Source organism: Malania oleifera, chromosome 8, assembly GCF_029873635.1.
Source record: "Malania oleifera isolate guangnan ecotype guangnan chromosome 8, ASM2987363v1, whole genome shotgun sequence".
Taxonomy (NCBI): domain Eukaryota; kingdom Viridiplantae; phylum Streptophyta; class Magnoliopsida; order Santalales; family Ximeniaceae; genus Malania; species Malania oleifera.
This window is the reverse complement of record NC_080424.1, coordinates 70563992-70636080: the sequence shown is the minus strand read 5'-3', so window position 1 is coordinate 70636080 and position 72089 is coordinate 70563992. Positions and strand designations below refer to the sequence as shown.

The 72089-nt window shown below is 36.0% G+C and overlaps 1 long non-coding RNA gene across 1 annotated transcript; it reads left to right on the top strand.

Annotated features, from left to right (window-relative positions):
- The first annotated feature begins 15974 nt into the window (after positions 1-15974).
- Positions 15975-65190, top strand: LOC131161704 (uncharacterized). The gene is made up of 4 exons (XR_009138599.1): positions 15975-16064; positions 16148-16329; positions 62748-64403; positions 64511-65190. It is a non-coding gene; the product is annotated as an uncharacterized LOC131161704 (long non-coding RNA).
- Positions 65191-72089: the final 6899 nt, after the last annotated feature.

The window sequence follows — 72089 nt, the reverse complement described above, 5'->3', positions numbered from 1 at the left end:
AAGCTTCTTGATGCTTCGTACATAAATATATATATATAAATATTTATTTCAATAAATTTTTTGTTAATATTATAATACTATTCATTTTATTTGTTTATTTAATTAATTAATTTAATATATATATTATTATTCATTTATTATTATTATTATTATTATTTCTTTTACACTTCCATGCATATAATTTTCCGGGGAGTTACATTCTCCCTTCCTTATAAAAATTTCGTCCTTGAAATTTGCTTACTTATATCGATCGTATCACTAACTCACGACCCATCTCTATCGAAGAGTCGGTAGCCACCCACATAGCGGCCCTAACCCAAATTTATTAACTACCCTCACTTATGGTGGAGGAATACCGTGGTTACACACAATGTCTTGGGAGATTACAACACTATACAAACTCTCCCAAAGGCCATCCATATACAAAATCGTAAATAATTGATAAACTAAACAACCTACCTTACCTAACATGCAAACAATATCAACATTTACCTATCTACCGCTGAACCTCTTTGACAAAGTTGTGGATACTTCTGACGTATTTCTGTCTCTAACTCCGAATAAGCCTCCTCAACTACATGATTCTGCCACAGCAACTTTACTAACGGTATGTCCTTGGTACGCAGTTCCTGTATTTTTGTAAAGACCCAAAAAATTAAAATGATTAAAATAATTAGAAAAATATAATAAATAAAATCATAAATAAATTAATTAATTAATTAAAATTATTAATCAATTAATTAGTTAAACATTATTAAATTGATGTATTAAATAAATAAATAAAGAGAAATAGTATGAAGGAAAAAAAACTAATTGAAATAAGATATATATGTATATATACATGTAAGTTATTTTATAATATATATATATATATATGTTTATAAAAAAAAGATATAATATTATAATGTTATAATATATTATATTATAGTATATTATATCTTGTATATCAATCTAGATGCTTATCATCGAGATTGAATTAGAATTTGCAGAACAAATAGAGTTTCACGCCAGAGAGTTCTTCCTACTCCTATCGTGCTCGCTTCGTCTCCCTCTCTTTCTCTCTCAATTTCTCGACGGATTTGCAGCGGATCGGAAAACAGAAGGTGTCGTTGGATTCCTAGTTCAGCCATCGACATTTCTACTGGAACAGATTTGTCGTGGGAGTGGCGTAAACACCATTTCTGGGGTAAGACTATTTTTTCCTAATTTCTCAATTTCGCTTTAAATCTGCCATTAAATTGACGATCGGGCACCACTACGTGGTCCTAGTCGTGATTGTTGTCATTTTGACGTGGGTAATTTTCAATTGGGGTTTTCTAGGCCCACTCTAAAGCGAGAGTAGGATTTGAAAATTTTGGTAAATTGGTTATATTTACGAGTATAACTATTTATTTAAAAATTATGGCCCTAGGAAATATTTAAATAATATTTTATTTAGGAATAATTTAATAGAACTAGGGTTTTTGAATCAGGGTCCGGGTGAGTGTCGCGGGCATCTGTGTAAAATTCCTATCGATGTAGTTCGAGAATTCAGGTAAGGGGAAATTACATATTATATCATAATTTATGAAATTAAAGCTAATAATTTACGTTATATTATATGTATGTTTTGGGTTGAATTATTAAAATGTTAACGATGTCAAAGTATGATTTTTGAGCTTAGGACCACTTATTTAGCTATGTATATGTGGAAATGAAGTGATGAAAGTGAAAAGTAATTTCTGAGGAATTATGTAATGAAATATATTTTCTGCATATAAATGTTAAATGTGGGTTGACTTATTTTACGAGAAATATATATGAATTTTACTGTTAAATTATGTGGCAAGAGATTTTGTACAAATATATGTTAAATGTATGAGATGCGGGTTAAGTAAGTAAAGTATTGAGAATAAAATATGAAATGGACTATGTTGCTTGTGTATGTTAAATGCAACCATGTAAACGTAAGACAGCTAAAAGACAGTCATGTTAGCAGATATAGCACACTTTTGTGTAAACTAATTGATGACAACTAAAATGAGCTATAGACTAACTGATGATGGCTAAAGACCAGTTGTAGTACGAAGGAAATGAAATGAAAATGTTATGCAATGACAATGAAATGACATGGTATGAAATGACAATGTGAATGATGTAATGTTGAAGAATTATGTAAAGTGAAATGCAATGCAATGCTTAAGCTATGAACATGAACATATGTGTGTGGTTGAATAATGTTAGAAAGGAATAATGTATTATGATATTAGAAGTATCTATGTATGTAGAACATGTTATGGTTGAGCGAGGCAAACTCTTCGCCTGAGGGCTTGCTGAGAAAGGCGAGTGTACTAGTAGCTTCGGATGTGGCAGTAACTGCATAACGCACTAGGGCAGAGGGAACCTACTTGTATGGGCGGGTAGATTTCTCTATCCTTAGGGCCTTTGCCGGTAAGCTATTGTTGAACGGTGTGAGTACAAGATCAATCTAACACTTGAGGGCTTGCTGAGTAAGGTGAGTGCTCTGGTATGCTTCAGTAGTGACCTTCGAGTTACCTAAGTATCATAGTAGAGGGGTGCTACTTGTATGGGGTGCTACTTGTATGGGCGGGTAATCACCCCTATCCTTAGGTAATCTCTTGTGTTAAATCTCTGCATGTGATTGATTACGTTCAGAAAATGATTTCAGTGTTATGTTAATGATTTGCAAATGTTTTTAAAATAATATTTATTTACCTCATGTTAGCCACAAGCTATTTTAGTATATTATTTCTTTCCTTACTGAGATGTTGTTGACCCTATGGGTCATACCCTATTTTGATTATGACAAATACTCTAGTATTTAATGGTTTGATAAGTTTGTGTGCAGGACAGATCGAACGTCTCCTATGGTGCACGCACACGACACATGAAGTGAAGACCCGAAGACCCTATTTATGTTGTATTGTAATTTAATTATTTATTTGGGTCTATAATAGTAATTAGGAGAACATGGTCTGTAATAATTAATGCCTTACCTGCATAGTAGGATTGATAAGCTCAAGACCATAGATAGACCTTAGGGTTCGGTCGACCGACACTGAATTTTTTCGGTGTCTTGAAAAAGGCATAGAAATGACCCTAGGACACTCACTCATGCATATATTTGAATGGTCATTTAAATAGGTTGTTTGCATGATTAAAAGGGACCAAAATGTTCTAAATAGGTACTTTTGGTCAACCGTACTTCACAGTACAAATACTCCCGATCGACCGAACTCGGACCTGGTCAACCGTTTGACCACAGTACGGTCGACTGAACTGTTATAGTTCAAAATCTCTAGTCGACCGAAACCTCCTTGGGTCAAAAGTTTGACCACTTGATCGACCGAACTAGGTAGTTCAAAATACCCTGGTCGACCGAATCCTCCTAACGTAAAAAATTTGACCACCTGGTCCACCGAACCAAGTAGTTCAAAAGGTCCTGGTCGACCAAAACCCCCTGAGGTCAAAAGTTTGACCATTTGGTCGACCGACCTTTTTTGTACTTCAACTGCCTGGTTCACCGGAGGGTTCTTGGAAGAATTCCCAATGGTCTGGTCGATCGAACCAAGTAGTTCAAAATGGCCTGGTCGACCGAACCTCGAAAAATTGAGAAATCGCCCACTTCCGATCGACCGAGCCCTCAATTCAAAAACTTGCTGGTCGACTGAACCATTTGAGTCCTAGTCGACCGAAACATTTCTGGTCGATTGGACCTCTCGGGTTGCCCCTTAATTTTTACTGTGGTTAATATTTTTAAACGGGGTTAACTTGGTTAAAATATAATAAAACTTTCATAATAATCCCATATGTGTCATTAACGGTTATATTTTAAGGGTAGTCTATATATACCCCCTCATTTGGAATAATTAGAAAGAGATTAGCAAATATAATTAGCCAAAATCCTCTCAATCTCAAAAAGCCCATAATTCATATTCAAGCTTTAAACTCCTACTCTTACTCATTTATATTGCAAATACCTCCTTGTAAGAGTATTCTTGTGCTTATCTCACCTAGCTTAAACTCTCTTTTGGTTGTTTTATTTGTGATCTATATTTCATAGAGAGTAAGCTACAAGTTCTCCTAGGGGGCTTCATAAATAAGCCTTTCATAGGAAAACTCCCTTGGGCTTTTGAGTTTTACATTTTCATTGCGATACTCAAGAATTCATATTGAGTTTCGGTTGCGAAAAATATTTGACAAATCATTTTTCAAATATCTCTTGTGATTTATCTTAAGAAAAATATTTTGAGATATTTGCTTGCGTGCTGAAGATTTTGTTACTATACTTTTTGATTGAGAATATCTTTTTAATACAAAGATCAAATAAATATTTTTGCAAACCATCTTTGAATATTTCTTATGGTTTATATTGAGAAATATTATTTGTTGAGATATTTGAAGTGTGCTTGTGATCTTTGTTTGTGCATTGTGACTGAAATATTATTTTCACACAAAGATCATACCATTTACACTCTCACGCACTGATTGTTATATTTGCATATATTTGAGAGTAAACACTTAGACTACATCGAGCTTATCAAATCCTATCTTTTGGTAGTGTATTGATTATACTGTGTGTAACTGGGTACATATCTGCTTTACACGAAAGCACAATCACTGTACCATTTGATTGTATTTCAAATCTATTGTATTTTCAGGCACGGGCCTGAAGAGGGAGACTAGCCTTGGAATAGTCTCGGATTGGCTTAGACCCGGTTAGGAAAGCTAGGTGCGTCGTCCTGTTAAGGCATGTAGGTTGAGGTCAGCCCCGCTAATTGACCTGGTTAAGGTTGAGGTCAGCCCTATGCTAATTGACCTGGTTGTTTAGGTGTCCTCCACCCGTTAAGTGAGCCTATAGTGGTAATCCTTGTGCTTGTTGGCCAAGGCGGGGACGTAGGCAATTTGTCCGAACCTCGATAACATTTCTGGGTGTCGTCTCTTTTATTGCTTTATTGTGCATGCCTGGTTAAACGTTTATTGCAGTTTAAATTCCATTGTATATTTACATTGATTTATTTTACATGCACTAGATTGACCTTAAGCTTGTGTAATATTGTTGTTAGTGGTTTGACTTAAGGCAATAAATTTTAAAATACTAATTCACCCCCTCTCTTGGGATTGCACCAAAGCTAACAGATGTGTCTCACCTAAATATGATTATTTCTTTTTCAGGACATCCTCGAGGTTGGGTTTAGAGAGCTCGAGGGTTTTTAGCTTTTTTGAGGAACATAAAGAGAAAGGGTATATGTTTGTTAACACTTGGGGATGTATATATTTTATGTTTTACGTCGTTATGTTTTAAGTCAGTTATGAAAGGAATGATTGTGAAAATAATGGAATGTTTGGAGAGGTATGTATTTATGGCAATGCAGGTATTTGGATGGATAGTATGGATGTTATATAGGGGTAGTAAACTCTGGTATTATTGATTATGGTTTTTATATTATATGGAGATTATGTTTATGTTTTCCGCTACGTATATCATGGATTATGGATTATCAAGGATTTTATCAGGTATAACGCGCCGGACCCGGGTTTAAGGATTCGGGGAGTTACAATTTTTCTATCCAAAATATGAACTAGTATCTCCTTGTAAGCCAAAGTATCCCCGATCTCCAAAGATTCATAACTTATCACATGCGAAGGATCTAGCACGTACTTCCTTAGCACTGATACGTGAAAAACATCATGAACTCGAGACAATGCTGGGGGTAACGCCACTCGATAGACAACTAGAACAATCTTTTCTAGGATATCAAATGACCCAATGTACCAAGGGCTCAACTTAATTTTCTTACCAAACCTCATCACCTTTTCATTGAAGTAATCCTTAGAAATATCATATCACTAATCCCAAACTTGAACTCTCGTCGGTGAGTATCCACATAACTTTTCTACCAATTCTGGGCTATAACGACCTAAAAATTCATACCATTTTTTTTTTCATAAAATATACTACAAAATAAAATACTCTAATACCCCTATATTATCTGCTATAACACCTTAGGTTCCAAGAAGGCATTGAGGGAAATCCAATTCACAAAATAACATACCTATGTAGTAGAAAACATAAAATTATCCATCAATGTTTACAATACCAGAATCCAATATTTTCCCAAAACATACATACATAATTACACATCATCCCATGATCTTCTACCCAAAAACTCTTGAATTCTACTAAAAATACAACCCCTTAATAACACTTACCCTACAGATAGGGTAGTGTAGACGACCTCTCAACCTGCGAGCCCGATCTGCTCGTCTAACTAGATCACTTGCAAAATGTTAAGTCACTGGGATGAAACAACGCTGAGTAAGAAGAAATATGCTATTACTAGTGTGTGACAACTGACTTTATATAAATAATTTATTGATAAATAACTAAACTAAGATATCATGTAAAATATAATACTGTGTAGCCCACACCTATGTGGCTTAAAATACAACTGTTTTATCTTAACTTTCTATTTATTCATACTGCTAATATTATAATATATCTACTAATATTCTGTAAATCAGTATATATATATACATATATATATATATATATATATATATATAACTGTGAAAACTACCTTAGAAAACTATATGTCATGATTTAACCCTTCAAGACGGGGTTGCGTGGCCCGTAGGTGGGAGTTAACTATGGTTGGCCCACGAGGATAAGTCAACTGATACTCTACCAATCCTTAGACCAGCCTTACTACAATCCCTCCAAAGGCTTGGTACTGGCCTGTCCCTCGTCAAACTGCCAACCTCTACCCAGAATACTGGGGAGCCTGCAATCCCTCCAAGACACAGTTAACTGAAATCCACACACTATCTGAGATATGTGGTTGCACTCTGATCTGAAATAGTTATGGTACCGTACTCTACTGACTGAATCTGACTGAAATAATTCATCAGGGTCTGATACTATATAATACTAATATATATAATTATCTTACTGTTTCATCATGATTCCAAAATAACCATAACACTGTAAATCTAATATGAAAATACTATAATATCTGACTGAAATAACTGTAATATATGATCTGTATTATCTGACTAAATAAACTGTAATATCTGAGTGTTATGGATTTGAAATTCTGGAAATCATGATATTCTATAAATACTGTAAAATATCTGTCTGTAAAATATAAAATATATGTCTGTAAAATATCTTTTTGTATGTTATCTATGAAATATTTGTCTGAATATAATATATGTCGGTATATACACTGTAATTTATAATTTTGTAAAATCTGGTAGAACACATTTCTGTGTAAAAATACTGTAAATCATGGTTTTCTGAAAAACTGTATAAACTCTGTAATGAACAAATACCTACTAATGCCACACAATTAATAAAACTCATGTTCTGAAATCTATAAAACTGTATAATTTATACCATGTATCTTAATAAACAAATACTATAACTTACTGATAAAATTTCTAAAATTCCTAGCATAGCATATTTCCCTTACCTGACTACTAACCTCCTCTGCTAATTTTTATCTCACGCCCACGACATCCATAATACCAAAATCCTGAAATTACACACATACGTATTTCCCTGTTAATCAACTAAATTTTCAGAATAATTTCCATACTCACCTTTCCTGAATTTATAAACTATTTATCATTGACCTGGATTCCTGAGAACACCCACTAGGTTCTCTAACCTGCTTGTAGTATAAGCCCCCAAACCTTGACTTCACAACAGCCACATAAATCATCCCAAACACCAGTATAACAACATCTACTACTAAATCTAAGTTCAAAAAAACCTACAAACCAAATAACCCTTAAATAATCTACTTGCCCTGATTTTGGGATGGTTCCCAAACTTCTCAAATCAAAACTCTAATCCAGCTAAGTTGTAGAGAATCTCCCCATGATCATTGTGGTAGCTTCTGATCATCAAACCAGGGAGAAACGGAGCCGGAATCTTAGAAAGAAGTGAGAGAAACCAAATTCTAGAGAGAGAGAGAGAGAGAGAGAGAGAGAGAGAAGCAGCTGAATTTTACGTCAAAAATCTGATTTTTGCGCTTATATAGATAGCTGGCCACGCAGCTTCGTAGACGAGACACGTGGACTCGTCGACGAATCAAAAAAGGAAGTTCGTCAATGAGGATAATGAGTTTGTCAAAGAACCAAAGGGTCTGCATGTCCCCCTTGATATCTTTTTGTCAACGAGGTACTGAACTTCATCCACGCACCGTATAAGAGAGTTCGTCGACAAAGTCAGGGTGTTCGTCGATGAACCCTGCTTTACCTCCTTAAATTTTCCTTTTTTATCTTTATTATTTATTATTATTATTTTCCAAGTCTTTACATGGGCTACTTTAATCCTCTCCTTGCTCGACCTTTGCGGAGGTATACTGAACAAGTTTTGGCCCCAAAATCTTCCACTCACCTACCTCATCCCAGTACAACAGATATCGACACTGGTGACCATACAAAGTCTCATATGGTGTCATCTCGAAATTGGCCTGATAACTGTTATTGTACGTAAACTCCACCAGCGGTACATACCGAATCCAACCGTCCCCAAAATCCAGCACACACGCCCACAGCATATCTTTTAGAATCTAAATGGTCCTCTCAGATTGCCCATCCATTTGCAGGTGAAACACAGTACTAAAGGTGAGTTAAGATCCCAAGGCGTTCTACAAACTCTTCCAAAATCGAGAGGTGAACCGTGGATCTCGATTTGAAACAATGGAAATCAGGACGCCATGAAGTCGTACAATCTCCTACACATAAATCTCTGCTGGTCTATTCATAGAATAACTGACTCTGATCGGAATAAAGTGCGCAGTCTTCGTCAGCCGATCCATTATTACCTAGATGACATTTTGTCCATGCACCGCTGAAGGCAACCCTGATATGAAATCCATCGAGATATGCTCCCACTTCCATTTAGGGATATCAAGGGGTTGAAGTGGTCCTGCTGACCTCTGGTGCTCCGCTTTAACCTGCTGATATGACATGCACTGTTCAACGAATCTGGCAATCTCCCTCTTTATATTACTCCACTAGAACGATTCTCGTAGATCTCTATGCATCTTCTTGCTTCTTAGATAAATAGTGTAGAGAGAGCGATGAGCTTCCTCTAGAATCGTTCTTCTAATCTCTACGTCATCAGATACACACAGCCTGATGTGAAATCTGAGAAGCCCATCCTCAGAAACATTGAAGTCAGTCTGCGGTTGACTCCATACCTTCTCCACAATTTTCATCAACTCTACGTCTTTCATATGAGAGGCTTTAATCTTTTCCTACAAGGTTGGCTGAACAATCAAATTGGAAATGAACGCATGTGGATCCCCATCCACCAACTCTATACCCAACCTCTCCAGGTCCATCCAGATCTGATGTTGTACAATAATCGATGAAACTGACACACCCACTGATTTCCAACTCAACGCATCAACTACCACATTAGATTTCCCGACGTGGTAACTAATGGGACAGTCGTAGTCCTTTATCAACTCAAGCCATTTGCGTGGCCTCATATTCAACTCCTTCTGGGTGAATAAGTATTTAAGACTCTTATGGTTAGTAAAGATCTCGCACCTTTCACCATATAGGTAGTGCCGTTAGATCTTTAGTGCAAAAACCGCTGCTGTCAGCTCCAAGTTGTGCGTAGGGTAGTTCTTCTCATACTCCTTGAGTTGGAGAGAAGCGTGCCCAATAAATTTCCCTTATTGCATCAAGACACACTCGAATCCTTTCTGAGATGCGTCACTGTAGATCACATAACCATCATCCCCTAATGGAATGGTCAACATTGAGGTCATGACTAATCGTTGCTTCAATTCCTGAAAACTATGCTCGTATTCCCTAGTCCACTCAAACCTGCGGTTCTTCCTCGTAAGCTGCGTCAGATGACTCGACGGCCTAAAAAAACCCTCAATGAACTGACGATAGTACCCTGTCAGACCTAAGAAACTTTTAACCTCATGCACGTTCTTCGGTCTCGCCCAATCAACTACCGCCTCTACTTTTCCCGGGTCCACTGAAATTCCTTCCCTGGACACTACATGTCCCAAAAACGCAACTTGTTCCAACCAAAACTCATATTTCTTGAATTTAGTGAATAACTTCTTCTTTTTGAGCACCTGAAGCACCAGTCTTAAAAGAGCTTCGTGCTCTACAAGACTTCTCGAATAAATCAGGATGTCATCGATGAACACCAACACGAACCGATCAAAGTACTTGTGGAATATCCTGTTCATCAGATCTATGAACGCTGCCGGAGCATTTGTCAAACTGAACGACATAATCAAGAATTCGTAATGGCCATATCTGGTATGGAAAGTTGTTTTTGGCACATCCTCTAATTTCACCTTCAACTGATGATACCCAGATCGCAAATCGATCTTAGAGAAAACCTGTGTGCCCTTTAGTTGGCAAACAGATCGTCTATACGGGGTAACGGGTACTTGTTGTTCACTATCACCTTGTTAATTTCTCGGTAGTCGATGCACATCCTCATTGACCAATCATTCTTCTTTACAAAAAATACTGATGCTCCTCAGGGTGATACGCTCAGCCTGATAAAAACCTTATCCAGAAGTTCCTATAGCTGCTCCTTTAACTCCTTTAGTTCAGCCGAAGCCATTTTATATGGAGCCTTAGAAATCGGTGCTATCCCTATATTTAACTCAATGGCAAACTCCACCTCGCGATCAGGAGGCAATCCCGGTAAGTCCTCTGGAAAGACGTATGAGAACTTCCTTATCACTGGGATATGCTCTAACTTAAGTTCCTCCTTTGGTGCTTCTTTCACAAATACAAGATACCCCTGGCAGCCATCTTGAAGCAACCTCTTTGCCTGAATCACTGAAAGGATCTGTGGTGCAGAGCGCACATATGACCTAACGAATTTGAACTCTTGCTCCCTTGAAGGTCTAAACACTACATCCTTCCCGTGGTAGTTAATGCTCGCATAACTAGATGTTAGCCAATCCATTCCAAAAATGATATCCAACCCATGCATGTTAAAAACAATCAAGTTAGCAAGCAGTATCCTCCTTTGAATCTCCATTGGGTAGCCTCCGATCACTTTACTACATATAGAAACTAACCTCGTTGGTGTGACTACCCCTAACTCGGCATCTAACAACTGAGTCTTTGCCCCACACAATTTAACCAATCCCCACGACACAAAGGAGTGTGTTGCACCTGAATCAAATAATACAATAGCACTATTCGACAAAAAGGAAATAGTACTTGTCACCACGTCACCGGCGTTCTCTGCATCTCTCGGCGTAAGCGAGTACACCCGTGCCTGGTCGGTGCCCCTTCGGCGACCACCTTGGGGTGCCTGTTTACCTCCCTGATACTGAGGCTATGGAGGTGCGTAGTTCAATGTCGTACTGCAGTCGCGCGCTAGATGTCTTGCCCCACCGCACCGGTAGCAAACAGCTGGTCCTCCCCTGCACTTATTCCAATGCCTTTGATGGCATTTGGAACAGATAGGATGCTGCGAACCCCCCTGATGGCCTCGGTACCCCATCTCCTATTGCTAGCCTAAGAAATTACCAGGCCGCTTCCATGAGCCCTAGCTAGTGCTAGTCTTCTCTTTTGGTTTGCTGCTCTCTCCCCCTTCCGAATACTAGCCTCAACTGCCATGGCCCTGTCCACTAGTTCAAAGAAACTCTAAGTCAACAATGCCACCAGATATGCAGAAAAGATTTAGGCTGGACTAAGCCTGCGTGATCAACCTAAAATGAAGTCAAAATATCCCTTTGCAAGTTTGTCTGTTGGCATCCACAGCCAAGCTGTAGGCCCGATGCCCTTACTTCATCCTCACGCAGGCTATTGGTTGAGACCACTCTACACTTCTATCCATAACAGTGTGGGCGCACATGGTCTAATAATCAATCATTAGCAACGGTACCGTGCTCACAAAACAACTAGTCTCCAGGGTTCCTAAAGCATATCATGCAATTTAAGTAATTAAAAACTATAGTTTCAATCATTTTGTTTCAAACTACTATTAAATAAAAACTCAGCCCTCGACCGTCAAATAAACCCGGCTCACAGCCGTCAAATAAAATCGGGCCCCCGACCATCATATAAAACCAGGCTCACAACCGTCAAATGAAACCTGGCCCCCGACAATCATATAAAATTTGGCTCAAAGCCGTCATATCAAATCCCTGTATTATTCATAAGCAATTCCAATATGTTTCACTAATAGTTCCACTATATTTCACAATCATTACCAAATTCAGTTACACGATAAATCATGTAAATTTATTCACCTGCCGCACAATTTCAATATTCAAACACAATCTAGGAGACAACCAAGAAAACACTGTATTTTTAGTTCGTAAGATAAATCAGATTTTCCACCATTCATATTATTCAAAATACCGTACCATATATCCTAGGTTTGTAAAATCCCTATTGAAAGGTTGGTTTTCAAAATAATCTTTGAACTCATAAATAAATAAATATATAACAGTTTAATAAGTTCATATTTAATTAAAATCGCGACTTAACTTAATCCCCTTACTTGTTTACTGAGATATTTCTTGTGAAGACCCTAAATCAAACCCACGGTGCCACGGAGCTAGAAAACCATGAAACCACATTTTCCCAGTTCCATTAATTCAACCTCAAAATTATAATTTCCTTAATATTCCTAAGCTCACAAAATTCCCAATAACTATTTTAACATTTCCTGAGCCTATAAACTCAAAATAAATAATTAAATTCTCAAAAACAGTAAACTTACTTAATTCACTAAACCTTACCCTAACTTTGGAGTGGTACCTAGGAAACCCAAATTGAAAATTCACTCCGATAAAAATGACGATGATCATCTAGAACCTCGTGGTGGTGTCCGATCGTCGATTTGGTTAAAGATCTAAGGAAAAATTGAGGAAATGAAAAGAGTTTACCTTACCCCAGGAGTGGTGCTTACGTTGCTCCTATGACAAATCAACTTTGGTAGGAATGTCGGTGGCGAAGAATGGAACCTAGTGGTATCTTTCGTTTTTCGATCGACGCCCGTTTGGCCGACGAAATCGTTGAGAGAGAGTAGGAGAGCATGAGGAGAGAGAAGGACGGAGAGAGAGAGGTTGAAAATTGCAATTCGCAGGGGCATTCTCAATTTGAAATCAGGAAGAAGCTTCCTCATGCTTCATGCATTTATATGTATATATATATATATATATATATATCTTTATTCTACTAAATTTTTTATTTATAGTATAATACTATTCATTTTATTTGTTTATTTAATTAATTAATTTAATATATTATTATTATTATTCATTTATTATATATATTTTTTATTTTACACTTCCATGCATATAATTTTATGGGGTATTACACAATCCTTCTTTATATGCCCTTCTTTCCCACAATAAAAACAACCACTCATCCAATTCGCACTTTTACCCCTGGACTTGGATCGAGATTTCCCTCGATTCCAATTACCCTTACTAGAACTCCACTGATCATCAGACATAGTCTCTGACTTCTTGTCTTTCCCATATAGTGCCTTAATCAGTCCATGTTGGACCAATACATCCTTTACAATGCTCTATCACAGACTGAAATTATTTTTCCCATTAAAAGCTCTACCTCGAACTTGGCCGTCGAAGTACTCACCATTAATTTTTTTTTCTTCTCTGACGTCAGCAGTGATGTTAGCACTTGTTAGGATGACGTCAGCAATAGTGCTTGCGTCAGCGCTCCACGGGGAGGATCCGCACCTCGACCGATGCTCCAACCCGATTCTGAATCCGGGTCTGTCACCCAATTCTGGCACTGTTCATCATGTTCTTCATTCGCGAATTTTTTTTTCTTTCACACCTTCAATTCAAAAATGATCCTCCTTCAATTGAAAAATTGCGAAATAATTTTCAGGCACCTGATCTGAGTCTTAGCATATCTCAATCTGATCTGAACGAACCGCTTTGATCTTGAGCACTTCCACGGAAAGACTTCAAATCCAAAAAAGTTTCTTTTGATTTGATCTGATTTATCAGATCTACACCCAATCGAAACCGTGCTCTGATACCACTTGTTGACGTGCAGCGATTTTAATATTCCGATCAATAAAATAAATCACACAAAGAACATTCACAAATAAATGGAGACGAGAGATTTTACGTGGTTTGACAAGGTTGCCTACGTCCATGGAGCGTGCACTTAGAGAAAAATCCACTATGAAACGATGACAGTACAAGATCTGATTAGTCTCTCCCCGATCCCAGATTACCTATACACCCCTTCACCACTTAACCTGTTGAATGAAAGTTCTTCCTAGAGAGAACCCTTCTCTAGCTCTCCTTGCACAAAATGACAAGTAATCCCTATATTTTCCCATGACTTACAAATATATATATGACACCACACAACCGTTGGATTTAGAGATGATCTAACGGCTATGACAAAAATCACAATAAATAAATAAAAGATAAACATATATTTTTAATAATATTAATTAATAATAATAATAATAATAATTAATTATTATTATTATTATTTTATACTTCCATGCATATTATTTTTGGGATCATTATAATAAATTTCCGGTTTTGGTTTCGATTTTCAAAGTATAACCGAATCGAAAAACTAATTTTAATTAAAATTATATATAAAAATTAATATGATTACTTAATTATGATTGATCCATATAATAAGTTAATCTAGATTACACAATTGTGGTTAATTGGTATGTAATTTCCATTATGATGGTTTGTAGGAGCTACTAAACTACTAAGCTAGTATGAATTAGGAACAAAAGGAAAATGTCCAATAAGAGCAATATGTTCTCAATTGTCTAAACTATTTAACAAGTTTTTTGTTAAAATTATAAAACATTATAAAAAATTAAAATGCCCAATAGATTCTCAACAACCCTTGTGGAAAATAATTTTTGATTATTTAAAAAATCAGTTAAAAATTGAAAAAATCGTAATCGAATTACCGAAAGTTAAGTTCTCCATAGGATAATAAATTCGGTTTGATTTTAGTTTTGGTTCAAGCATTCAAAAAATGACAAGGTTCAGTTTGGTTTTCGGTTTGGCCCATAATCGAACCGAACCAATTATACCCCTAGTTTTTACTAATTGCAAAGACATGCTATGTGCCTATTTTGTGACTTTTGAATTATAATTATTTACTACATATAAATATAATGTAATACAATAAATTAATTAATAAATAATTATTCTAAACTCATATATTTATTTATCAATAATAAAATTTTAAAATATCACATTAAAACAAATTATTTGAGTAATTATGGGTAGTTAGGGACTTAGGGGGTATTTTTGATACATACATACATATATATATATATATATATATATGTAGGTTGTTATAGAGGTATTTATTAAAAAAATATTTATGGGCAATTATAAGAATATTTTTAGTTAACTATAAAAGTATTTTAGGATCTTAATAAGCAGGCCAAGAAAGGGGGAATCTCATCTCTATTAGGAAAGATATTTTTAATTTATACAATTTAAAAATTATACTTATCTTACTAAATTTTTTATGTAAATTAATTTGATGATTATGAATTGGAGGAAAGAAATGAAGGGAAAATCTCTCCATCTTGGATTACTTAGAATATTATTGGTTACAGAAAAAAAAAAAACTATTTTGAATTATTTTATGTTAATTATACACATGAAAAAAATTAAATTTCTTAATTTTTTTAATGCTAAGCTTATAATAAATAACAAATAATAATAATAATATAACATGTAATGTAAAAATTTAGTCAAGATGAAAAAAATAACTACTTAAAATTAGTAAACATAATTATTCCAATTAAAAATACAAAGATTAAAATAAAATTTATTGAATATTGCTAATTTATAATTTCATTATAATATGAAAATCATGGAAAAAAATACTGAAAGGCACACGTGGCACGAGTGCCCGTGACCATCACGTGCACGTGTCCTTTCGCATTGCTCATAAATATTTTTCGACTTCGGACCCGTCGCCGTCATTCTGCTGTGTGCGCGCGCGCGCGCGGAGGGAACGAAGCCAGTACTCTGTACATGACTGAAGCTGAAAATCCCAGTGGCATGGTAATTGATCAATCTGTCTTGTTGGTGTTTTATTTTCGTTCTTCTTTGATTTCTATTTTCAAAAGGTTGTTTCTTTCTTTTAGTCAGCAGACGACACAATGTATGAGAATGAGATTACAGGAAAAAGAAATTGGAGATCCAATCCTCTTCGTTTACAGTTCGCTGCCACTTGAATGTGATCCTACGCGTAGTTCTGACCATCTACCTGGTTCTTCTTAGTTAAGTGGGCCAAAATGTGAAAATAATTTTGTCATCCTATTCAACAGTAAGTATCAATTTCTCCAATTCTTGTGTGTTTCTCTTCAGAATTTTTCGCATGAATGAAACATTTGGGGAAACTGAACATGATTTGGGCCAAAGGCCCGTGGAAGTTAAGCATAATTTTGGGGTTTGAATTGGCCTTGGACCCCGGTTGGAGCGTTCTGTGTTGCAAACTTGCAATTTGGCTGAATTTTATATTTTTTGAATTTTATATATGCTTTTCTTGCGCAGAATTATTGTATTTAGTGCCCTTGGCATAATTTTGTTGTGTTATGATGATAATTAAGTTTGAGTGGCAATTCAGAATTCAATTTTGTTGAGTTTAATTAAAATTGATCCCAAATTTATTTTTTTGGTTATGCTAATTTTTAGTATAAATATAAACATGGTTTGAGTTAGAGTTGGGTATGCTTCAATGATGAATATTTGAGGATTCAAGCATGCCTTTATTTCTAAAATTCGTAAACACCAGTAGTTGGTTAAAGTTTTGGTTGGAGTTTGATTCTTTGAATTTTGTTGGGCTAGGGGAAGATGTCAGGGGCATTTTGACACTTCATTTGTGGCACTTAGACACCATTGGAAGACTTAAGAGTGCTAAGTCAACTTTAACCTTGTCCAACTTAGCATGTAACAAGAGAACTAAAGAGAGGGATGGGAGTAAGGACACTCTTGCTGCTCACTTATATGATTGCAAATGAGTTTCACACACCTACTTTTTTTTAACTCCAACTTCCCAACTAAATTAATTTGATTCTATGGTTCACAATGAACACCTAGAATGCTAGTGTTTTATCCTTCATAAGCATACATAATAAATACAATTTAAGAAGACCCTAAAGAAAATCCACATAGGCATCCACCTGATGCGTAGATATGCATTCACATGGCACCATGTAACCGATGAGTTGGCTGATTTTAACATTCTCCCTCACCTATTTTTTGACGTTGTTGCTGTAGCTTCTTGGAACTTGGCTGTCTCGTTCTTGAATTGCCACAAGTCTTCATGTTACGAACTTGCTTCATTACTGGGTTGTCCCTTCAACTTTGCTGAATACTCCATGTAGCATCAGCATGGCACAGTCCCCCTTTTAAGAATGAATTAACGAGTAAGGATGCAGTCCTTCTTCTTGTTGTAAGAAGTGGTTATGGATGTGCGAGCCCTCTTTGATTACCTTCTGTTTTGGTCTTTGATCTTCCGGTTGGCATGATGTAGTTCCACTAGGTTCACATGGAAAATCGGATGGATCCTTAGCTTTGGAGGTAGCTTCACTTGATATATCACCTTGCCAATCCATTGAATGATTGGACGACGTCCTTCATACCTCCTTAACAATCCCTTGTGCGACTTCTTGGATGCTTTAGCTCGGTGTGAAGGAGTTTCACCAAGACAAATTATCCTTCTTGATATTGTATTTGTCCTACTATTTATCTGCCTACTTCTTCATCTTCTTAGCTGCTTTGGTCCAAAATGATTTTTCTATATCAATTTACTTTTGCCACCCTTTGCAAATTTGTAAGTTGTCGGACTCTTGCTTGAATTCCCTATAACAATAGTGTTGGGCAATGGCATCAATGGTTGCACATGCTTCTTTATGTGTTGTCAAAAAATTGAACTGTGTCAAGTAAGTTTGCCCAATTCTTTTGGTTAGCAACACATAGTGCTTCGAGTATAGTTTCAATAGTGTTAACCTTTTCGGATTGGTCATTGGTTTGTGGATAAAAGCTTGTGGAGAAGTTAAAGTTTCGATCCCATGAATTAGAAGATTCCATCCCAAATGGTCCCCATCAATTTTCCATCCTAGCCACTTATTGTGGTGATAAGAACTCCCAAATACTTGGCCACTTGCTTGAAGAATGGGTAAATTGCTTCTTCCGCCAAACAATCCTTAAGGATGGGTATGAACACCCTATACTTGGAAAATCTACCTCCATCATAACGGCAGCATACCTTTGAAATCATATAAGCAAGTGATGAAGTCCATAGAAATGCTTCCCCTTGGCCATTTGGGTATGGGCAAAGGCTCTAACATCCCACTCGTTGGTTTTGATCCACCTTGTCTTGTTGGCGCAAAAGACAAGTTCGTCAAATAAAGTTTCACTCGTTTTGCGTCCTTTTGGCCAATAGTAAAAATCATTAAATAAGTTTGAGTGTACAAAGAAGCACATTTGGAGTTGTGGCACTCCTTAAGGATTTCCTTCCTTAAGTTGCCCCACCTAGGCTCATGGATACAACTTCCGTTATTGAAGAATAGACCATCCTTCAGCCAAAACCATTTCGTCTTCCCATCTTTGTTGTAGTTCATGATGGTTTTGGCTAGAGGATCTTGTTCTAATCCTCTACTTGTTTAATCCATCTAAATGCCTTTGGGGCCTATTAATAGCTGCAATCTTAGCTTTCCCTAGCTTGTACAACTGCACCTCCTCAAATTTCATCAAGTAGTCTTGCAAGCTCACTTGTTTTGGGAGAGCTTCTTTTGAGTAAGGAAGTCGTTAGTAAACACGTTGGTCTTCATCACAAATCTCATCCCTGATAGTGCCTTCTTGTATGAAGGCTAAAATTTTGTTTTCAATGGAAATTTTGAGGGTCTCAGTTTATGGAAATTTCAACAAAAAATTTGTTTTTGATGGAAGTTGGTTTGATTTAAAGAGACATCGGAAGCTTATAATAAATTATAGAAATTACGAATGAAAGTTTATGATATATTGAAATAGATGACCTGAATAATCTAGAAACAAGCTTTTGTTCATATTTATTTATAATTTTGTAAAATTTTGGTCAGTGAAAATTTGGCCAAATTTTCTAAAACTTGAGAAATTTGAGCAGAAAATTTGCAAAATAGAAATTGGACCCTAATTTCTATTCCAACCCTCAAATTTCACCCAAATTTTGATTGAAATTGCTGAAACCTAAGACCATGAATGTACCGCAGTGGTCATCTCTTTCTCTTTGATGGTATAACACCTCTCAATACATTGGGTTTGTTGCTCTTGTGGGTAATAGGTTGTCTTTCCTACATAAGAACCCGTTCGATAGAAAAGTTCAATGCGTCAATATGGACCTTGTTAGGTTTATGCAGTCAAGGTTGTTCATGATAGCTTTCTTGAGCATTTCAAAATCCATGCCCCATCTACCATCCCACTCCGATGTTCGGTTTTGGTTGAGTAGGCTTGGAAAGGGTGCCATGAAGGTTAAATGTCCCTTGATAAATTGTTGGTAGCAATTCATTGAGCCAAGGCTCAACTTGGTCACCTTCCCTAGTGGATAGAACATTTTTGGAGAAAAATTATTTCTTCAAAATATGGTCTTGACCACAATGGTCAGCCCCTAAAGAAGTTAGAGGTTCCAATGAAGTTGGAGTTTGGAGATACATTAGGTGAGGCTAGGAATGCTTTTTATGTTTTTTGTTTTTGGTGACAATTTCTAAACTCAAGCATTTTTAAGGCATGGTACATTTGTGAGTTAGACACTCAGTTTTACTATTTCATCAATGTAGGAGGTACGAGTACAATTGCTTTTTGTGTTTCATTTTTCCATTTTTTCATTATTAACAATTATTTCCTCTAGGCATGGAAGATTTCTATGTTGTGGTTTCCCCCACCCAATATTATTTGCAGTTGTGAAGAGACTTTATTGGCTAGGGTCTCCATTAGAAGAATTCCCTTTTCAAAGACACTATTCCTCATAATAAAGGCAAGATGTATTCTATTTTGTTGATTCATGGCCATTATGACGTGTGACATTGTCCCTATCATATTGTAACTGATAGTTGTGCCGAGGAATGAGATTTGGACACCATGCATCCTTATCACTTGAGAAATTGAACCCTCATACTCATTGTGTCATCTCTTATAGGGTAAAGCTCAACTAGCACATGCATGCAAGGCATCCACAATGCTAATAGTCAGTTGTTATAGGGAAAAATGTGATTTAGTGGTTCCTCGCACTATAAAGCGTTGTATTTTCCAATGTTACTTATGTTACTGCTGTGACTTCATTCCGTGGATGGATATTGGTCCTACGTAGAGGGTGTAAGAAATTAAGATGTAAGAAAAATAATAACTAAATTAAATTAGTGAGACAATTACAAAAAGAGAGGCTAAGGCGTGGTAGGGCCACTGTCCTTAAAATACTTAAAATCGATTTTGCCCCTACGGAGAAAATCTCTTAGTGCAAATAGTCATAGCGTGCACAGTCTCCAGGATTACTCAGCTAGGCTCAGGTTTGTGTTCACTCACAAACTCCAGAGCTTTAAGAGCTGTAGTATACAATTACCCAATGTAGAGGAAGGAAAAGAAACAAGAATAAGATGATAGAAAAAGAAAATAATAAAAAGATATCTACTAGAAACTACTACTAGATGATGGAGAGAAAAAAATATGTAAGAAAGAGAAGAAATATGTTTCTTTGGTTGATTTTTTGAAAGGGCTGGAGGTAGCCTGTTTATAGGCTGCATAGAGGAGTAATTTCCACCCGGTTATTGCAGCAGATTAATCGTATTTGACCATTCAAATACCACCATTAATATCTAGCTGTTGGAAGAAATTAAATAGAAAAAATAGCTGAAAATTAATACCAATAAAAAACTGCTAGAATTTGAAACATCTGCAACAATCCCCCACATGTTTCAAATTATGAAACCACAAAAGAAAAAAAAAAAAAAAAAAAAGGTAAAACAAAGCTTGGGTAACCATGAAAAGTCATGCAAAGGGTGACAATACCTTTCAGTTTGAATTGCACTAAGAGAAGGTGTGCTATGAGTTACAAGAACTTGATGAATTTTATAATCTTGAACCAACCTCTTTTAGTGTAACTCTATAAACACACAACTCACATGGCATTTCTAAATACAAGGCTCTTGCGAGTTGGTACAAATAGGCCATGCACCATACCTAGATTTTCATGAATGCTCTAGAAAGTTTTAGACCTTTAAACTTTCATAGAAAGCGGCCCCACTTCCACACTCATATAGGTGAATCCATCAAATGTGTAACTACAACTAAACACACCACCTAATAAAGGCTATGGATTCATTAAGAGATAAACTCATCCTCATTATCGTTGTAGTTGCACTTTTCCAACACCATAGAGATGAGCAAAACAAAAAAATAGTGCTCAGCAAACTACTTAATGACTTGTCATTACCCATTGAACCTAATTCATGGGATCTCCAATCACATAGGTTAGGTTGTCATTAGTAGTTTATGTTAAGGGTTTAAGACCCATCCTCGTCGATGTTTCTTCCACTAGCTTTCTAGCTAGTTCCTTTGTTAGAGGATCTGTTAAATTTCTCGCTAATCTCACATAACTCAAAGTGATCACTCCAAGTGAGATTAATTCTCTTCCTATCTTATGTCTTAGATGTATATGCCTACTCTTGCCATTATAGGTCTTATTATTTGCTCGAGCTATTGCTGCTAGGCCATCACAGCATATGGACAGAGCTGGTACTGGTTTAACCCATAAAGGAATATGTGCCAGCATATTCCTTAACCAATCAGCCTCATTAGCTGTTTTCTCCAGAGCTACAAACTCTGCCTCCATAGTGGACTTTGCTATGCATGTCTGTTTATGGGATTTCCAAGAAACAGCAGCACCGGCTAAAGTAAAAACATAGCTACTCGTAGACTTGATATCATTTGTGTGTAATATCCAATTAGCATAAGAAAATGCTTCTACAACTGCAGGGAATCCACAATAAAATAGTCCATAATTTTACCTTAAGATATTTCACCACCCTTTTTAGTGCTATCTAGTGGTCATGCCCAGGATTATGATTGTACTTACTAAGTCTACATTCTGCAAACACAATATCTGGGTGTGTATAATTCATTAAATGCATTAAAATACCCCCTATTTGAGCATACTCTTTTTTTTTTGGCATAATGTGGCTAGTATAAACAAATACCATTGTGCTCACGTATAAACTCTTATGCCTAGAATTACGTCTGCTTGTCCCAAGTCTTTCATGTCAAATTTTGAGGCAAGAAACCATTTGGTTGAGTTGACTATTTCCAAAAAGGTGCCAAATATGAACATATCTTCAACTTATAAACATATTATTACACCACTATTACCATCAAATTCGATGTGCAAACATTTATTTGATTCATTAATTTTATATCCATCACTTACAAGAATGTTATCAAACTTTTCATGCCATTGTAAAGGTGTTTGTTTAAGTCCATACAAAGCTCTAACTAATTTACAAAAAACTTTATGCTTGGCACAATCTACTTTATAACTTTCCGGCTGTTCCATATAAATTTCTTCTTCTAGATCACCATTCAAGAATGCAGTTTTGACATCCATATGGTGTATATATAGGTTATATATAGAAGTTATGACTATTCAAACTCCTATAGTTCTGACCTTTATAATTGGCGAATAAGTATCAAGAACATCTTCTCATTCTTTTTGGTTACACCCTTTGGCTACTAATCTAGCTTTAAGCTTATCAATACTAACATCTGGTCTCAACTTCTTGTTGAATACCCATTTACACTGTATTGTTTATGTCCACGTGGTAAATCTACAAGATCCCATTTATTATTTATTTTTAGAGATTCTAATTCATATTCATTTGCTTTTTTCCAAAACATAGCATCTGGTGAAATTATTGCTTGTTGATATGTAAGTGGATCATCTTCAACTAGAAAATTTGTCACAAAGTTAGATACAAAAGTTGTTTCCTTTCTACATCTCTTACTTTTACTAGGTTCAAGATTTTTTACATTGTTGTTCACTATTTCTTTGCCACAAGATGTTTTATCTATTATTTCTTCTTTATGTTTTAAATGAAAAATGTTTTCAAAAAATTTTGCATCTCATGCTTCTATTATTGTATTTGGTTCTAACACATTATTATCAGATCTAATAATTAAGAATCTATAGGCAACACTATTTTGAGCATATCCTATAAATACACTGTTACTATTTCTAGGACCAATTTTCCTTTTCTTTGCTTCTTGCAAACCTACTTTAACTAAACAGCCCCACATTTTCAAATATTTTAGATTGGGTTTATAGCCATTGTATAATTCATAGGGTATTTTATCACTTTTCTTGGGTGGTATTCTATTAAGCATATGATTAGCAGATGGAATAGCTTCTCCCTACATATTAGAAGGCAAACCAGAACTTATTGACATTACATTCATCATTCTTTCAATGTTCTATTTTTCCTTTCGGCTATACCATTTTGTTAATTTGTATATGGAGCTGTTACTTCACGTATTATTCCATTTTGTTCACAAAATTCACTTAAAAATCTTGCTTCGTATTCTCCTTCTTGAACAATTCTTAATCTTTTAATTTTCTTATCTTTTTGATTTTTCACTTTTGTTTTAAACTTAATAAGAACATCTTTAGCTTCATCTTTTTATTTTAATAAATAAACTATTGTATATCTTGAGAAATCAATAGAGGTTGTGTAATATTTTTTACCACCTCTACTCATCTATCTTTTAAAATCTCCTAAATCACTATGGATGAGTTCTAATGATTGTGTACTTCTAGTTGTGACAGATTGAAAATGTTTTCTTGTAAATTTAGCTTCTACACAAATTTCACATTTTTCTTTGTTAGAGGTAGTTAAGCTTGCTATTAGACCTAGATTCCTCATTCTTTTAATAGAAGAAAAGTTTTTATGTCCTAATCTATCATGCCAAAGATCTAAAGAATCAACTAAATAAGTAGAAGAACTAACATTTTTATTCATACTATTAATAAAATTCAACCCAAATTGTCCATTATTATAGTAACCCTTACCCAGGAAGACACCGTTACGACTCAAGATCAATTTGTCCGACTCAAAAAGCCAGTTTGATATCAACCTTATTGTGGATGGATCTAGAACCAAGTTTCACCTAATATCTAGTACATGATCATACATTAGTCAATTTTAAGGTTTTTCCTGAGGTGAGCTTAAGGTTCACAATACTTTTTCCTAGCACAGGTGAGGATTGGGCATTACCCATAAATATTGATTCCCCATCAACCTTTTCATATATATTGAAAAGATTACCATTAGTGCATATATGTTTGGTGGCACCGGTATCCACTACCCAGTCATGTGGATTTTCCAGAAGATTCACGTCAGATACCACAATAGCGATCACCTCATCTTCTACTATATTGGCTTGGGACTAATACTACTATTATTACCACCCCTGTGGCAAAACCTACATTGAGGTGCATGATGTCCATGTTTACCACAAACATAATAGTTACCTCGCGCCTTCTTTATGTTGGAGGAGTATTACTGCTACTACTACTATTATTACCACCACTGTGGCAAAACCTACATTGAGGTGCATGATTTCTAGGTTTACCCCAAACATAACAGTTACCTCGTGTCTTCTTTATGTTGGAGGAGTTGTATCTTAATTGATTGTTAGAATGGTTGCTATTCCGATCGTCTCCTCGGTTGTTGATTTGTGCAATCGATAGTTGGTTTGGTTGTTTCCTCTGGCGCTGAACCTTTTGTTGTTGTAGCTCCCCTAGCTTGTTTCTTAGTTCTAAAGTTCCCCCCTAGATCTCACCTGGCCATCTTTCACCAAGTTGGCCTTTCCCATTACTTCATTATTCTGAACTGCCATTTTTCTATTAGCTTCTTCTATCCTTAGGTAGATGATAAGTTGTTCTAAGTTCATGTCCTTTTTCTTGTGCATCAAAGTTCCTTAGTCTCATTCCAGGATGGTGGCAATTTATCAATCAGGGAAGTTGTCTGAAATGCATCATTTACTTCTATTCCCTTTGCTAACACATAGTGCAACCATTTTTGAAATTCTCGAATTTGGAGATTTACCGTGTTTTCATCTGTCATCTCGTAGCGCAAGAATTTGCTGGAAGCAAATTTCTTGGTTCTAGTGTCTTCTGTGATGTAGTTCTTGTGAAGATTTCCCATATTTCCTTGGTAGTCTCATACTTACTGTAAACATCATAAAACTTATTTGTCAAAGTATTGAGAATATAGTTCTTGCACCTCGGGTTATCTTCCTCCCACTTTAATATAATGTGGTTATTATTTCCTTCTGGTTGAGGTCGGGGAGTTTCTAGAACATATACCATTGATAGTGTTTTCAAGGCAAAATAAAATTTTGCTTTCCAACGCTTGTAATGTCCCATCAAAAGATTCCACACGGGTGAGATCGGCTAGTAGTTTCTCCGGTGTAGGATTGAAGGCAGCCATCTCCGTTTTAAGATTGTAAGAAATTAAGATGTAAGTAAAATAATAACTAATTAAATTAGTGAGACAATTACAAAAAGAGAGGCTGAGGTGTGGTAGGGCCATTATCCTAAAATTGATTTCATGCCTACGGAGAAATAGTTGCAGGCGCACGGTCTCTAGGATTACTCAGCTAGGCTTGGGTTTGTGTGCACTCAAAAACTACAGAGCTTTAAGAGCTATAGTATGTAGTTATCCAATGTAAAGGAAGGAAAAGAAACAAGAATAAGATGATAGAAAAAGAAAATAATAACAAATATCTGCTAGAGACTACTATTGGATCATGGAGAGAAAAAAATATGTGAGAAAGAGAAGAGATATGTTTCTTTGGTTGTGTTTTTGATAGGGTTGGAGGTAAACTTTTTACAGGCTGCATAGAGGAGTAATTTCCAGCCGGTTATTGCAGCAGATTAATCGTATTTGACCTTTCAAATACCACCATTAATATCTAGCTGTTGGAAGAAATTAAACTGAAAAAACAGCTGAAAAATAACACCAAGAAAAAACTGCTGCCATTAATCCACAAAATAAAGAACCAAAAAACTGCTAGAAGTTGAAACATCTCCAACAGAGGGGTCTTTGGCAAAAGCAAGGCTTTTAAGAAAGTTGGGTATTTTTGACACGGAGACCTCTTTATTTGTATAAAATTGTGCACTACCGGGTTCATGTTTTTTTTTTGGTGCCCCATAGGTCCCAACTAACTCATTGCACACTTCTTATGGGTAAATGTTGATCTCTGTATGGGATACATAGGCAGGTGTCCTATCACAAGTGAGTTCCATGATGAGGTGACATAAGGAGATTATTGGTCTCAAGGGGGTGGGTACCCGTTTTTGTAAATTTATGTTTTTATGCTTATTATCTAGTACAAAAAGAAGAAACTGAAGGCAAAAGTACTGTGTGGTGTCATCACATTAGCATCTCTTGTTGGAAGAGGGCTTATTTCTCTCTCAGCGATCGAGCCACTATCACTAATGCTTCTCTCTCTGAAATCACGATTTATTACCTCTTCTTGTTTAGAATCCCCTCAAGAGTAGCCAAATCTTTAGAGGAGCTGATGCTTGACTTCCTTTGGTTGAGTCCTAGAGGAGGGTAGGATAGACCATCTAGTTAGCTCGGAAGTTTTTAGCAAACCTAAGTTTGATGGGGGCCTTGGTATTGGGAACATGGTATCCAAAAGTATATCCCTTATAGGTAAATGGCTTTGGAGGTTCCCTATGGAAATTGAATCCCCATGGCATAAGGTGATTAAGAGTATGTACGGGATCAAACAGAATGGGCAGGAGACGAGTGGCAGCAACATCATCTCATATGCATGTCCTTGGAAATTGGTCACCTAGGCAGCTAGTTAGTTCTTTCCTCTTATCTTGTTCAACGTGGGTAATGGCAAAAAAGTCCACTTTTGGGAAGATGTGTGGGTGGGGTAGACTTTGTTAGAGCTGAAGGTTCCTTGTATTTTCAAGCTTTCACCACTTCATAATGCTCCCATCAGCTCTTTTATTTCTTTTTTTTGGGGCCCTTCTTTGTGGGGTTTCCATTTCTTCAAGAATCTTAGTGGAAAAGAGGTTGATGAGCTCACTATCCTTATTTCGTTGTTTGACCAGCACGTTCCCTTGTCTAGCAAGGATGAGAGACTGTGGAGGGGGAATTCTTTAGGTATGTTTACTTCCAAATCTTTCTTGTATCACCTTTTGAAAACCCACACCCCTAAATCTTTTTCGTTGGAATTGCTTTCTTTGGAGGGCTATGGCATCGGGGAAGATTTAGGCTTTTGTCTGGATTGTGATCTTGGAAAGGATTAACACATGATTTGCTTCAAAGGAGAACACCCTACAAAGCTCCTAGTCCTAACATTTGCTTCATGTCTTGTGAAAGAAACAAGTCAAATGCCCATCTTTTTGTGCATTGCAAAGTAGCCTCGTAGCTTTGAAATGCCCTTTTTCATTGGTAGGGGAAGAGTGGGTGGCTTTGGGAAAGGTGAGAGACTTGCTTTTGCTTAATTTCAAGGGTTTTGGAATGAACTGAAGTGTTAGAGCTCTCTAGTGTGCATCTATTTTTGCCATCCTTTAGACCTTGTGGACAGAGAGGAGAACACTAGGATTTTTATGAAGGTTGATCAACTTGCTTATGGTTTTTATGGGATAATGCAACTTTCTTAGCCACCTTGTGTTTGCACTTGTTGGGATTTTTTTGGGGTTTATCACTGTCCAACCTCATTAGAGATGGAGGACAACGCTTCTATCATGGTTTTTTTTATATTGTTTCAATGTTTTTTGTTCTTTCCATCTTGTATATTAGTTTTCTTCCTCTTTTCTAGTTTGTTGGGGAGGACTCCTTGTTCCCTAAATCATGTACTTTGTGTCTTAGGTTTAATAATATTATTTTCTTCATCTATAAAAACAAAATGATGGTTTTGAGGAAACTCATGCTATGACAATCCATCGTATGATAGTAACTCATGAAGCGAGGTAGGGCTTGAAGTTGAGATACCCTTCAAAAGATCCACTATTGCAAGAGGACACCATAGGAGAATTTTATCTTTGAATGCTTATATTTGGCAGCGTTCTTGGCTACTTTGTTATGTACATTTGCATTACGTAGCATTCGTGGCGGTTACATTCTTCCCAAAAAAATGGCTAGTTTTTATGGACAAAGGTGTGAAATTTAGCTTAGACATTCCGGTTTTCACCAATATCTACAACGGCCTCAACCAAATTACTACATGTGAGGATGGTCCCAGTGCATGCTTAGCTGCCCTCCCATGGCACTATGTCTATGCTTGGATGGGTGCCCCCATTTCGCGGTCTATGGTTGTATAGGTGCCCCCATTTCGCGGTCTATGCTATCTCTTATAGTGCTCTAGCCTCCAACTAAACCTTTGATGCCTCTTATGGCTGTTGGTTTAGAGAAAGACTTATAATGTGGTTGTAACATGGTTTAAAAACTGGATCGGTGATTGACCCGGTGTGGCTATCGTGTCGGTCAGATTGGTTGGACTAGTGGGTCAAATTAGTGGTTGAATTATAGTTGAAAAAAGTAGACATCGATGAGCGATCCCGAGCATCAACTACGATAATCAGAGTTCGAGTTAGAGTTTGAGGAACCAAGGACGAGGTTGTTATTGTTATCATTATCAAGGATAATATTATAGATATGTGGTTAGACTTATAAACATATAATATTTATGAGGGCAACAGACACCTCCCTTGAGGTTGGCAAAAGACAGAGACCTCCTCTGAGGTTTCAAAAATTTCATTGATCTCTCTTGAGGTTCAAAAAATGTCACATACCTCCTCAGAGGTTTACCAAAAAAGACACAAACTGTCCCTCTAAATAATTTGTCTTTTTTCAAAATACAAAGGGAGGTTTGTGTCTTTTTGGAAAATCTCATGGAGGTCCCTAGAATTCTTGAAACTTTAGGAGAGTTTCCCAAAATTTTTGAAACCTCAGGGGAGGCAAGTGTCTTTTTGTCAAATCTTAGGAGAGATCAATGTCTTTTGCCCTAACTATAATAAAATTAATTAGTAGAAATAATTAAGATAAAATTTATAAGGGTAAAAGACACTGACCTACTTGAGGTTTGGCAAAAAGACAAGGATCTCTCTTGAGGTTTCAAAAATCCGACGGACCTCCCCTATGATTTTAGAAGTCCCATAACCTCCCCCGACATATGATATTTGGGACACTTGCACCCCTAAAAAAGTTTGTCTTTTTGCCAAATACAAGGGAAGGTCTATGTCTTCTTCACAAACCTTAGGGGAGGTTTGGAGTTTTTGAAATCTAAGGGGAGACCGTTGGGATTTTCGTAGCCTCAAGGGAAGTCCCTTTATTTTTGCCAAACCTCAAAAGTGGTGTCTTTTACCTAATTTATAATTTTATATTTTATAAAATATTCTTAAATTTTACAAAATAGTAAAAATACCACATAAAGAGTTGAAAAAATTCAATAATAGAAAAATAAGATTTTGGATCACATTAAAGAAAATTTTATTTAAGTTGTGCCTAGGGTTTGTTGCATATGGAAATGGAAGAATAACAAGATATAAGGAATAAATTGATTATATATAGGTTTTCGAGAAAATATTCTCAAATTGATTGTAGGTTGAGTGGTGGTACAGTTCGTCCTCAAGGATGAGGTTCTGGGTTCAATACTATGTAGAATTTCAACATTCATTTTTTTCTGTTAATAAGAACCAGGTCAACCCACTTGGTTCAACGAGTTTGACTAGTTTGGTCCGAGTTGCCCGGTTTTGGCCAAGTTGATTCTTGTTCGCTGCAAATCTAGGTTAATGAGATCATCAAGATCAAAATATTTCGGTCCAATTGAGTAGGACCGGCTGGTCCAATCTGGGTTTTAAAACTATGGGTTGTAAGCTTTATTCCCCACACCAAATTTGTGATGGGTAAGGGTTGCAGCATTCGTTTTTGGAAATATATATGGTTGGGGAATGTTGTTTTGGCCACCTCTTTTCCTCACTTATTTCATTTGAGCTCAGGGAAAAATGATCCCATTTCTACTTTTATTGTAGATTCGAGTGGTCCTCTACCTTCTTGGGATTTTTGTTTTAGGAGAGCTTTGAATGATAGGGAAACTATTGAATTATCTTATTTGTTGGTTATGTTGAACAATTGTATGATGTCTTCCAAGGATGATAGTTGATCTTGGTTGTTGGATTCCTCATTCCTCAGGTGTTTTTTTTGTGTAAATCTTTCTTTGATTTCTTGGTTGGTACCAATCAATCCTTTCCACTTTACAGAGTAATCTGTAAGGTCAAAATCTTCCATAAAATTAGAGCATTTCTTTGGTTGATTGTGCTTAATATAATAAATACTAATGAATTGCTGCAGATGAGGAGATCTTTAAAGGCTTTATCCCCGGATATATGTATGCTTTGTTTTGATTGTTTATAATTTGTTTCTTATCGTTTCTTGCATTGCTATTTTGCATGGTAGGTTTGGAATAAGTAATTTAATTATTTTCGAGAAAGCTGGGTTTGTCTGAGAAAAGTGGAGGAGTTCTCGGCGATATCTTTTGTGGGGTTTGGAAGGAAGAAGGAAGGTATTGCTTTGTGGAATTGTACTTTATTTGTAGTGCTATGGGCTTGTGGAAGAGTTCTTAGTGATATCTTTTGTGGAGGAGTCCTTTTTTTGTTTTATTTTTCTAGGGATTCTTAGATTTCATTAAGGAGATGTCTTCTCTCTTGATTGTACATTCTTTCTTTATCTATTGAATTTCTTTTTCTATCAAAAAAAATTATGGGTTGTATGTCAAAAAATTCTAGAAATTGCGAGGATGCGTTGGCAATGAATCGGGCTTCATGAATTTACTGTGGGTTTTGATTCATACACCCAAGCAACAACCTAGAAGTGATGGTTTTGAGTATCTTGTGACTTGTGAGTCTTGGCCTCTGTTATTAACCTTGCGGAGAGATTATCTTTATTTGGTAGAGCCATAGAGTTTGTCACAACGTTACCTAGAACATGCAACATTTTGGTACGTGGAACAGGAATGGGATTGTGTTATAGTACGTGCTCTAAATTGTGGAACATTAGGGGTATACTTAATAGATACATTGGTGAAAAATGTGTAATTGCCTTTTTATATTTTGGAGAGGATGTTTAGGTGTTTCTAAGTGCAAAAGAGATTTTCTATGGTGGAATAGATTAGTAATGATGGAAATTGATTTAATATGAGAAGATTCCTCACTTTTAACTAATAAAAAGTTATGTTACATGAAAAACATTGAATCAAAACTTTGGATTGATAGATTTAGCGTTTCATAAAGAAAATGTGCCATGTTTTAGAACATTCATACCAATATGCGGTTTGCTAGGGTTTACAATGTTACCTAGAACATGGACATTTTGGTACGGGGAATGGGAACGGGAATGGGATCACGGATCACGGTACAATACATGCTGTAAAATGTGGAATGTTATGGGTATACTTAAATAGATACATTGGTGAAAAATGTGTAATGACCCTTGTATATTTTGGAGAGGATGTTAAGGTATTTCTAAGTGCAAAAGAGATTTTATATTGTTGAATAGATTACTAATGATGGAAATAGATTTAATATGTGATGATTCCCCACTTTTAACTAATAAAAAGTTATCTTATGTGGAAAATATTGAATTAAAACTTTGGATTGATAGATTTAGTGTTGCAAAACGAAAATGTACCATGTTTCAGGATGTTCGTAACAATACGCGGTTTTCTAGGGTTTTAGCATTTTCTAGTAAATATAGTTTAACATGTTTGTCGTGTTATTGCCAAGATCAGCGTTTTAAAAGGTGAAGGCATAAGGCGTAAGGCGAAGCATTTTAACCCTTAAGAGGCAAGACATAAGCCCAAAGCCTTGAGGCTCAAGCTTTTTGAGGATTTTATTTATAGATAAAAATATGTAGATAAATTACAAGTATTTAAAAAATAAAGAAAAAAAATCACAAACAAAATGTTGAAAAACTACGCCTGTGATGCACTTAATGTCTTAATTTTTTCTCACACAGCCAGTCCCAAGCCCGGGTAAAGGAGGAGGGTTGCGTTAGGTAGTTGACAACCAGCGTAAAATTTGTCAGATCACTATGATATGAATCCTTCACGAATATTTGCTGGGGTGTCCCCTACGAGTGACATGTTGCACTTGTACCTCCTGGGTGTAGCGAAAAGTGGGCGAGGGTGGGCTAGGTCGTCGCTCCGAGTGACGCGCCATGTTGGCGCCCAAGTACGGTTTCAAATATGCGAGGGTTCCTGCATCATTCTAGACGTGGGCAGATTAAGACGTTAGTTTAGGAAACGTGGCAAAAATGTAGAAACAGGGATAACTTTGAAAAGTGTAAGGAGGCAAGAAAAGATGCAAAAAAGGCCGTTAGTGAAGCTAAATACAAATCATTTAATAGTTTGTATGATAGATTAGATACAAAAGAAGGGGAAAGAGATATATTTAAACTTGCTAAAGCTAGAGAAAGGAAGAGTAAGGACTTAGGAAATGTAAAATGTATAAAAAGTGAGGATGATATTGTCTTGGTTAAGGACGAAGACATTAAAGAAAGATGACAAAGTTACTTTAGTAAGTTGTTTAATGAAAACCAAATAGAAGGCTTAAACTTAAATTGTCAAATGAGAAAAAGACTAAAAATATGAGATTTATTCGCAAAATTAGAGTTAACGAAGTTAAGTTTGCACTAAAAAAGATGAAAAATGGGAAAGCTATGGGACTAGATAACATCCTAATTGAAGTTTGGAAATGCTTAGGTGATAATGGAATTATATGGTTAACTAATTTATTTAATACAATTATATAAACTAAGAAAATGCCAGATGAATGGAGGAAAAAAACTTTAATACCTATATACAAAAATAAAAGGAGATATTCAAAATTGTAATAACTATTGTGGAATTAAACTTAGGAGTCATACGATGAAATTATGAGAAAGAGTAGTTGAACAAAGATTAAGGATAGAAACGGAGGTCTCAGAAAATCAATTTGATTTTATGCTTGGGAGATCTACCACATAAACTATATATCTTTTAAGAAGATTAATGGAAAAGTTTAGGTAAAAAAAGAGGAACTTGCATTTGATATTTATTGACCTTGAGAAAGCATATGATAGGATACCTAGGGAAGTTCTATGGTGGGTTTTAGAAAAAAAAGGTGTATGTAGTAGGTATACTAGATGTCATTAAGGATATGTATGATGGAGTAATGACTAATGTAAAGACTATTGATGGAAAAACTAGAGAATTTCTAATCGCCCTAGGTGTACATCAAGGATCTACTTTGAGTCCTTATCTTTTTGCATTAGTGATGGACCAATTGACTAAGAGTTTTCAAAATGAGGTTCCATGGTGTATGTTGTTTGCAAATGATATTGTACTAATTGATGAAACTAGGGACAGAGTAGAGGTTGAGTTAGAATTATGGAGAGAAGCTTTGGAATCTAGAGGCTTTAGGATGAGTGGAAATAAGACAGAATATATGAAATGTAATTTTAGTAATGATAGGGAGACAAAGTTAAACTTGATGATGAAGAAATAAATAACACTTGTAAATTTCGATACCTTGGATCTATTATGCAACTTGAAGGAGAAATTGAAGATGATGTAATGCATAAAGTTAAAGTAGGTTGGGTAAAATGGAGAAGTGCTTCAAGTGTGCTTTGTGATCGTAGAATACCCTGAAAGGGAAGTTTTATAGGATAGCTATAAGACCAGTTATGCTTTATGGATTGGAATGTTGGGCGACGAAGAAACATAATATCCAAAAAGTAGAAGTTACCGAGATGAGAATGCTTAGATGGATAAGTGGTATAACATTAAAAGATAAATTAAGGAATGAATAGGTGTAGCTCCTATAGAGGATAAGATAAGGGAGGGACGACTTAGATGGTATGGACACTTGCAACGTAGGCCACATAGTGCACCAGTGAGGAAGAGTGAGTTAGTTTTTGTGGGGGGCAGTAGAAGGGGTAGGGGTAGACTTAAAATAACTTAGGAGGAGATAGTGAGTAAGGATTTAATATCCCTGAATTTGTCAAAAGAAATGGTCCATGATTGCATAAATTGGCGGAAAATGATTCATATAGCTGACCCCACCTAGTGGGACTTAAAGTTTGGTTTTGTTGTTGTTGTTGTACAAACAAAATGTATAAAAAAAATTGAATATAATTTGTAAAAAACTAAAAATTACTATCTTGAATTCATTACATTTATTATGGCAAGAGATAGCTATAACATTACAAAGATCAAATTATTTCAAGATCCAAGATACAACTCTCAAGTATTTTAGAAAGGTTGAGGTTCAAGAGTTTTAAAAGTCGACTCATATTATGACATTCCTTTTACATTAACATGTAGTAAAATTTTCTAGCCAAATCTAACTTGAGAATCACTTCCAAAATGCACAAGCCTTAACTTAAAAAGCACAAAAGGTGTGCTTTTTGTACAAAACCATAGGCCTCTCTTTGTAATGTGTTAGCCTTTTTTTGGATTTGGTATTTTAAATTGAGCCTCAAGGCATTCATGTATGCCTTGCCTTGAGACAAGCCTCGATTGAGCCTTTTAAAACATTGGTCAAGACCTAACAATTTATATTTACCCATGACACTAGGATGACTACACTTTGACACCTTGTCTCCTTTGGCGGTCAGGGTTTTGCTTGGTGTGCCATGTGAAGCCTTGGTTCCTTAATGGTATGACTTTAGTGAGAATTTATGCTACTAAGAAATTTGTTATTTGGTATGATAATCACTGGGGATTATTTTGAACCATATACGGGTATCCTATTGAATGGCACTCATGGGGATTTTTAGCTTACTTCTTCAAAACCAGAGGAAATTGCCTACGATCATGTAAATTTGTGGAAAAGGATTCATGTAGGTGACTCCATCTAGTGGGAGTTAGACTTGATTTGTTGTTGTTGTTTCTTTGAAGCTAGAGAATTGAGTTAAGTCTTCCTTCATTCCTCCACAAGAGAGCAAATATTGAATCCCAACTCTAGCGATGATGTATGTAACAGTGATTTCTTTGGATTGAAGAGGAAGAAAAGCAATATGGCATCTAGACAGGATGACAAAATGCAGGTGTTAATGTTAAAGCTTGATATACCTTGTTGGCCCACAACTTAACAGAGCTGGTTACTAGGAGCAAGGACTTAAATTTCGATCGAAATGTCGAAATTTTGAATTTCGAGGGGTCCTAAAAGGAAATTGAGATACAGATTCAATTTTGAATAAATTCGACCGAAATTTCGAGCTTTCATTAAATTTCGAAAATTTCTGCTGTTCTTTCGAAATTTTCTGGAAATCATTGTGGGGGGGGGGGGGTGGGGAATTGGAGGTTGGAATTTTAGTGCTGTTCAGAGTGTTCTGTGACTTTATTTTGCTTTTCCCACGTGAATGTGCAAGTTGTGCAACCCGTGAGTGTATACATTGGCAAGCAGATATCTTGTAGAGATGCTCTGCAGATTCAAGCCAATAATTCCACAAATTCATCAAAGGCCTATGGGCTACCACTACACAACTTATTTCTATAAATTGGCTTCATGCAACAGTAGGATACATATCTCTGGGACTTGAGAAAAGCCTTCTTCTTCTTCCATCTTCAAGCTTAAAAAAAAAAAAAAAAAAAAAAAAAACTAGATTCCAAATTTCCAGCTGCCTCTTGCCTCCACCTTTGAAGTTCTAACTCTGAAAAGCCCTAGCCTTTGGATCCCCTCTAGTGCTCTGACCCTTTGATCCTCTGCCTCTAGCCTTTGACTTCACCACTTCACCCTCCACCTCCATCATCGTCACACACTCGCAGCCAGCAGCAAGAACTCCCATTGCTGCAATCTTCCTATTGGCTGAGGCTCTCGTAGAGCTGTGAGCAAGAAATCGAGAGACTCGAGATTCGAGTCCACTATCAGCCCCCCCCCCCCTTCTCCACGAGCAGCAACTAGCACCACGAAAAAAAGAGGGCTGAACTGAAAGGCAAATTGCTGGTTTTTGTTTTAAATGCCATGTTTTAACTTATATATTTTTTTATTTACTCAAAATCTCCCTTCTCCCCAATATATTTACGAGATTGCCCTCCTCTCCCATTTACCCCCTTAATCCTACATTGCTACTTGCTAGTAAATATAGTAAATAATAACTAGTAAGTTTAGTAACTAAATAAAATTAGAATAATTTACTATTATTATCTAATTATAGTATAGATTAATAAATTATTTCATTTATTTAAATATTTTAATTTCCAAAATTTATTACTTAATAGTAAATTTGTAAAAATTATCATTAATTTTGTAATTTTAATTTAATAATTTAATATTTCTCTTAGTTATTGATTTATCTTTATTTAGCATCTAAATATTTTTATTTTAAAATTGTAGAGTAACATTCAAATAATTTTTTTTTACATATTTAGAGTAATTTAACACCTAATCATTATAGGCTAGTAATTAAATAAATTAAAGTACTTATTAGCTTAATATAATTTAAATTATTTCATTTATTTGATTAGTTTAATTTCCATAATTTATTAGTAATTTTGTACATTATCATTAAATTTCGTAAATTTAATTTAATATTTTAATGTTTGTCTTATTTATTAGTTTTATATTGATAATAAAACATCTCAAATAATTTTCTTTTAAAATTGTTGATTAATGTAACACCTAATTTTTGATTCATTGTAACCTTGTAGGAAAGTAAAATTATCTACAAAAATGTCTGAAAGAAGAAAACAAGATCCAGTATGGGAACATGGGTACCAGATGCCCAATGTAAAGAATGGATTTATTTGCAAATATTGCGGAATACAAATGAAGAGTGGTGGTGCAACAAGATTAAAAATGCACTTAGCAAATTATGACCCATAGCATAATATAAAATTTTGCGACAAAGTACCTCCAGAAGTTAAACAAGAAATGAGAATTGTTTTAGAAAGAAAAACAATAGTTAAGGCAAAGAAAATAGAAAGAATGGATCAAATAAAAGATGAATTGCATGGGAACTGGATGCAACCACAACAAATTGATGAAGAGGATGATGTTGACGATATTGCATACCCGCCTGACATTTCTCCCTATGAAAGGTCTGCATAACGTCAAACCTTTTATGCTTCAAAACAAACGAAATGGGAAAGAGACCAATCTCGTAGGTTTGCAGGTAGCCAACAAGGAGGCAGTTTAGTGGCTGGTAGTAGTGGAGAGCGACCTTCGATGAGGCGATCTCAAAGTGTGAGAGAGTCAAAAACAGAGCCATATATTTCAAAGCCTTCTCAATATTACAAGTCAGACGCAGCAAAACAAAAAAGTTTGAAAAATTTATTCAAAGGAGGTAAAATAAAAGAAGAAATGAATAGGTTGATTTCAAAGTTTTTATATATGATAATGTTCCACCTGAGAAGGCAAAATCACCTCATTTTAAAAACATGGTATGGGGTTGCCAATCAGCTGAAACGGGATCGACCGACACCCTATGAAATCAGAACAAAATACTTTGATTTTGAGCTAAAAGAAATGGAAGGCCACGTAGAAGAAGTGAAGAAAAAGTGGGCCACATATGGCTGCACTGTAATGTGTGATGGATGGACAGACCCTACAAAATTATCCATCATAAATTTCATGGTTTACTCGAAAGGAAGCACAATTTTTCTAAAGTTAGTAGATGCTTCTGACAAAATAAAAGACCATGAATACATATATTCCCTATTAAAACATGTTGTGCAAGAGGTAGGAAAGCAACATGTTGTCCAGGTGGTGACCGATAATGGTAGCGCCTACAAGAAAGCAGGTCTAAAATTAATGAAAAAATTCAACTTGTATTGGACTCCTTGCACTGCCCATTGTATTGATCTCATTTTTGAGATCGGAAAAAGAGAGACAATAAGCATAGTGATCTTGCAGGGGAGACAGATCACTAATATTATATATAACGATGGATGGTTGTTTGCTAAAATGAGGGAGCACTATTAAGGGATATTGTGCGTTCAGGAGCCACATGATTTGCTACAAACTACATTGCCCTTGATAGCCTACACAAAAAAAAAGAAAAAAGTAGGTTTAAAATCTCTATTCACATATGATGAATGGGCTGAACATGCTCTTAGTCAAACGAAAATGGGTAGAGAAATTGAAAGCACAGTTCTTAACCATTAATTTTGGGATAGAGTGGCAAAAGTTTGTAACATTTATGAGCCTATATATTGAGTATTGCGTATAATCGATAGTGAGGTGTCGCCAACATTAGGAGTTGTGTTTGAAGCAATAAGGGTGATGAAAGAGGCCATTGAAGTAGGTGCAAGAAGTGCAAGATGGGTTCTCAAAGTAATCAATGATCGGTGGGAAAGAACCCTTGAACATCCTCCTTATTCAGCAGGTATAAAATATTTATAAATTTCAAGAAATTCTTATATCAAATTACTTATTACATATTTATATTTTACTTTATTTTATTGACAACTTATTTTTTAAATCCAAAATGTCAATACAAAGAAGGTGTTGGGGAAGATCCTTATTTTCTTGATGCAGTTCACAAAGTTTTTAACACCCTTGAGCCACATTCCTTTGGCCTGGATCAAATTGGAGAAGCAACTGCTAAAGCAGCTAGGGCAACCATGGCACCTGGTAAGTATTTATATATAAATGTACAATACAAAGCTACAAACTTCAAGTACAATCTACTAAGTACTATCTTATGTTCTTAAAATATCTTGCACAATTGCTTGGTGGATGATGTATGGATCAAGTGCTCCAATCCTAAGGAAGCTAGCATTGCGCATTTTGTCACAAACCTCATCTTCATCAGCTTGTGAACGAAATTGGAGCATATTTGCACTCATTCACACAAAGCAAAGAAATAGACTAGCCTACACCAGACTTCAGCAACTTGTTTTTTGTTATTACAACATGAAGCTTCAAATAAGAGATATGGAGGTCGAAATGGTCAAAGTGGCTGAACAAGATCCCCTAGACCTTCTTGACATATCAGTTGCATTTGGTGATGAGGATGAATATCCACTTTTCCAGTGGATTTGACCATCCCATCTTGATGAATGAGATGGAAGTCCCCATCGACAAATAGCCAAGCATGCACGAGACGACTTTGGCATTGATGTTAATTAGGTGATGGTAGAAGAAGTAATATCCAGTAGTGATGATTCACAAATGAATCTTGGGTCTAGTTATAGAACTTCATCCACTATACCCTCTGGTGGTGATGATAATAATGACGACGATGATGTTGGTGGTGACGGATCTAACCTCGGCGATAGCAATGGGCAAGGTGGTGATGGTGGGGACTATGGAGGAAATGAAGGATTACAAGATTATAGACTAGAATTGGAATATACACGTCCTCCTCAACTAGAAGATGAGGGTCCACAAAGAGAAACACGTCCAGTTGATAGGCAGTACAATCGTAAAAAGGGAAAAGGGAAGATGCATCAAATAGAAGAGGATACCTTTTCCGTTAGTATGGAATTAGTATGGAATCTATGAGTATAGGAACAGAGTATGACTCTAATAGTTATAGTGGTTATGAATCTACACAGAACAACTCCTTACAATCTACATATGACCAACCGTTTCCATATGCAAATGAGTAGGCACGACAATATGGAAATTGGAAACCACATGCCTATGGGTATGAACAAACAGGCCAAGATTATGGGTATGACTAGTATGCAAATGCAAAACAATCCTATGGACATACACAACTTGTAAAACTTGCAAGAAGACATCTTAGTACACAAAGATCTTCTGGCCGAGTAGAAACTGCCATGAATCAGATGACTATGGAGGGAGTATGAACAACACATGTACACCTATACTCAATTTTTTGGAAATTATATGACATGGAGTGATTATTGTAAACAATATATGTCATCTCCAAATCCTAATGATAGGGATAGGAGAGATGACTTTGAGCCACCAAGAAAGTCCATGTGGTATTAGATTATTAACCGTATGATATTTATTGAAAATGTAGTTGTTTAAATGATAATTTGTTGCCTTAAATCATTAAAGGAATAGCTTCAAAACTTTATAATCATTTGAATGTTCTTCACTTCATAGTTTGTTTCGCGATATGCAGTTTAATATCCTACACACTAAAAACTTGTCATATATGCATTTTTTTTAATGTATTTTGATACCATATTCAGCATAATCATCTATTCTAATATTTCCTAAAGTTTTATTGTAGATTTCCATCATTTACTTTAAATTTCCGTAATTTATTTAAAGTCAAAATTGTAATCAAAATCGAAATTTTCATCGAAATTTCTGTAAAATTGAAACCATCGAAATTTCCATCGAAATCGAAATTTAAGTCCTTGACCAGGAGGTCTTGGGTTCTAGTCTTGCTGCCTGCTTTTATTGTGTGGTGTTTAAAAATATTATTGTATTCCCTATAATGAGTGTTATCTACTATGTGTTTATCTATACATTGTTGGCCTACAACCTAACAACTTAAGCTTTTAAGTAAAGTGGTAATCTAACAGTTAACTAATCAAATCTTTGTTGAGATGACAACGAGTTGAACATGAGGAAAAGAAGCTGCCAAAAAGCCCTAAGCTTGCTATTGAGGCTACAAAGGATATTGTACGGGCTCTATTAGAGATTACCCATAAGGCAGTGCCAGTAAAACAAAAGAGCAATGGTAAAACATCTAGTATAAAATAGGTGCAGGTCTGGGGAATGGGGTGCTCTCAAGTATCATGGTGACACAGGGCATATTGCCTCACTATTGACTTACCACTGAGGCCAAATTGCTTCCAATGCTTTCATTTGTCATTGAGGCCATTGGATGTGATCTACTGCAAAAACTTAAAGTTGCTCCCTTAGTCAGGTTTTTCAAGTGCATGAGGCTACTCCTAACGTGTATGAAAGCATTAGGAGTCTCAGGGTGACCCTGCATCCTGATGGCAGCTAGTAAATTCCTACTTGAAGGGCATAAAAGATAGCCCAGAGCTCAAAATAAAGTTAACCAAATGCATTTGAGAGAGGAGTTAGAGAAAAGGAAAGCTGAAGCTTTTTAGTAGTTAAGAGCTTGCAGCATCGTCCTTTATCTCTGGCTCCTTAGCAACATGATGACTGTTTTATAATTCTAGCTGCACTTCAAAAGAGATGTGTTTTCTCTTGAGGAGCTATGATCACTTTGTCATAAGGATGCTACATTGGTGGAGAAGTTTCATGCAAAAACAACTATTTTGAAGACTATCAAGTGCGAGTTCGAGTTCGAGTTAATGCTGAAGACAGTAGTGAGCTTGATGTAGTTTTAATTATGACGGATGAGTAAACCACAATGCCTCAGGGGCGGGCTTAAATTATTTTGTCTATTCCTTGTTATGAATTCTTGAAAAGTTTCACTTTCTTATTTTCTTTGTGATAGCAACTCAATTTTTTGTTTAGCCAATTGTAATTAACCTGTAATAACTAATCTATTCCTAGGAATAGACATTCCGTGAACCAAATGTAACACTGTTGTCTTGGCAAAAAATTGTGAAACTCAAGGAAGACACTTTTAAGAGAAATTGGAGGGAAGATATTCTCCTGAAACAAAATTTAATCTTCTCCAAAGCGAATATCTGTGGCCTTCTCTTGCAAGTTAGTAGCTCTTGCACTTTATGCCACCAGCTAAGCCATAGCCATGCAACTTTCTATAAAACATGTCCACACCTCATTTCAAAAATATTATACCAATATATATGTGTATATTCAGTGAAATTAATTTTCAGTGTACATTATTTCTGTGAATAATTTTAGAATGAAGAATAGAAAAAGAATTAATGAAGAGCTGTAAAATCCATAATATTTAAAATGTAGATAATATGTATTGTTAATGGTTATTATGTGTTAAGAGTTTTGTTATTAGTAAGTGTGAGGTAGTAAGGGTATTATGGTCATTCGAATTGTACTTACATATATTATAACTAGAGGGAGAGACCTATCATTGAGTTTAGGTCTTCCATTTTACCCAATTACTCCACATGGTATCAGAGTGTGATCCAAACTAAACCCTACTCTCCTTGGCCGTTGCTGGAAAACACCATTCCTGTGGCTGTCCTTCCTAGATTCACCTCCATCCCATATTATTTCACAAAACCAACCAAACACCCATAAACAGACCCCCCAATGACTCACCCCACAAAATCCTATCACTAGAGGGTCCCCCACATGGCAGCCAAATGCCGGCAGGGCCGACCCCACACGCTGGCGCATGAGTGAATTTCCGATCATCTTCTTTTTTTTAAATTTTTTTCTCTGCCCTGCTCTGATTCCTTCTCTAGACTATATTATCAAGCTGTTGGGTCAGTTTTTTGCTAAAAAAAATAGCCTTTCTTGACTATGCACTTGTGGCATTCATTAATGTCTGTTCAAGGCTTGTGAAGGTTTCTTTGTTTTGGAGTTGTAGCAGCATTCATATATACAGTTCTGAGGCTGTGGCAGTGCTATCTCCATTGGTGTGTTGTTCACCTCATTCGTGGCGGTGTGGCACCCAAGGAATGGTTGTTTGATGCTTTGTGAAGCTGTTTAGCAATTGTTATTGAGCTTATTGGGTCTGAAACAGTGGGATTTGCTGTGTTTTCTGATCCACTATTCTAATTCCTTACATATACTAAAATATCAAGCTGTTGGGCATGTGTTTTTGCTCCAAGATCCAATCTTTGTTGTGACAATGCACTCATGGTAATTTGTTAGTTGTTGACATGTTGTTCGGTGTAGGTAATGGTCATTGGTGACCTTCTTGGGGTAGTGGCAGTGCTCATAAGCTGTTCTTTTTTTCTTGTGTGAGGCTGTGGTAGTGTTGCTTTCTTGGGGCTGCATCTGAGGTTGTTGGTGATTTGTTCATGGTAGTTTCGGTGGTTCACCTCTCCAATTGTTCTGGTGCTGAGTGTTGCTTTTTTGGGGCTGCGTGTGAGTTTCTTGTGATCATTGGTCTGAGTTTGTGAATGTTGGGATGGCGTTTGCAAATCCCAAAAGTATGCTTCCTTTGTTAATCACTTGTTGGGGGGAGTATTCAAGGTTTCTACAGTATCAATTGTCTCAACAAGCATCTTGTCACATTGCTTCTTTTGCCCAGAAAGTTAATCCTACAGTCTGCATGTCATCTAGTATCCTTTCTACCAGTCCTTGGATTATCAATTTTGCTGCCACTGACCAATAACAGGTGCAACCAATTCTGATCTCCAATATCCTAAAAATCTCCCTCATGTTACCCTAGCTGATGGTCCACTATTGCTATTAAGGGGATAGGAACAGTAAATCGCATTCCTATTTCTCTTTCTTCTGCTTTATACATTCCTAAATCTTCTTTCATTCTTATGTCAGTTAGTAAGCTTGCAAAGTCACTAAATTGTTCTGTCACATTCCTTCCTGATTTTGTGGTTATTCAGGATTTGAAGACGGGAAAGACAATTGGCACAGGATGTGAGCCTTGTGGACTTTAAGTCTCCTTCTCCACCCATTGCCTGCACAGTCGCAGCTACACCACTTCAAATCTATTGTCGCCTTGGTCATCCGTCCTTGGACAAGTTGAAACAGCTAGTTCCTACATTGAGTTCTGTGTCTAATATTGAGTGTAATTACTGTCAATTGGGCAAGCATCATCGTGTTCCCTTTGCTCCTGGGGTCGACAAACGGGTGGTTAGTCCTTTCATTCTTGTCCTTTATGATGTTTGGGGTCCTAGTCATGTGACATCAAAGTTGGGGTTTCGATACTTTGTTACATTTATTGATGACTGCTCTAGGATGACTTGGTTATATTTAATGAAAGATTGTTCTAAGTTGTTTGATATCCTTTGTGCTTTATGTTCCCAAATAAAGACTCAATTTGATATGCCAGTCAGGATACTTCGTAGTGATAGTGCTAAGGAATGCTTTAGTGTCCAATTCAGTACTTATATGACTAACTTTGGTATGATTCATTAGTCCTCTTGTGCCCACACTCCACAACAACATGGAGTTGCAGAGCGGAAAAACGAACATTTTTTTGAAGTCACCATATCCGATTGTATCATATGAAAGTCCCCAAAGCATTTTTGAGTGGTGCTGTGCTCACAACTTGCTTCCTCATCAATAAAATGCCATCCTATACCCTTGGTGGTAAAATACCATATTAAGTTATCATTCCTAAGGCTCCTTTGTTCTCCCTTCCTCCTCGTATGTTTGGTTTTGTGTCCTTTGCGCATAAGTTATCTCTAGGAATGGGTAAGTTGGATCCTCGTGCTATCAAATGTATTTTTCTGGGTTATTCCTATACTCAAAATGGATATTGATGTTATGGTCCTACTTTACATTGATTCTTTGTCTCTGCTGATGTCACCTTTTTTGAGCCTACAACATACTACTCTGATTCCTTGAGTTCTATTGACCTTGATGAGTCCCTTCCTTTGCCTTGCCTTCCAGATCCAAACCTAGTATCTGTGCCCAATCCTCCGACATTTTCATCCAGTTTGAGTCCTTCTCATCACTTGAATCATCCTAATTTGCAGGTATACATAGGGCGACTCAAGGGGGAAGTGCCTCCGCCAACTTCTACTATTGTGCCTCTAGTTCCCTCGTTAGATGATCTTATTCTCATGATGTTGATCCTCCAATAGTTGTTCGAAAAGGTAAACGCACTTGTACCCAACATTCGATCTCTAATTTTGTTTGTTATGATTTCTTGTCACCCTCTTATTACTGTTATGTTTGTACTCTATCTTCTATTGCACTTCCAAGATTTATTTTTGAAGCCCTATCCCATTCTAGGCAGAGGATGGCAATGGTTGAAGAGATGCATGTGCTACATGATAATGATAGTTGGAATTTGGTACCTCTTCCTCCTAATAAGTGTGTGGTTGGTTGTTGCTGGGTGTACAATGTGAAAGTCAATCCTGATGGCTCTTTGGCTCGTCTAAAGGCCTGCCTTGTTGCGAAGGGGCATACTTAGGTGTATGGTTTGGATTATTCGGACACATTCTCCCTGGTTGCTAAACTTGCCTCAATACGTTTGTTCATTTCTTTAGTCACCACTTGTCATTGGGCTCTACATCAGTTAGATGTGAAGAATGCTTTTCTACATGGTGATCTTCATGGCGAGGTATATATGGAGCAACCCCATAGGTTTGTTGCTTAGGGGGAGTCAGGCTTAGTATGTCGGCTCAAGAATTCATTGTATGGATTAAAACAATCTCCGAGAGCATGGTTTGACCATTTTATTGCTGTAGTACTTGAGTTTGGCCTTCATTGGTGTGCAATAGATCACTCTTTATTTTATCGTCATACTCCATCGGGCAGTATTTTGCTCATTGTATATGTGAATGAAATTGTGATCACTGGTGATGATGATCGTGGCATCGAGGACCTAAAGCTTTTTCTACAGAGTAAGTTTCAAACCAAAGACTTGGGACCATTGAAGTGCTTTTTGGGTATTGAAGTATCGAGATCCCGTACGAGAACTGTCTTGTCACAGAGGAAGTATGTTCTTGACCTTTTAGATGAGGCGGGCTGTTGGGGTCCAAACCTGTTGATACACCCATGGATCCTAATAGTAAGTTAATGCCAGATAATGGGTGATTTGTTGCCTAACCCAAGTCAGTACCGGAGACTTGTTGTAAAGTTGAATTATCTCACAACTACTCGACCAGGCATATCCTTTGCAATAAATGTCGTGAGTCAGTTTCTTGATTCCCCGAAAACAAGTTACTCAGATGCAGTAATTCCCATTTTGAGATATCTCAAAGGTGCACTAGGGAGAGGTCTCTTTTATTAGGATCGGGGTCACACTCATATTCAGTGATGTATAGATGTAGATTGGGCCGAATCACCTTCCGATTGAAGATCCACAACTGGGTATTGTATCTTTGTTGGTAGTAGTTTGGTGTCTTGGAAAAGTAAGAAACAAATTGTGGTTGCTAGGTTGATTGCTGAGTCAGAGTATAGGGCTATGGCGCACAATACATGTGAACTTTTTTGGCTGAAGAACATGTTGAAAGAACTGGGTTTTCCACATTCTCAGCCTGTGGAATTGATGTGTGATAATCGAGCTATTTTTCATATTGCCTCCAACCTTGTCTTCCATAAGTGGACAAAGTACATTGAAGTTGATTGGCATTTTATTTGAGAGAAACTTGTATAGAAGCTCATTAGGACCACCACTCATGTGAAGTCTGAGTTTCAACTTGCTGATTTGTTCAGTAAAGCCTTGGGAGGTGCTCGTGTGAAATTCATTTGTAACTAGTCAGGAGCATATGATATATATGCTCTAGCTTGAGGGGGAGTGTTAATGGTTATTTAGTCTTTTAGCATTATTATTATGTGTTCAAGAGTTTTGTTAGTAATAAGTGTGAATTAATAAGGGTATTATGGTCATTCCAATTGTACTTACATATATTATAAATAGAGGGAGAGACATATCATTGAGTTTAGATCTTCCATTTTTACTCAATTATTCAACATGTATATTTTGATTTTTGGTTTGGTTTACTTGTAGAACCAAAATGGAAAATGAAAATCGATTTTAACAATTTCAAAAACTAAAACCAAATACCGTAACCAAAAAGCAAGCTGAAATGTAAAATAGTTCAGTTTTGGTCTGACTTTCGGTTTTTTGGTAACTTTTGTACACCACTAGGCTTGACTGATGCCCTTTTTGTGGTTTTTGCAATTCAAGAGGCATGGTAAGTTACTTGAAGTGCTTGCATTTCATCATGTTTCTTATCCCTTGCATATCTCGTCTTTGGATTTTCACATTGATCTCTACTCTTCTTGCCGCCATAGAAGAAGATGGAAGGGATTTAGCCAAGGGTATACTCAAGCTTTGACACTAAGTGAGGGAAGAGGTAGAAGAAGAGAAGTACAAAAAAAAAAAAAACATCTGAGAATGCAACAAAGAGAAGAAGGAAATAGGAGCTTAACTCACTAATTCATCTATAAAAGAGAACATAGTTACAACATTAGGTCTCTCCCTCAACTTACAATGTATGTTAAGTATATGACAATGACATAATACCCTTACTAACTCATGCTTACTAACTGATTGTTTGGAACCACTTATGAAAATGGACTTCTCTGAAAAAAGAAAAAGGTACTTATTTGAATAAGTGCTGATAATAAGTACTGAATTGGAAAAATGCTGAAAATAAACATTGGTTGTATAGTCACTTTTTCCCCCCCTTTTGGTGTGAATATATATTCTTTATCACGTGAACAATATCATTATATTTCAACATATAATTTATATATTATAATACATAAAAAATAATATACAATATAAAATTAAGTTTTTAATTCGTATTTTCTAACTAATATTTATAATTAACATTTAAATATTTTTAACAATAAATTAATTGTTATTATGCGAATCAACTTTTTTAATTAACATTTTCAATATTGTCTATTCAAAAAAGTAACTAACATTATCAATTAACAATTTAAATATATTTTAGGGCAAAAGATGCTCACCTTCCATGAAGTTTGGCAAAAAGATAGATACCTCCCCTTAGGTTTTAAAAATGTCACAGAGCTCCCTTGAGGTCTGCCAAAAAGACACAGATCTCCCCTAAAAATACTTATTTTTTTGCAAAATACAAGGGGAGGTATGTATCTTTTTGATAAACTGCAGGGGAGGTCCTTGAAATTCTCGAAACCTTAAGGGAGGTCCCTGGAATTTTTGAAACCTCGAGGGAGGTCATTGTCTTTTTGCCAAACCTCAAGGGAGTTTAGTGTCTTTTGCCCTATTTTTTAATTTTAAATCATGTTAAAATTTTAATTAACATTTTTAATTAATATTTGTAATTAAAATTTTAATATTTTATAATTGAAAAAATTAATTAATATTTATGTTCATTAACATTTCTAATTGACATTTTTAATGTTGTCTAGTTAAAAACTTAGTTAACATTTTAATTAGCACTTTTAATATATATTTTAAATATTTTATACTTTAAAAGATAATTAAAATTTTCTAAATATTATTTGTAACTAAAATTTTAAATATTTTATATTAACAAATTAATCAATATTTATGTTCATTAATATTTTTTAATTGACCTTTTATTATTCTCTAATTGAAAGATTAATTACAATTTTTTATTAACATTTTTAATTGAAATTTTAAATATTTTTTAATTTCACAAATTGATTAAAGTGTTAATTAAAATTTTATAATAATATCTTTAGCAAACATTTAAAGTATTTTCTATTAAGTTAAGAATATATGATTATTATTTTCTACTTTAAAATAATAATATTTTTTAATTTATTTTTATAATTATTAGCTTAGTAATTTGTCATCAATTTTTAATTATCATAAACTAATCTAAATTTACAAGTATGTCACTGGTTATGTAATTACTTAAGTAGACAAAAGTTATCCCTAGTCAGTGGTTACTTCTCAAAAAGTATTTATTTTCACTCCAAAAAAGTAGTTTTGAAAAAGTAATTTTTGCAATAAGTGCTTATTTTGGTGCAAACCAAACAATACTTAACATAACAAAATCACATATTAATAATGTTGAATAATCAAAATAATTAGTAACACTACCCCTTAAGTTGGAGCATAGTTGTAATATCTTGCCAGCTTGTTACAAATGAATTTAACTCGAGTATCCCCTAAAAATTTTGTGAATAAATCAGTAAGTTGGAATTTAGATCTCACATGAATGGTCATAATGAAGCTTTTGTACAAGTTTCTTCTGAACAAAGTGACAATTAACTTCAATGTGTGTTGTCTACACATGGAAGACTAGGTTGGAGGCAATATAAATAGCATCTTGGTTATTGCCAAGTTCTTTCGATATGTTTTTCAACCAAACAAGTTCACATATAGTATGAGCCATGACCCTATAATCTAACTCAACACTTGACCTAGCCTCCACAATTTGTTTCTTACTCTTTTAGGAAACCAACTTACCACCAAAAAAAATGTAATACACGATTGAGGTCGTTGTGGATCTTTTGTCAGAATGTGACTAGTTTGTATACCCTTGAATATAAGTGTGACCTTAATCTTGATATAGGAGACCTCTCCCAAGTGCACTTTGAGGTATCTCAAGATGCAAATTATTGTATCCCGGTGACTTGTTCTTAGAGAATTGAGAAACTCTCACAACACTTGTTGTGAAAGATATATTAGGACAAGTGATTGGGAAAAAATTCAACTTTCCAACAAATATCCGGTAACATTCATGGTTTGGCAACAAATCACCCATATTTGACACTAACTTACCATTAGGATCCATAAGTGTATTAACGGGTATGGAAAAGATCATGAACATACTTCCTAACACAATGGTTCCGTTCGGGATTAGGATACTTTTATAAGCTAGAAGTATTTTAATGGTCACAAATCTTTAGTTTGAAACATAGTCTGTAGAAAACACTCTAAGCCTTGGATACCTTGATTATCATTACATGTAATCACAATATTATCGACGTCCACAATAAGTGAAATCCTATTGGATGGAGTATGACAATAAACTATTGTGATCTTTGTGCACTTTTGGTGGCCAAACTCATGTACTGCAACACTAAATCGACTAAATCATTCTTTGAGAAGCTGCTTTAGACTATACAATGATTTCTTGCCGATACACTAAGCTTGACTTCCCTTAGGCAACAAGCCTAGGTTGTTGTTCTATATAGATCACCGTGTTGGAAGGCATTCTTCTCATGTAATTGGTGTTGAGGCCACTGAAAGTAGGTTGCTAAGGAGAAATGCATTGAGACAAGTTTGGTGAACGAGGAAAATGTGTTTGAATAATCCAAATTTTACACTTGAGTATGTCCCTTAGTAATATGATGGGCCTTCAATGAGCCATAGAACCATTAGAATTGACTTTTATAGTATATCCTAGCCATAGTCTTATCAAGAGGAAGAGGTACCAATTCCTAAGTATCATCATTCTCTAATTTATGCATCTCTTAAACCATTGTAGCCGTCCATACAAAATAGGCTAAGGCTTTAGAGAAAAATTTAGGAAGAGTAACAAAATATAGAATACTAACACAACAATAATTTGAGGGTTACAAGCATGGTTTTAAATTGCGGTAGCGGGTAGCTTAACATAACGGTAACGGGTGTAACGGGAAGCACGAGTAGCGGATGTTACATAATGGTAAGCGGGTGTAATGGCTTTAAATTTTTTTTTAAGCATGCACAACCTTGTGCATATTAGCGTACTTGCATGTTTTAAGCCTTTAGCCCTTTTTGGAAAGAGTTTGTGTATTTTGGATCCTTTAGTTCAAGTAACAAAGTTATTTGGTAAGGGCAACAAGTTTACATTTGTTTTGAACCACCATTGATAGAAAAATTATGTGTGTGTGATACTTCTTATTGTTCTTATTTGTGATAAATTCTTATGTGTGCTAAATAAATTAATAAAAAAAAAATACATTATAGTCTCCACTAATCTATTAGACACATAAGACATAATAATACAAATATAAAATAGCTAGAAAAGAAAGAAGGTTGAAGTTGAAAAATATAGAACATAAATATCACATTACTAATATTATCAAAATAAAATATTTTCCTAACAAGTTAGTATTTTCAAATTGTAAATTAATGCTTCTCTTGTGAGTATTAAAAGAAATAGTAAATTTTATATCATTGTCATCCTCATTATAATCTTTTACCCCTCGCCACATGGTATATTGACAGGGAAAATGTGAGAAGTAAAAAATAAAATAATTTTTTTGGTGTAACAGTCCTATAGCGGTTACGTAACGGCCGTAACGGCCTTTATGTAACGGTAGCGGTCCGTAATGGCTGCTACAACCTTGATTTTTCTTCCCACTGATTTCGTGGTGTGTAATGGTATTAGTAACCCAAAAAACCGTTACGTAACGGCGTTACGTAATGGTCGCGGCTGTTATTTAAAGCCATGGTTACAAGAAATCATAACAAATGAAAGTTCAACAACTTTGAAATGGGATTATCATCCAAGGAAACTAAAGGCATAGCAGTAAAAGTCAGAGGGTCTCCTCCCTTGACCGCAGACAAGTATACTGACCCACTCGAAAAATGAGCAGCTCGGAAGCTATCCCAAGTATAGGAGTTACGTCGTGTAATATTCAGCCCAAGGGTTAGAACGTCTCCTCAGGGAATGCGTTATAATCTCAAATTTTCCGTTTATCTAATTGAAAATAAAAATGTACTGAACTCAGTTCAGATTTAGGATTTTCAAGATTGTTCAATTTCACTTTTAACGAATTAAATGACACGTAATTTAAAGTCTTAAAACTACTATGCAGTGAATTAAAGAACAAAAAGGGGAATTCCTAGTCTACTCAAAGAAATACCGGAACACGCACTGAACTTCGGAATAAAACTAAAATTGGTAACTTTAGTACGTAATTAAAACACGCAACAATAGGAACTTAATCGAAACTCAAGAAAGAAAGATTCTACACAACTACGGATTAACCAGAAATTAAGACTTTAACAATAACACTAAACGGAAACACGAGAGAAATTTTCAAGCTTTAATTAATCAAATAAAAACTCACACTAAGATTCGAACTTTAACAACTAAATAATAAACCTAACACGAAAAAATAAGATCTTGATTAAACCAACTTCAACTCAAATAAAACCAACAAGATTTAAATCCTAAAAAAGAAATTTTTTTTCTGTTTAAGAAGCAGCCCAAACTTTAAAAAGTAAAACAAACCAAACAACTTATAAATAATAAATCAATGTGTAAAAAAAAAAAACTGAACCTTACTAGAAATTTTTAAGGAGAAATAACAATGATATAAAAGAAAGAATAAAGAGAAAAAGGGAGAGAGAGAGAGAGAGAGAGAAAAAGCTGCAGGAGAGTGGCTCGTGTCTTCTTGGCACAGCAGCAAGGGGAATCTCCTGGAGAGCCGACAGCAGAGGAGGCTGGTGCACGGTTGTGAGGTCTGGAGTTGCCGCTTGGTCTCAGGTCGCTGGTACGCTGAAGGAGCAGCTGTTTGGCCGAGAGGTTGCTGCTGGGGCGAGGTGGCCTGCTGGTGTTTCACGGGAAGCTGTTGCAGGGGCCGAGAGTTTGGTGTTGCAGAGTGAAGCTGCTGTGCTTGGGATGGCAGAGGAATGGAAGAATTTAGGGGAAAACTGAGAGGCTGAGGGGGAGACAGAATTTGAGAGAGAAGGAGAGCATGAGAGGAAGAAGATAACTGCAATATAGAGGGAGATATGAGATACAGATAAAGAAAACAAGAGAGGAAGAGATGCCAAAGAGAAAACACAAGGGATAAAGAGAAGAGATAGGGGGAGAAAGAAGAGGAGTGGTGCGCAGGGCACAAGAGAAAAGAAGGAGAAAAAGAAGCTTTAAAAGGGGAGGGGAAAACCTAAAGGAGACCCGTAGCTGGATCCATTTGGAGGACCCGACCCAGCCATGCATGGCCGGGTCACATCAAGTGAGTTAAATATATATTTTTTTTCTTTTTTGTTCTATGCGAACACGGCCTGTTTTGACCCTTTTGGAGCCCGTTTCGCTCGAAACTCAAAACACGGAGGTTGTAGATAATCCTTTCCTCTTTCTACAGAAATTTGAATCGTCTTGATCGGAGTTCGGACGGAAAAGTTATGCGCGATTTATGAACAGGTGCCGGTTTTGGTTCCCTGGAATTTTTCTGCGATAAAAAAATTACCAAAAATTCATAAATTATGCAATAAAACTCAAAAATGATAAATACGACACTTTATTAAAATATTGGACATAATTGGACATTTAATTAAAAATATAAGCCGTAAAGCTCGGGTTAAGATGCCCAATTACGCAGTTTTGGCATGTAATCACACTCCCTAACTAACGTTTTGTTAGTTTCTAACAAATGACGTGAATGAATCTCAGGGCGGTGCCTACAACTACAAACCTCAATAAACATGAAATTAATGCACATGCGACGCATACTGTTTCACATATAAGAACATAACTAAATTTCACACAAGTTTGTTCATATTCAATACACACGATTCCGAAGAGCGTCAATCATGCAATTTCATTGTTTATATGTCAATTAAGGACAGTGTATTCTCATGAAGTTAACCGGCAGCACAATTCAGAGTTAATGCGGTCATATAAGTTCAAGTTTAAGCAGGTAAACTCTCGAGGTGTGTGATGTGTGTGACTCAGTACACCTAGGATACCAATGGACACTTATAGAACGGTCGCTTTGACTCAATTTAACTGGTATACCCTCAAGTACACTCAAAAGGAATGGGTTCACTTGTCATATGTGAGGTGGAGTGTCGCGATCAAACATCCCACATATTAAAAGGAACAAACGCTAAGTATATGGAGTGGACTAGTCTGGAAAGGATCTAACCTATCTATGAGGTGTCGGGTCCTTCACCCTAGCATCTTCTCACCTACTTGCCATATCCAACCGAGACCACCCTAGATCAACTTATTCACAAACTTGTCATGAATACATCTGAGGCATTAACCGGTTGAAGAATCTTCATAGGTGGAAAATATGTGTCATGTCCTTGACTTTTTGTGATATTTATGTGGAGTCGGCATTAGCATTTTATTTCATGCGCATGTGTATTACTCAGTCTTTCTTCTGCTCATTCTTCATTTTCTGTCTTTTCTTGATCAATTAGGACAATCTTAACACTTCTTTTGTAATCTTCAAACAATCAATGGGAATTGAGCTCGAATAGTGGTCCATGAACTAAGTCTATCTTTAGGGGTGGCTCAGCCTTCATATCTTGAGTGGGCTACAAGACCTAAGTTTCTATCTCCCCACTAGGTGTCACCTCTAGGCTAGCAAATCAAAAGCAGAAACTAGTGTACAAGGAATCATCCAGAAAAAAAAGAATTGAGTTCCATGAACTCTGATGTGATGTTAACGCTTAAAAGGACGATATATAGTTCAAGGATATCTCACAAAGTGTCATAGTCGCCACGGGTATTCTTTCTGTGCTCATAGGAAACTCTAAGTGCAATGAATCACGTGGATGTGTTTATTCAGTCTCGTGAGATTCCGTGTAAATACAAGAAATTATATAGCCAGATTAACACTAGTGTACTACCAATCAATTCTTCATGGAGTCATAATAATCATATAAAGAGAAACTATGCATGATTGACTCAAGTGTGTCATTCTTAAGTTATATGCAAGTATGTGAAGGGTATGCAGCAGTGTTAAGCATGGCATAATGCAGTGTAATTCCTCAGTGCTCTTCCCTTCTTCTCTCTTTCTTTTTGATTTTTTTTTTGATTTTTTTTTTGTTTTTTTGTTTTGATATAAAACCCGGTACGTATACGTGCACAGTGTCACATGCGAATGCTCATCTCACCCCCCAACTAAAGTGAGACATTGTCCTCAATGTGAAAGCATAGGGGAAATAGAAAAGATTGTGCACGGGAAAAGTAGGGTGTACTTGAGTGGCGAAGTAATGAAAAAGAAAAACAAATGGAAAAAGAAAAACTGAACTACGGGAAAATGGACCTGAAAACTAACTAAAAATAAAATAAGATAAAATAAAAGGAAAAGAAAGAAAAAAAAAGACATCACAATTGTCTGGCGGAGGCTCAGGAGGAATTTCGTCTAGTAGCCGCAGGTATATAAATTACACCAGCGGGTCTCCAAATTTGTGCCGCCATAATCGATCAGTCTTCATACCTGTACGAAAATCAGTCTCAAATGAATTAATACTCGTTAAAATATCAAACAATATGTGTGCAGATCGACCCTCTTGTGTTGACAAGAAAGGGTCTTTATTCAACATCGTATCTAGGAAATTTGCTTCTTTACGAACTAGTGTTCGAGAGAGAGTTATTGGAACAAGTACCTATAGTTCTTCAGAAGCATTAACATTACGAGTTTTACTTGGTTCCTTGAAAATGAGATTCTCACCAGAGTAGTCACCCTCTTTATCGGGTGTACATATCATCTCACCACTACAAGGGTCTGCCTCCACATTGGGCTCCTTGACATCTGATTCAAGCGGGAGTGACGGTTCCACGGGTTTTGGGCTCTAAGTATGAGGTACCGCAGGTTGGTACTCTGTATTGGTATCAGTCTCCTCATTAACTAACTGCTCCGCTTCTAGGTCTGTTTCATTTGATTTTTCTTTGAATTCATCTATTTCAGCCATAACTTTCGATGCTGGGACAACTGTTTGCCCGGCGATGAGCATTTCAGATTGGGGATCTTCTTTCTCGCTACTCAAGGTGATGGCGGCCTCTGCTGTCTCAAGAGAAACATCGTGTATTTGTTGTTGTGGCTGCTGGTACTCTAGAGGACGAGGTTGAGGTTCCGTGAGCAATTCTTTTTTTTCTAAAATGTCCAACTGCATGCTTATCGCATTAATGGTGTCTCGAATTCATTTTGATGATCGACTTGAGTTTGCATGAACTGCTGGAGCATGTTCGCCATCTGTGTCATGCTTTCCTCAAGAAATTCTGACGGCGTACAGCTCTGAGGGATCTGTTCTGGCTGATATTGAGGCGGAGGATCATTTGGATAATATGTTGGCTCATATGCTTCTCTACCACTAATTGTGCTGATAGGGTGTGCAGTCATGGGTGCTTGAGTGTATCATGTGTTCCACTGTGGGACATTTTTAGCTAGGTAATCGAAGAACGATAATACCTGATCTGGATCCTTGCTGAAGAGTTCTCCATTGCACATGGTCTAGACAAAATACTTGCAATTAGGGGTAAGAGCAGTATAAAAATAATCAGCTAACCTTCATGAGTCAAACCCATGATGTGGACAAGTACTTAGTAGATCTTTAAATCGCTCCCAGCAAGCCCGAAATGTCTCGTCATCCTGTTGTACAAAATTAAGAATCTGTTCCTGCAAAAATTGAGTTTTCTGTGAGGGACAAAATGCATGTAGAAATTTACGTTCCATATCTCACCAATTAGTGATAGAGTGAGGTCTCAAGGACTGAAACCACATCTGTGCCCCATCCTGCAAAGAAGCAATAAATAATTGCAGTCTAAGAGATTCATCAGTTCTAGCATGAGGGAAAAACATATTGCCGGTTAACTCGAACTTTGCTAAGTGCTGATAGGGGCACTCAGATTCCGTCCCGTAGAACTCGGGTAGCAATGATGTCCTCTTGCGCTACATCATGAAATTAAGCTCTTCATTAGGCAAAACAGTGGAAGAGGATGCAGTGGCATATTCAAGTTGCAAAAAGTCCATTATCGTGCGTGGTGTAGGTGCAGCCATATTTATGTGTTTTATTTTTTTTCAAAACTCAATTTTTTCTGTTTTTGTTTTGTTTTTTTTTCATAAAACTAATAAAATGATAAGAAAAACGCTAATTTGAGACTAAGACCGACATTCCCTGGCAACGGTGCCAAAAACTTGATTCACTCGAAAAATGAGCAGTTCGGAAGCTATCCCAAGTATAGGAGTTACATCGTGTAATATTCAGCCCAAGGGCTAAATCTTTTCCTCAGGGAATGTGTTATAATCTCAAATTTTATGTTCGTCCAATTGAAAATAAAAATGTACTGAACTCAGTTCAGATTTAGGATTTTCAAGATTGTTCAATTTCACTTTTAACGAATTAAATGACACGTAATTTAAAGTCCTAAAACTAATATGCAGTTAATTAAAGAACAAAAAGGGGAAATCCTAGTCCACTCAAAGAAATACCAGAACACGCACTGAACTTCGAAATAAAACTAAAACTTGTAACTTTAGTACGTAATTAAAACACGCACCAATAGGAACTTAATCGAAACTCAAGAACCAAAGATTCTACACAACTACGGATTAACCAGAAATTAAGACTTTAACAATAACACTAAACGGAAACACGAGAGAAATTTTCAAGCTTTAATTAATCAAATAAAAACTCACACTAAGATTTGAACTTTAACAACTAAATGATAAACCTAACATGAAAAAATAAGATCTTGATTAAACCAACTTCAACTCAAATAAAACCAACAAGATTTAAATCCTAAAAAAGAAATTTTTTTTTCTGTTTAAGAAGCAGCCCAAACTTTAATAAAGTAAAACAAACCAAACAACTTATAAATAATAAATCAATGTGTAAAAAAAAAAACTGAACCTTACTAGAAATTTTAAGGAGAAATAACCATGATATAAAAGAAAGAATAAAGAGAAAAAGAGAGAGAGAGAGAGAGAAAGCTGCAGGAGAGTGGCTCGTGTCTTCTTGGCACAGCAGCAAGGGGAATCTCCTGGAGAGCCGACAGCAGAGGAGGCTGGTGCACGGCTGTGAGGTCTGGAGTTGCCGCTTGGTCTCGGGTCGTTGGTATGCTGAAGGAGCAGCTGTTTGGCCGAGAGGTAGCTGCTGGGGCGAGGTGGCCTGCTGGTGTTTCACGGGAAGCTGTTGCAGGGGCCGAGAGTTTGGTGTTGCAGGGTGAAGCTGCTGTGCTCGGGATGGCAGAGGAATGGAAGAATTTAGGGGAAAACTGAGAGGCTGAGGGGGAGACAGAATTTGAGAGAGAAGGAGAGCATGAGAGGAAGAAGATAACTGCTATATAGAGGGAGATATGAGATACAAATAAAGAAAACAAGAGAGGAAGAGATGCCAAAGAGAAAACACAAGGGATAAAGAGAAGAGATAGGGGGAGAAAGAAGAGGAGTGGTGCGCAGGGCACAAGAGAAAAGAAGGAGAAAAAGAAGCTTTAAAAGGGGAGGGGAAAACCTAAAGGAGACCCGTAGCTGGATCCATTTGGAGGACCCGACCCGGCCATGCATGGCTGGTCACATCAAGTGAGTTAAATATATATTTTTTTTCTTTTTTTTTTTCTTTTTTGTTCTCTGCGAACACGGCCTGTTTTGACCATTCTGGAGCCTGTTTCGCTTGAAACTCAAAACACGGAAGTTGTAGATAATCCTTTCCTCTTTCTCCTGAAATTGGAATCGTCTCGATCAGAGTTCGGACGGAAAAGTTATGCGCGATTTACGAACAGGTGCCGGTTTTGGTTTTCAGGAATTTTTCTGCAATAAAAAAATTACCAAAAATTCATAAATTATGCAATAAAACTCAAAAATGATAAATACGGAACTTTAATAAAATATTGGACATAATTGGACATTTAATTAAAAATATAAGCCGTAAAGCTCGGGTTAAGATGCCCAATTACGCAATTTTGGCGCGTAATCATATACACTTGCAAATTAGGATTATTGGCACAACAGGAAGGACTCAAACTATATGAAGGTGTAGGTGGATGACTGCATAGAGATATTAAGCTAGAATCAAGAAGATTAGGCAGAGGAAGAGACTCACTCGAGGTTAGAAGTGCTCAAGGACTCGAAATAGTTTGTTGTAGACTCGAAGAAGGTTTAAAAAAAAAAAAAAATACAAAGTAGGATTATAATATCCCTTTTGAAAGCATGAATAGCCCAAAAAAATACATTTATAGCATGAGGATCCAACCTATCCACCCAAAGGGTTAACTAATGAATAAAAGACGCACAATTGAGCATATGAGGAGGTAACGAGAAGCAATGGAGCATTCGGGAAGAAAACAAAGTAGGGAATTTTAGCACCAAGACGTAGGATGGAATTTTTTTGATTAGAGAGTAGGTAATGAGCACATCACTCCAAAACATTCAAGGAACATGCATCTCATAAAGTAAGGTATGAGTGACTTCAAGGACATGCCTATTTAAAGCCAAGTCATTCTTGAATAATCATTAAGAAAAGTTACAAAATATATTGGAAACCAAACTTGGACACAACTTGACTAGGACCCAACGAATATGAAAGGGCTTGTTGCCTTTTTATGGACTTGGGAAGCAAATGGAAGATGATGATGCTTTCCCAACTGACAAGGCTAACACTTAAGACTAGACAAGAACTCAAAGTAGGAACTAGTTGTTTTAACTTATCTAATGAAGGATGGCCAAGGTGACAAATGGATTTGAAGTGGTGTAGCAACAGTACTTAGGCAATAGGAGATATTAACTCAAAGTGGTAAAATCCAACAGCTTCACTTCCTCAACTTGAATGACAACAGAATCAGGAAAGAATGTTATTGAACAATTCATGTATTTTGTAATCTTGTTGACTAACATAAGATTGAAGGGGAACTTGGAACTAAACAGAAGAAAGAGATACAAAAAGAAAAGTGGAATTTATTGTCCTTGTTCCCTTAATCGCAGTAGTGGACCCAAGGTAACACAAGGTAAGCTTTCAGAGTACCAAATTGTTAGATATACATGTCATATGATCAATAGCTGTAGGGCACGAACTAGTGCAAGAAATGCTGGATGACAGGCAAGCTATCAGGTTGTTCATATCTAAGCAAGAGATGTAATGGGAAGAGAAGCTTGTTTGGTAGCTTTATACTATTAGAACTTGGAATACTCTTCCTTTTACATAACACGAAAGTTTGGAATCTATGATGGTTGCATTGGTGATGCATGGTGATTTATTGTGTAGATCTCAACACTATATCATTGTGATGAGGGCTTCTATCATGTCCATCCCTTCTACCATGACCACTTGAACCCCCTTGAGAACTTATGCAACTGCTTGGTTGAAAACTAGAATCACCTTGTGCAATGAAACTAGTCCTCTCAAAGCCAGGGGTTGAAACATCCTGCGGAATGTGTACTATAGGAAGTGTGAAGAATGCAAGAATAAACACCGACAAAGGATGGAAATTCTGCACTACCAAGTATCTGGGACCGAATTGCTTCAAACTCAGGTTTCAAGGCTGCTAGGACCTGAAGAAGTGGCATCTGCCCCTCTGCTTTTGCATCTCATGAAACAAACATCGACTTTTATAGGTTGCATGATGAATGCACTTCATCTCTGCAAAGTACTCTGTGGCACTCATGTCTCCTTGTTGTAACTGAAAATACTCCAAAGATGGATCATCCATAGTGTAATATTAGATGAATATAAGAGCTTGAAGTAATCCCAAATCTCCTTGCATCCATCTAGATGCATGCCATCTGTGCAATTTGGGGTTTTATTGAATTCCACAATAGGGAGACAATCAATGCATCTTCCTGAATCAAACTTCTTTCCGTTTATCATCACTACTCACTAAGTTGGATTGGAATAAGTGTTCAGATTTACCTAAGCCTGCCAAATAGATCTTGGCAACGTTAGACCACTGTACATAATTCTTCTACCCAACTTTTCAGATGTTACTGTGGCAATAATGAAGGAAACATATTTTGGATTCATAGACTCCATCCCAACAATCACAAATGAGACCAACAAAGAAGGTCAAGAACAACTAGAGCAACCATGAACAAGGTGAACAACTAAAATGACCACAAATGAGTTATACTAGCGAAACACTGGCACAACCCCAATAAACTAACATAAGCATGCTGCCACAACCTCAAGAGACTAACCGATGACCCTAATGGTACCAACCAACCATTAACAAATTGCGACAATTGAACAACGGAGAAAGGTTTGATCTTTGAACAAAATACATGACTAAGAACTTGATATTATGCTGTGTGGAAGTGTGTAAGAAGTTTTGAGAGAAATAGGGGCAAAAAACAAACCTAAAGAACCTCAAACATGCTGTTGCATGCGGTTGGAGCTGTTGGTTGTGGCTGGCACATAGGGCTTCCTCCTGCATTGAATGTCAGAGTCCTATAGATGGCAGATTATACGGCAGTATATGGGGTTGGATTTGCAAAATCTGAAGAGGTTCTGAAAGGGCAGGAACTTCAGAATTTTTCCAGAGACTGCTGTGTTTTCTGGCAACTCTTGGACTTGTTTCTAATCTCTAATGGTGCAGATGATCTTCCTATAGTGGCAGGTTTCAATAGGACGATTAGGTTTGGGGTGCCATCTACCTACAAATTGGTACTTGCTCAGCCCCCTGGCGGTGGGGGTGCAGCAACCCAGGTAACTATGCATCATCTGCCCAAAATTTTAGCAAAATACAAGTGAAGATGCAAGTTACTGGAGTTTCAAAATAACAAGTACTGAACAGAGACACAATTTGGGTCAAACTCACAAGAAAAACTGATTTAACTTTGGCAAACTAGGTGCCATCAGAAAGGTCTTTGAGCCGGTTTCTTCAAAGAATCAAATGGTGAGTTATTGCCATTTTCTGGAAACTGGTTTGAGCTGTCTACAGAAAATGGAATTCATAGTTTCTTATGTTCTTGAAAATTGTAGCCTAGTAATCCACACTGCATCAATCTCCCCATGTGGAAGCAAACTCGTCCTCGAGTTGTTTTTATACGTCCTTCTTAACTTCCTTAGGGATAGTTTTTTTTTATATTGATAGATATATTTGTAAACCATATAGGCATATGATTTCCCATTGTCGTATACTTGTGTGCGCATGAAATTTTTCATAACATAATAATTATTTAACTTTATATTGCGCCCTTATTATTATTATTATTATTATTATTATTATTATTATTACTTTGGTGTTCTAGAAACGAATGTCTTTTGAACTCCTTCAAGCTTCCTTTATGGCGGATGCAGCGTGCGAGGCCATGATTATAATAATAGTACGAGTAGCTTCTTAATAATAATAACAATGATAATAGCATGACTAATTTTCAATGGTAAATTGGGTGAGTTATTCTAAATAAATAGTGTAGTGACGCACTACAACAACAACAACAACAACAAAAAAACCAAGCCTTAGTCCCACTAAGTGGGGTTGGCTATATGGATCCTTTTCTGCCAATTTATGCGATCATGGACCATTTCTTTTGAGTGAAGCACTAAATACTTAAAAAGAAAATCAAAGAAAACTAAATGCACATCTCCTCAAGTTAAAAAAGTCTCATGATCATGTCCTGTATATTTTGGATTGGCTATAAAATGCCTCTCTTATCACTCTATCTGATCTATTTAAGTTCAAATTTAAGCTGTAGGAATCAAAATTAAAAATTCCTGTATTTGTAGAGACAAAATCCAAGCTGCTTTTTAATTAGGGAAATGAATCTTTTTGACTCATGCCGCACATTTGACTCCTTATTTATAGAACTGTGATACCATCAGCATCTTGTATTAATCAATGGTAACTGAGGATGCATTTGCATCAGTAGGATGTCAAGGGGCTTTGGTTGAGCTGAGCAAGAGATTTTGCAGGGTGGTGATCTTCTTGCTCAAAACTTATATAAGCATACACTTGTCTGTGGTTACTTTTTGAAACTTTTATCTTGAGAGTAATGCGTCCAGGATTCGAGATGGTTTGTTAGCTTAGAGATCATTTTATCTGTTGCAGTGCTACTTGGTCTGTGTGTGTTTAACTTTTTTCTGTTCCTGGGGTATTATAATTTGTACCACGATAATGGCTATAAATTTCGGACTTTCAATCCTTTGGTTTAAAAAATGATTCTAGAACTGTTTTAAAACTGTTGGAAACTGGAGATGTTTGCAAACTATCCAAAGATTTCACAGGCTTAAAAGTTTTAAAATATATTCAATAAATTGAATGACTTCTGCGAATTAAAGTTTTTTATTTGCTATTTGACTAGAGTGGCTAAATGGGAATGCACCAAAGCCAATGGAAGGAAATGCGCTCTGATCTCTAGAATTTGAGTCCCCCAAACATTTCATTTACAAAAATGATAATGAAAGAGCTTCAATCAAGATGCATTGGAATTCCGAATGGACTGAGCCAGAGCATAAGTGGGCCATTTTAACCTATTGCACCGTGCTAAACGCTTCAATTTTGTGCCAATGTTGCTTAATGTTGTTGATGTGCTGTCTTTCTTTGGTTTTTTCGCATCCAAGTTTCCATGTACTTATTTACTGTTGAATCACTTATTAAAGAATTTTCTTTTTGAAGGCTAAATTGGGGAATTCATCTGCATGGATAAGGTCTTTTATTCAGACCCGCCTAGAAGTGAATGAAGCTGTGCAAAGAAACTTGAGCTGCCATCAACGAAGATTTCAGAGAACCTGAATTGTCGAATTTTCCACCTGAAACCATGCCATTGACATCTCAAAATAATTTCTTGAATACTACAAAACCTTCTCTTTGCTGTGAATGAAGCCCATTTTTCACTTTCAAAATATTATCTGCACTGTAGGGTAATTTAGATTTATTTGAAAATATTGGTCAGTCATTGTCTAATTTTTTGTTATTCCAACCAAAATATGTTTGATATCCTTTGATTCAGTTTTCTATAAGGAAGTGAACTGCTTATGTAACTATGTAAAGCTTACGAAAATAGGTTTTCCAAGTTCCTTGGCGATTGTCACTGGAAATAAAGTTTGTAATTGTATTTTTACTGATTTTAATGAAATTGCATGTTTTTCAAGACATCATTGGAGATATTTCAATATCTGCTTCATTGTCCCCAGAGTAGGGAGAGAACTGCAATGCTGGTCAGAAAATGTGACTGTGCATGAGGGCAGCGAACCAGCTGCTCACTGTCTGGAAGGCAGGTAGCTTACCTAATTGTTGTCTGCTTGAATAGTGTGCTCACCTGGTTCCAACTCATTTTTGTGAATTTTATATCAAATATGAAAACCATTCTTTAGTATGACCCAGAAGTTTGTGTTGACTGGGGATTAATTTGGATGAACCAGAAGTTAGTATTGACTTATTGATCATTAATTCCTTCGCATATGTATTGGTCACGTGTAATCAAAGCACGACTACCTTCGCTGGTGAGCGGTTCAGATCTACGCTAGGTGCTGTCATAATGTTGGGCTGATGTTTTTTTTTTCAAAAGGCAGTACGTGAATTGCATTTTAATGTGCTAGTGCTTCTAGTTTGCGTGTTCTTATCTTCTCAATAATGTATGCATGACATGATCTGTCTTAGATACTTGTGTCGAGCAAAGCCGCACAATTTGGCGATGACTTGGAAGTAGAACCTTTGTTTTATCCCATATCATTATTTGAGTGCCATAAAATCCAGGTTACCAAAAAAGAGAAGAATATCTTGTGAGGGGTCCTTGATCCCCATTACTTGAGGACTTGCGAAATGGACCACATGCGAGTATTGAGATTATCTAACTCGCGTTTTTAGGATCTTTAAAGATATTTTGAACCAGCCGGTAGTAAAAGTTCTGAGACACCAATGCCTTTCCGAGCACTAACGCTCTCTTTCAGAAGACTTTAAACTTCATAATTACCTTGTTCTATATTTCAACCAAAGTATATTCCACAATCTTCTGTAGGAATTTCCATGGAAAATAAAGCATGAATCCACGTGGCCCCTGTTTAACACAGATGTTGTAATCCAATTGAAACCCACTTTATGCTGGCCAGAGAGACGACCCCAGTAGTTGTGACAAAACTGCTGAGAGGGGAATGGGAATTTCATGATTCCCATCTTTTCACTCAACAAGAATGGTTTGCCCCATTCCATACATCCATGAATACCAGAAAAGACACATAGGCAACTCCCACATATTGCCATCAAACGTTTATCCGTTCCTTCGCTGTGTGGATATGACAGTGACATGTGGTATTGGGTATTGGCATTCAATTAGTGAGTGCTGTTTGGAACCACACTTCAAATCGTTTAAAAGTGGCTTTTACTACACTTCAGCAACTTTTTTTCTAAAGCAGCTTTTTTACATTTCCTTCTTATGACAGCAGCAAGCAGTACTGGTGATAGTTTGAGTGCCTTCACTACGAGGCCAGCTCTCCACTGGAGTGAAGCTTGACTTTGGTTCCCGTATTGCCATAAACGATGCAGCAGAGCTGTTGCTGGTTTTGCTGGGACTGCCCATTTCCCAGCAAGTGTGGTCTAATCCAGAGTGGCCCTTGTGCATGTTGCATCAAATGTGCATAATGAAGGGGCTGGGGAGTCCACCCAGATAAAAAGAAACATGCTGGGCACCAAGCCTTCGGTGCCAGAAGGTCCAACACTCATAAATTTGGAGTACAATTATGGACAAAAATATGACTTGCTTCTTTTCTGTTGTCATCATTTTGTTTATGGGTTTCATTCTTTGATGGGTGGGTGAAGAAAGGGGAAGGGAAGTGGGTGTGGGGGACAGGTCCTTGGGGAGGGCTACAAATTGACATTTTCACCTGCATTTTCATTTTCAAAAGTGGGTCATTAATGAGAAGCTGTGCCAATAAATAAAGATCTTTGACATGAGGGAGGCAAGCTAGGTGGCACCGTCAACTGGGGATTCATATGTTTTAATTTGTTCACATGCTAAGATTTTATAATTTTGGATTGATTGAAAAGTGTTATGGACTGAATTTCCTATTTTTTGGTGTTTAGTTTATCGTCTGTTAAGGATATATGCAAGATTTGTTTTTTGATTTTTGTGCTTTCTAGGTATGGCTTGGTCTGTAAAATGTCTATATCTAAGCATAGAATAATTGTAATATAATTCAATAATTTACACAAAAAAATATGTTCTTATCATAAATCAAATAACAATGTAATCACACAAAAGTATGTTCTTATAAATTTATAACAAGCAATAGATAAGGATGAAGTTTTTTTAAAATACTTACTAGCAAAGGAATGTCTATTTTCAAAATTTTAATCTTATTCCTAAAATAACTATTAGACGAGCTGTAGTCATAGTTTACTTCCTTCGAGTTGAACAATAGAGGGAAATCGACCAACTCTCTCCATGTGGGGAGGTTAAGAAGTCTCTGCCTAGTTGGCCTTTGTTTTATAGTTGTGTTGCACTAATTATAAGTTAAGAATGCCAAGTCAAACTTACTTCATAAAACAAATATGCCCTAAAGACTTAGAATTTATATTAGGCATAAGATAGTTTTTGAAAGTATGGATTTCAAGATTTTGATTTAAATTTGTATAGATTGTAAGAAACTTCATATAGTTTTATGCTTTATTTTGTCCGAATCTACACAAATTCAAATACAGAGGTTGAATTCCATATTATTAGGCATATCTCAAACATATAATAGTCGTAATAGAATAGTTCAATAACATACATAGCAATATGTTATTACATGGATGAAGTAATTGTAATAGAATAGTTCAATAACATACATAAAAGTATGTTATTACATGGATGAAGTAATAAACATTCTTTTTAGGAATTTATATATAACAAGGAATAGACAATGATCAATTATACTTAAAAATTTTACCATAGGAATGCCAATCCTTTTCTATTTCCAGTTGGATGAAATACAATGAAATAGAAAAAAAATATTATTAGCATGGTAATGTCTATTCTTAAATATTTCATTTTATTCCTATAAATAAATATTATGCGAACTGTAATTATACTTTTCTTTGTTTGAGTTGGATAATGGAGGGAGATCGGCTAACTATCATAATATATGAAGGTTAATAAGTCTCCACATACTCAATCTTTGTTTTATAGTTGTGCTGCACTAGTTATAGGTCAAGAACACCAAGTTAAATTCAGAAAACAAACACACCCTAATGACCTAGAATTTAGATTAGAAACAAAATAATTTTTGAGAATACATATTTTAAGATTTGAATTTAAATTTATGTAAAATTTTTAAAAAATTCATGTAATTTTTATATATATATATTTTTTTTTTCAAATCTAAATAAATTTAAATACATAACTTGCATCCCACACTCTCCATAATTGTCTTTTTTTGTGATTATAATATGATGTGGGTGAGAGGCGATGGAGGGCAGCTTAATTGGGTGGATGAGTTTGTACCTAGTCATTGATTAGGACCTAAAAATTCATATGATTGATCAGATATTATTCTCACTCTCCAATGGGGGAAGGACAGGATGGACACTATTCTCGTCCATGTGCTCATGAGCTAGCTTTCTCTTATTCACTTAATGCCCTGTGCATTAATTTGTACCAACCTTTTGACTTGAAATGTTTTTTGCTTCCACATATTCCCAAGGAAAATAAATCTTCCAGAGTTCCTACCTACATTTGCTGAGAAAATATGCATGGCTTTGCTTATTAGTTTGGATAAGTAGAATATATTCGGATATTATGTATGAGTGGTTTTTTTGTTGGATGATGCAGAATTTTAATCTAGACAAACTCTTTAGATCCATTGAGGGGCACTAAGTCGGTGAGATGAAAACACTGTCGCCTACCCATCAATGCATCATGAGTGATTCACTAGACAAATCACGAGCGGAAAATCAAACCTAAGACATTAGGGTCATCAAAATTCAATTTCTTCCTCATCACTTGAGATGACGTATGCGTTTTCTTCAAGCTAACTTCAGTTATTACATAATAGCATTTCAATTTGATGTTAAATGAGGTTTAACAAATATGTCGTAGTTATTAGTGGTGTGAACGCAACGGTGAATGACTTGAATTTTAGTTCATGCTCCTTCTAAGATATTCATTTATCTTTTCACGAGATTGTTGCAATGATGGAACGATGTTTGCTTGTGGAGAGGAGAATTGTATGGCTCGTAAACTGGTAGGGATAACAATGAACTTTGTTTGTAAAGTTCTCATCACTCCTTATTTGTAAAATGAATTAGATATAAAGATGTGTGGCATTTCATGATTAGTTGGACCTTGCCAATTATAAAGCCTTGACTAATTACGAAAAGTCACATCATCTATAAGGGTACTTCACGACTATTACTCTAAAAAATAATTTCATTTTAATTAAATAAGAATAGAATTTTATGAGTCCAGAAAGTCCTAGTACTACAAAAGAGAATACACTCTTATTACTCAACACCATTCTCAAAAAATAAAATAAAATAAAATAAAATTGCATAGGATTAGCTTCATGCTTCCTTCCTAATAGACACTTGTAAAAACCATTCATGCTAAATCAACTTAGTCTATATAATTGGTCCCATTAGAGAGAAGAATGTGCGAGGAAGGAACTTCTTCCCATTTGTGACCATCTTATTGTCTCATTGATATTGTCTCAAACCTTGAATGCATGCTTGCTGCATGTCTTGTATTCAAGCCATTTTGGGAAGGGTGGGTTTGGACGGGCCAAGGATAAGCTACCATGCCCTAACTAATACGGAAATACGTGTACAAATTGAACACATGGATACATTGGAGTTTATTTCATTCTTTTTTGACTTGGGAATCCTATTCTGCATATCATGTTTGGACAATGCCTCATTTTTCAAGAAATCCATCTAAGATGGCATCTCGGGAAGATATGATTCTCTAATTAGGTCTTACATTCACTTGAGTCTCACGCTTATGTAGCTATTCAAGTCATCAGTTAAGTAGTCTTTCTAAAATATTATTTTCTAGTCAGAAATATCCATTGATAAGTTATTCAAAATAAAAATAAAAAATAGAGGAAGAGTGACTTACGTGGATACAGGAAAAAGGTTGACACTTTTTTTGTTTGTTTGTTGGGAAGAGGTAAATTTATTAAAAAGGAAGAAGCAAGCAAGTAGCTTGAAACTTCCAAGAAGCTAGCCTGAAAACCAACTAGAATCAAGAAAATTACAGTAATCAACCTCCCAAATTCGAAAGAACAATAAAAAATTCCTCCCAATCCAATGAACACAAATTTCTATCGATTCGACTCCAGTGGAAAAGATCAAACATACAACTATGTGACATTACTGACAAGTTATCCTTGAAAATTCTCTCATTCCTCTCTCCTTCCACATCTCCCAACAAATGGTTGTTGGAATAGCTAATCTAAAAGTTCTTAGGAATCCTTTGAGTCTAGAAATTCCCTAGGTGTGGAACATTGATGTCAGATTTTTAGGCATAACCCACTTAATATTTAAGCATTGCCACACCATACGTAATCCAAATCTGCCTGTCAAAAGGACAATGAAGAAAGATATGATCCACTCCTTCGTTATCTTTCTTGCAAAGGGAGCCCATTGAAGCTAGCATTCACCCTCTTTTTTACAAATTTTCGACTGTAAGGATTTTATCATTGGATGTCAATTAATTGAAGACATTGATTTTTGAGGGGACAAAGGGGTTCCATAACATTTTGAGAGGCACACTTACCTTAGTATATGATGCATTGTAGGAGAAGTATTTATAAAGGACTCAAAACTGTAAAAATTCGAGATTTAGAAAGGCCCCATAAGTAGAGACCAGACTCCTTTCTATTGATGTGCATCTTATATACTAAATTAAGTAGCTTAACCATTTGGTTGACTTCCTTGCCTTTAACCTGTCTGATAAAGGATAAATCTAAAAAAAAGACTTATTTTTAGAGATACTCACAATATCAAATATATACACAACTTTTTCCAGGGTAGCCATCCTTGTAATTAATTTAGGGCCAATTCAGTTGTTCAAAACAATTTAATTTAATTTTGAGATAATTTTGAAATAATTTTAAAAATAGAAATAAAAATGAAACTTAGTTTTTTAACAACTAAAATGACATTTACATCATATTTGGTTTGCGGAATGAAATGAGGTAGGAGAGTGGAATGAAATTTTGGATGGAGCCCATGACGAAATCAAGTAACATATTCGATTACATACTTTCCTATTCCATTCGATTCCTATGTACCAAATGTATGAGAAATTATACAGGGAACCTTCCACTCAATTGATTTTAAACTCATTAGTATCATGGGAGGACCCACATTCAATAAGTGTACAATTTAAGAAACAGGCACATGAACACATGGAGGGGAAGGTTCCTTGTATAATTTCTCCAAATGTATAGTTAGTTTAATTGTATATTTGGTACATTTATATATGGTTTGTGAAACTAAATGAGGTAGGAAAGGAATGGATTGAAATTTTAGATGGAGAATATGACAAAATCAAGTAATACATTCGATTTCATTTCTCTCTATTCCCTTCTATTCCTACTTTCCAAGCATACTGTTAGTTTAACTTCATTAAAAAAATGAAAAAGGAAGGGGAAGATGGAATTACTTCTTTTGTGGGCTTCTTTAATTAATTCTCTAAGGTTGTACTTGAGAACATGGATCTTGACTTAACATTCCTCCATAATCCATTTTATTCCTATGTACCAAATTTAAAGTCAAATAATTTAATTTCACTAAACAATTAAAAAGGAAGGGGACCATAGGTTGAGTTGCTTTCTAGGCTTCTTTTGAAAGCATAATTTCAGAAACTACAAACAAACAATTGTTTACAAGCGGAAGAGAACATTGATCTGACCTCCAGCCATAACTACTCAAGTTTTCAAGAAAGGGATCTGAAATAAGAAAGAGAACTATGAGAAATAGAGAAAGAGATTTGGGAATTCTCTTTACTCTTATTGTGTTTCAGAAGAGTAGAAGGAGTAGGGTTTTTGGCCAGTTCTATATCACCGAAAGTCAATATGTGTGACTCAATGGTTAGTCACATGCCCTATTTACAGATTGGTCAAGACCCAATCCACTGAGAGATTTCCTCTCATATTTCCTACAATAAGGGATTGTGAGTTTTCAAAATCTTTTATTTGAATTTCAAATCAGATTCAAAATTTTCCATTTGAATTTCAAACCAACGACTTAGTCTTAGGAGACTCAGTCTTCGTATATCAAGTAGTTACTGTAAAATCTCATCTCCCATATTTGATTTTTTGAATAAAATAATTATAATAATTTTGATAATAGTATTTTCAAATAAAACAAGATGTGTCATGTGTGCCACTTAAAAAGGAAACATGTGCGCTAACATTCTCCCACTTGGCTCACATGATACATCTTGAAGACTTTTTGGGATGAGAAGTTCAAAACTGAATATGACCACAAAACTACTTTAACTTTTATAGAAAGATAATACATAAATCATGGCGGTTTTGTTTTTCTTTATGTAGTAAACAATTCCTTCCATGTATCACAATGTACGACCTTTCTTAATAAAACTTTATGTGGTAACTCTTTATGCATGACTTCCTATAAGTCATTGTGGGTCTAATGTCACGCCCAATGGACAATTTTAGGAACATATACTATATGTGCACAAATAAATTGATTTTATTGACAATTAAATAAGAGATCAAGAACAAAGTGTACTAACTAATCCCATGCTTTCCACATGTTTTGTAAACACTTTGATTGAGAGCCCTTTGGTCAAAGGGTCTGCCACCATTAAATTAGTACTTATATGTTCAATGGTCACTTCTTGTTCTTTAATTCTTTCTCTGACAGCAAGGTACTTTACGTCGATGTGTTTACTTCTGCTCCCACTTTTGTTGTTCTTTGAAAAAAACACTGTTGCTGAGTTATCACAGTAAATCCTTAATGGCTTTGATATTGAATCCACAATTTGAAGCCCTGTGATAAAATTCTTTAACCATTTGGCTTGTGAAGTTGCTTCAAAGCATGCTATAAACTCTGCCTCCATAGTAGACGATGCAACTATTGTCTGTTTGGTGCTCTTCAAAGATATAGCACCACCTGCTAGCATAAAGACATATCTTGAAGTGGATTTATTTGAATCTTGACATCCGGAAAAATTTGAATCTGTATATCCAACCACTTCTAGATTGTCTACATGCTTATAAGTAAGCATGTAATCCTTGGTTCCTTGTAAATATCTCATAACCTTTTTGGCAGCTTTCCAATGATCCATTCCAAGATTACTTTGATATCTGCCGCAAATGCTATGTCTGGTCTTATACAGACTTGTGCATACATCAAATTGCCAACTGCAGACGCATAAGGAATGTTTTCCATTTCTTCCTTTTCCAATATATTTCGGACACTGACTTAAGCTGAATTTGTCAGCCTTCAAAATGGGTGCTGCATTCAGCTTACATTTATTCATCCTAAATTTCTCAAGAACCTTTTCAATGTAGGCCTTATTAGATAGTCCTAATGTCCTTTGAGACCTATCTCTGTGAATTTCTATGCCAATGACATAAGAGGTTTCAGCCAAATCCTTCATTTCAAAATTTTTAGAGAGAAATTGTTTCGTGTTATATAGCAATCTCAAATCATTGGTTGCAAGTAGGATGTCATCCACATATAGGACAAAGAAAATAATTTTACTCCCACTGATCTTGAGATATACACAATTGTTCACAATGTTCTCCGTAAAACCAAATGAAGTAATAACATCATGAAATTTTAGATACCATTGTCAGGAGGCTTGCTTTAGTCCATATATTGACTTCCTTAATTTGCAAACCAAATTATTTCCTTGATCAGAACAAAATCCTTCAGGTTCTTTCATGTATACATCTTCTTTAAGATCCCCATATAAAAATGTTGTTTTCACATTCATCTGATATAGCTCTAAATCAGAATGAGCTACAAGAGCCATGATTATTCTAAATGAATCTTTCTTAGAAACTG